The following is a 72,089-nucleotide window of genomic DNA, read 5'->3' as shown; positions in this document are numbered from 1 at the left end:
GAGAGAGAGAGAGAGAGATGTGTGCAGTGTCTGTGGAGAAGAGGGTGCCAATCCCCTGGGACTTGAGTTATAGGAGGTAGTGCTGAGCTGCATCTCCAGCCCACCTCAAACCCATTTTGGATGTGATTTTGCACATGCTATAAAGGGCTCTACTTCATTTCTTACATATAGATATCTAGTCGTCATCATGTCCCCCCCCCTTTGGCCCCCCCTCCCCGCCACACACACACTGCAGTCTTTTTCCTTTGATTTCTTGACACCATGGTTAGTGGTCACTTATGTTTGAAAGTTTATGTGGTGACATATTGTTTATGATTTAATAAAGATTGCCAGAAGTATCAGAAAGCAAAGCCAGGAACACTAGTTAGCTGTAGAAGCTGAGCAGTGGTGGCACACACCTTTAATCCCAGGACTCAGGAGACAGGTGGATAGATCTACACAAGAATGAAGAGTAACAGAGCTCATGCCTTTAATCCCAGAACTAGGGAGGTAGAGACAGGAGGATATGGTTGGGTGGAGAAAAGAATATAAGGAGGAAGAGACAGGAACTCAGAGCCTTTTGCCTATGAGGATTCATGAAGACAGGATTGCCATTTCAACTTGGTATAGGTAAGATCTACTGGCCTGGTTCCTTTGCTTCTCTGGTCTTTAGTTTGAAGTTTGAACCCCATTATCAGTCTCTGGGTTTTTATTTTTCATGTTACAGGTTTAGTTTCCTCATGTTCTTTTTTTGTTTACGATTTTTTTCTTTTTATTTATTCTTCTCTCATACAATACATCCTGATTGCAATTTCCTCTCCCTCTATCCCTCCCATGGCCTCCATTCTCCCCCAGATTTCCTGCTCCTCTGTTTCCCTTCAGAAAAGAGCAGTCATCCCAGGAATATCAACTGAACACAGCATATGAAGATGCAATAAGACTAGGCACAAACCTTCATATCAAGGCTGGACGAGGCAACTCAGTAGGGGGGAAAGGGTCCCAAGAGCAGGTAAATGAGTCAGAGATAACTCTACTCCCACTTTTAGGAGTCCTACAGAAACCCCAAGCTAAACAACCATAAGATACATGCAGAGGACAGAGCACAGACCCATGTAGGCTCCATAATTGCCACTTGAGTCTCTGTGAGCGCCTGTGACCCCTGTTTAGTTGCTTCTGTGGGTTGTATTCTCCTGATGTCTTCAACCTCTCTGACTCCTGTAATCTTTCCCACCCTCCTCCCTTGGGGTTCTCTGAGCTTTGCCTAATGTTTGGCTGTAGTTCTTCTTGTTCTTAACCTGCTAAAATTATTTGTTGGACTTTTAAGTGCAAAAGAACAAGACATTATTATTTTTTTTAAGTTGTCCAGATTGGTTCAATGAATTCTTTTCTTCTTCAGTAGATTTATAATTTTATACAAGTATAAAGGACACATCAAGATGAATAGTACTACTGAGAAATTAATTCAGATATTCAGATTCAGATGTAATTTTATTTAACCAGGGTCAATGAAGATATGGATTTCTGCAGGTGGCAAATGTTTAATCATCTGTCTTGTTGAATGAATTGTCCGAATTTCCTCTCAAATACCAAAAGAATAGAAGTGAATTTTAAAAATACTGAATTTATATTATGTTTCAGGTTATCTCATTCCATCCAGGCTTCCTGTAACCCAGAGAGGTGTGAACATGGTTGCCTAAGAGAACTGGGCTGATGTTTGTGTGATTAAAAAGCCTATACTTGGCCCAGAGATAAGGCTCAGTGAGTACAGGCCCTTAATGTCAAGTCTGAGGATCCAAGTTACAGCTCTGTGTCCCACATGTTGGAAGGAGAGAACCAAGTCCTACAAGTTGTCCTCTGACCAGTACATGTGCCACACACACACACACACACACACACACACACACCTATTATTTAAATATTTAAAAATATATCCTTTTAAAAATGTCCAACTAATAGTGTTTGTAAAAAAGATCAGATAGCTTCCTTATTACTACTGCCCATCAGTGTCAGTAAACCCATGTGAGATAGAGTTGACTGACCAGGGTGCTGTAAAATCATTGTGCTTCAAGCAGGATAAGAAGTATTCTTTTACACAAATGAAGTCAGAAACAGCCATGGTGATACATTTTCCCAGGGCTGGGAGCCTATTCCCATCTCCCTCACAGCTCACCATCTGCCTCCCATCAGGCAAGGAAGGCAGATGGAGACCAGCTCTCTATCTGAAGATGCCACAGCAGTCAGAGCTCAGGTCCATGACTTCAGAACAAAGTAGCCATACCTGTCAGTCATTAGAAAACATTCTCAGCACAGCACTGGGACACAGCACCAAACGATCTGCTCATTCAGATTATCAGCAGCTCTTCCAGACCAAAGCTTGCTAGCTTCTATCCACAAAACCACTGGGGGAAGGAAGTCTTTTCTCTTCCAGCTATGAACTCAGTCTTTACTTCACAGCTTACCACAATTAGAATGAATTGTAAATCCAACTTGCCTGTAAAAGGAAATCTTGGGCAAGCAAGATGGCTCAAAGGGTAAATGTGACCTAAGTTTAATAACTGGACCCTCCAAGGTGGAAGGAGATAATTGACTACTACAAGTTGTTCCCTTGTATCCACATACTCTGGTGTGAATGCACCCACACACATACACGTGCATAAAGACAAATGGATGTGCTTTTAAAAAAAAAAGGAAACTTTTAATTGGTGGTAAATCATAGCCAGGTGTGGTGGCACATGGTTTTAATCTTAGCACTCAGGCAGAGGCAGGTGGATGGTTCTCTGTAGTTCAAGGCCATCTTGAATTCCAGGTCACACAAGGCTACATAGTAATTTACCCCTACACAGACACACTGCACTTTAGAAATTGATGTTGATAGCTTCTAGTTTCCCACTACAGCAGTTAAATGCATGGGAGGCTGGGAAGCAATTGTCACTCCCCTGTCCATAGGCAATTACTAAGGATTAAAGGGAGGACCAATGTTGGCCAATAGTCTCTCTTTTAACCACAAATGGCTTGTCCAGTGTTGTATTACCTTTCTCATTGCTGTAACAAAATCGCTCACAAAAGCAACTAGAGGAAGGGAGAGTTACTTTGGCTCATGGTGTTAGGTATTGTCCACCGTGGTGGGAAGTCATGGCTGCCAGAGGAGTGAATGACAGCTGGTCACATCCACAGTCAGGAAGCAGAGAGATGAACGCTCATGCTCAGCTTGTGTTTCCTCCCTTTTATCCAGTCCCAGACTCCAGGCCATGGGATGTGGCTGCTCACAGTTACTGTGGGTCTTTGTATCTCAGGTAAACCAATTTAGACACTCCCTCATAGACCTACCTGCCGGTTCTTCTAGGTGACGCTCTCATATTTGTTACAATCTAAATAAAGGCAGTAGCAATTCAAGGTTTCTTTTTAGTTCATGTGTTTGTGTGTTTTCCCTGCATGTATGTCTGTGTACCACATGCATACAGTCCCCAATGGAGGCCAGAAGAAGGCACTGGATCATGGAAATGGAGTTATAAATGGTTGAGACCCACTATGTGGGAATTGGATCCCATGCTGGGAATTGGATCTGGGTCTTTTGGAAGAGCACCCAGTGTTCTTAACCACTGAGCCCTCTTTCCAACCAGAAGAAAGTTTTGTCTTGAGAGAGGGAAGGTCTGAGACATGGCCTCCGTGTAGACCTGGCTGTCCTGGGACTCACTCAGTAGTTCAGGCTGGCCTTGAATAAAAAAAAAAAAATCTGCCTCCTGAGTGCTGGAATTAAAGAAGTCTTCTACCACTGCCAGGCCCAAGGAAGTTGTTTGTTTGTTTTCTTTATGAGGCAGCTTCTGGCATATTTTCTATGGCATACCACAGGATTTCTCAGAATAGCATACCTATTGTCCCTTAAAGTGTGTTGATGGTATCTCATCAGAAAATATTGCTTCTCACACAATGTCAAAAGCCATCTTCTCTGGCTGTGTCCCATCCCATTCCTGCAACAATCCTCAGCTTCTACTCTTTTCTCTGCCCACCCTCATCCCCTGTAGCTCTTCAAAACAACCTTACATTTGGACCTCTGGGATGCAACTGAGGGGTTAAAAAAATAAATCACACTGTTCATATGGCAAGGTGGAGACAACAAGGATGGTGCCCTCTCCCAGCTCACAGTCCTGAAGAACTGGGGACTCCCTGGATACAGCTTGAAGGCTCATGTGGCCTCTGTGCAATCTTCAGGTGCTGTAGGAAGCATTACCCATTATTTCCTCCTTAAGAAGGTGTGTGGCTGAGGTCACATGGGATAATGGAGAGTGGCTGAGCACCTGGGGCCCTGCAGATCCAAAATCTAGAAGATCTGAAAAGTAAAAGTATTTCCCATATTACATTTGGCATCAGAAACCCATCTCCACGACCTTGTCTAATAGCAAATTTGTTTTGAGGTGGGCTGAGACCACTTATAATACTCAGTCGACTTAGAGTGTCTATACACCTACTTCAGTGGAAAGAATATTAACATGTTTGATTTTAAGGCATAGTATCATATCATATTGACAGAATCCAGGAGTGAAAGACTAAAGGGTTTAAGCCAAGAACCTGTGAACTGGCCTTCATTTCTTAATTCTAGATATTGTATCCACTGCAAGTCTGTGCTTGAGAGAAATGGTCACACATTTTTTAAAGGAAGTGACAGGGACGAGCCACCCCGAGAAGATCTGGAATGGAAGCTATGACCAGAAAGCCTGTATAATCTGGTGCCAGTGTTTCCCTGCCTTCAACATTTGTTTCTGCCTCAGTCTAAATGATGCATATGTGTTTAAAGGAAGCAAATTTCCTGAAATCCTGGATGCTTTGTCCCCAGGGACCAGTGGCCATCTCCAGTACACTCAGCTTTTGCCAAGGATCCAAGCCCTGCTGTGTTAGGCAGCTCTCCATTGCTGTAGCAAAAACCTGAGGTGAATCAGCTTAAAAAAAAAAAAAAAAGTGAATGGTTCCCTGAGACTTAAAGTTTGCAGACACTGAGTCCAGTGTGGGCTGGCGGGGTAACCTTGAGTCTGGGTTTGCCATTGAGTCCTGGTGGTCCTGAGTAGCAGAGGAAGCTGCAGCTGCTCACCTCATGGTAACCTGTAAGTAGATGGAAAAGAGAAGACTGGTGTCACTAACCCACCTTCCTCCCACCTCCTAAAGCTTCAACAACCTCCCAGTAGTATCAAAGCCTGGGGTGTGAGGATGGGACTACAGACCTTCAGTATGGGTACTTGCAAGGGACATTTGCCTAAACCATAGCCTTGGCTCCTGGCTGAATGAGCTCAGATGTTACAGGTGGACTTGTGGCCTTGCAATTCCTAAGAATCAGTGCTTGTTTCCTGACACAGCTTCTGTCCACAGAAGATGAAGACAGCAAAAGACCTTTAAAACACTCCCTGGGCTAGGGCATGGCTTTCAGCTTTTCATGCCACCAGCCAGTGCCCCAGAAGTTCATAAAACACTGTGATAACTGTATCAAAGGCAACATCATTCACTTTCAAAAATCAATAGAAGTTGTGCACCGACCCTATAAGCACAATGGGTTTTTATAGGTTTAGCCATGTGTAGAAGCTTGTATATTTTTCTGAACCTGACAGAACATATTTGACCAAAGCAAAATCACACCTCTTTACACGCTATTAAGTTACCACAGGAGAATAGCTATGAGATTAAATTAAACATGCAATCCTGTCAGCTGAACTCACTGGTCTCAGACTTTAGTAACTATCCCTGAGAGTTACCTCAGCTAATAAATAGTGACAGACCAAGACAGCATGAGGTTTGCTAATTTTGGGTAATAGTTATCTTAATTTATTATTTAGAACAGTGATTTCAAAAGCCAGGGGACTGGAGATAGCTCAGTGAAGCATTGCCTGGCAAACACAAGAATCTGAATTTGGTTCCCAAGGCTCATATGTGTGCTTGTCATCTCAGTGCTGGGAAGACAGAGGTAGGAAGATTCCCCAGAGCTTACTAGAAGCCTAGCCTAACCTAATCTGGGAGCCCCAGGTCTTATGAAAGACTGTGTCTCAAAAAATAATGTAGCTGGCTCCTGAGGAATGCCATCCAAGGTTGACATCTGACTTCCACGTGTACATGTATATACACATGCCTCTCCACACTGTTCAGAGATAGCCTGGCTTTTTGGAAAGGTGTCTTCCCTAGCACACGTTTCCTGGGCCTGCACCATGCACCCAGCACTACATGTTGGGAATTTACAGTGGAGCGAGATGCTAGAAACAAACAAACAAAGGACAGAAATCCTTCGGGACTGAATGCTACAGCATCATGGAATGTGTTCTAATTTTCTACTGGAGTCCAGCTTCTATATTGAACTTCTTTTTTATTAATCCCTAGCAGGGTCAGGCTCATAGAATAAAGCTGTCATGGTTAACTGAGAGGGACACTGTATGAGGTATAAAGAGCCCTCATTAAGTAAAGCACTAGTCAGGAACCCACAAAACTTTTTCTTTTTTAACTAAGGGGGTGGCCTCACTGCTGAGTGTATTTTCTGTTATCCCCATAGCAGAGGGCCAAGCCCCATCTTCATTCACATAGGCTGGGTTACCATGGTTACTGTACCTTGTTATTGCCTTCTTGTTATTTTGCTTTTCTAGCTATAGTATAAGCTGCTTCTGTTTAGTTTTAATGTTAGGGAGAGAGCTGAGAAGACAAGTACAGGATACCATCAGCATCCCAAAACCATATCAAAGCTAGGGACCCTCCAACTCCACAGGTACTTTACCAACTGTAGACTTTAGGACATGGAAACATATATGAATCCAGGAAAGAATACTGTGTTTGAGTAATCAAGCAAGCAAAACTAAAAACAAACTCCATAACACTTTTTCTATCTCACCCCTGTTCCCAGTTGCTTTAAAACTCCAGAATCTGGGTAAGCTGGGAACATACTGTGGGGAGAAGAGATGCTATCATAGAAGGGAACAAGTAGTTGGCCATCTTGTTAGCAAGCTGCAGGAATTCGATGGCTGCAAGGCAGAGCAGCCCCAAAGCTCCATCCTCTGTTTACAACACACAGGCAACACAATTGGGGAATCCATGTGTTAGAGGCTCCTCAATGTCAGGCTCCCCATTGGAAACAACACAGCACACATTTTAGATTATAACCAGAGAAATCCAGGAGGAAGAGGAGAAACAGGGGAGAGGGGATAAAGGAAAGACTACTGCTCTAGTTCTGGAGATAAAATTTCACGTGATTGGACCAAGTATTGTAAAACGCTAAAACATGAAAAGGTCTACAAGCTGAAGATGGACAGATGGGTCCTGTTGCTCTTGTGTCTGTTTGCTTACAAACTTTCTGGTCTTAGAGGGCTCAGCCCTCTCTTCTTAGCATCCCATACAAAAGTGCGAAGTTCATTGTCAGGGCTGCCCTCTCTGGAAGAAGTGTGCTGTTTGAAAACTCTGGATGGTTAACTCGCAAGTTTCAACCAAGGCCCATCAACACTTACTTTGTTTTAGCTTGTGGTGGTGTCCTCAACAGACAGTAAGCACTGCAGCTTACTGCTTCAAATGCAGCTGCTTTGGGGCACTCTCCTTTCCGTCTTCCTAAATGTTCCTCTGTGTTCACAAGGCTCTCAAGGAAGGTCAAACACATTTCTCAGTGATGTGAGGATCCTTGAGAGATGACAAAGCAATTGTAAGAGAGAGCTGATTCTTACCAAGTCCTTAAGTTTCCTTTCCTAACCTAATGCCACGTGCCTGGTGATTATCTGGGAAACATGCTTCCTGCAGTCCTGTCAGTGCGCCCTGTGGTACTGCAATTCAGAGGGCAGGCTCAGGCTGGGAACATCCACCCAGGGTGCCCTTGACGGGGCATTTCCCAAGTTCTTCATTCATTCAGCTGTGGAAATTGGATAACAATGCCTGGCCTACTTACGCAGTTATCATAACGGCATTACTCAGAGGAATTTGCCTGATGAATTCTTTCTTTGGAAATGATCTACAGACTTCAAATCACAAAATAAAACTGGGTTTAGTAAAGGAAGCTGGCAATAAAGTGTCTGCAAAAGAAAAGGAGACTCTGGCTTGAAGTTCAGAGCTCATCTAGAATCAAGATTTCCATCTCTTCCCTGCCCCCATCAGGCAATACTGACAGCCGGACCAACACCTGTATCTGGTTTACTGTTGTTGGTGGTGGTGGCGGCGGCAGTGGTATGTGTCTGTGTGTGTGCCAGGAATTAGGAGTTGGTGTGCCCTGTGTCTAGAATAAAGAAATAGGTGGAACCCTCTGTTGGGCACTCATCCTCTTCATTATTTTCCATGCCCTGAGGATTTCTACTCTTGGCACACAGCTTCTTTTTCTACCCTGGTCCCTATTTTTTTTTTTTTTTTTTTTACATTGGATGTCAATTCTCACAGCATAACCCTTTCTCCACCAGGGCAAAGACTGGATCCCAGAACTCGACACCACTCTTGGGCTATGTTTTCAATTTGAAATGTTCCCCACCTACTTGTGTATTAGATAATTTGTCACCAGGAGAGGAAGGTTGGTGTGAAGCAGACTGACAAGGAAGCCAGCTTCTTGGGGACAGTCCAGGCTTTTATGCTGTTCTGAGAGACCTGCAGAGCGGTGTCTGGTGTAAGGGTCAGAGCTGGCCATTCACTTACAGGCTGCAGTGATTATAGGGAAAGCAGGAAGAGGGATGAGAAATTCCCTTTCCTTTCCTTTTTTTTTTTTTTTTTTTTTGACCTAGAGCTGGTTGTTGCTAGGGGTAACCAGTGAGTTACAGAATATTGGGAGATTGTAAACATCTCTGGTGGCCACCTTTAAAATGGTGGATGAGGAGAGAGATGAATCTACAAAAATAAGCTACTTGAGTTCTGGAACTCAAAACTGTTCAGGGAATTATCATTGTTTAGCCAAGATGGAGCCTCCAAGATGGAGCCTTTAATCCCAGTACTCTGGAGGCAGAGGCAGGTGGATCTACAAATTGAGTTCCAGGGCAGGCTCCAAAGCAATACAGAGAAACCTTGTCTCAAGAAAACAAACAAAAAAGAGAAAAAAAGAACAAAGAACCAAAATGGTGTGGTCATGGCTAGCAAGGAGCTACTGTTATTTGCAAAGTTCTAGAAACTTTAGGAGAATGTACTCGTGGTGGGGGTGCCTTTGAACGTTACACCTGGTTTCCAGTCCCTTCCTCTCTCTGTTTCCCATCTGCTGTGATGTGACCCATCTCTGCCATGTGTTCCCAGCACCATGATACTCTGCCTCAGCATGCACCCAGAATCAGTGGAGGCCAGGACTATCTGGAGAACTTCTCAAACTCTGGACCAAGTAACTATTTCTTCCTTTAAGCTAATTGTGTCATGTATTTGATCATAGCAACAGAAAAGTAACTAATGTATCCCATGTCTACAACTTCCTCTCTCACCCCCTACTCCAGCGTTCCACAGCAACTGGCCAGCTACTTCTGGAAGAATTAGTCAGTTCTTCCATTTTCTTTCAATTCATCAGAGTCCTCGTTTCTGTTTCTATGTGATGGATACTGTATTTTGTGTCTATATTCCTTTTCTAGTCTTTTCTTTTTTTTTTTTCAGTGCTGAGGATGGAACCCAGGATTCTGGGTATGCTGGGGAAGTACTTTTCTACTAAACTAAGTCCCCTTTTTTGCCTTTTGTGTGAGAACTTCATGAGAGCTCTTCAGCCAAGAAGAAGAGGCCAAGAGACAAATCTCATCCCACAAGGAAAGATGCACAGAGCCACATGAATGGCCTTCCAAGGATACTGAGAGATCAAGGTCAGAAGTAGCAGTCACTCAGAAAACCTTTCTGGAGGAGGCAGGCATTGAACCAAAGGTGAGTAGAGACAAAAGTATTGATTCCAGTCAGAGATGTCCCCCAAATAAAGGGGCAATGGGCATGTGCAACCCTTTTGAACACAGAGAAAGGTTACCCCCCAGTTAGCCCCCCATTCTCCTTACCACCTGTGTTCTACTGTCCCCTCTCCCTTAATGTCTTTCTCCCAAAGACTGCTGGTATTTCCTTTTTAATTTGTTGCCTTATATAAGCACCCCAAGTTAAACACCACACACACACACACACACACACACACACACACACACACACACACACACACCATCTATAGCTTTAAAGAGAGCAGACAGTGTTGGACCAAGCTCCTGGAGTACAGTCAAAGTGAGGGAGGAGCAAAAATACTAACAAAGGAGTCAAGACTATGATGGGGAAACCCACAGAATCAGCTGACCTGAGCTAGTGAGAGATCACTGACTCTGGTCTGACAAATGGGGGACCTGCATAAAGGCCAAACTTGACTCCCTTAATATAGATGACAATAGTGTGACTGGGACAATATATGAGGCCACTGGCAATGGGTCCAATATCTAACTCTAATGTACAAAATGACTTAGTGGAGCCCATCCTATATGGAGAGATACCATGTCCAGCCTAGACACAGGGGTGTGGGGGTGGAGAGGTGCCTTAGTCCTGCCTCAACAAGATGATGGGACAGACTTTGTAGACTTCCTAGGGGAGACCTTAACCTCTCCATGGAGCAGAGTGGAGGGAGTGGGAGGAGAGAAGGGAGGGGGAACTGGGATTGAAATGTAAAAAATAAATTAATAAAAAAAAGAGAGCAGACATCTTTTGTCTTTTTGGTCCTTGCTTGCCTCATTTACTATAATGTTTTTCCAGTTCCATCCATTTACCTTCAAATGTCATCATTTCATTTTACTTCACAGCTGTATAAAATCCCGTTGTGCATATGTACTGCATTTTCATTATCCATTAGTCAGGCGATGGACATCTCCACTGATTGCGTTTCCTGGCTACTGTGAATAGAGGAGCAATGAACACAGATGGGAAAGTATCTCTCTAGTAGGGTATAGGGACTCATTTATTTTTTTAAATGCTGGGAATATTGCCCTTTTCTCTGGAACAGAAATCCTTTCTTCCACTTTTAAGATCTAATTTATGTTCAGTGGCATTATGTGAAGGGTACAAGTGACAACTTTGTAAACATTTACACATGTGTTCCTACCGCTCCAACTGAGAAATACTGTCCTGTCCTCAGAAAGTCCCCAGGCATTATCAGTTATGATGTAATGCCACAGTTGTTTGTTTCATAGCCTCCAGGGTGTTTCTAAATTAATTTCTATGTCTTTTCAAGTATCTCCATAGTTTTGAAGCCTTTCCTTACTCTCTTGCTACTATTCATTTTAGTCATGCTAGTGTGTGTGTGTGTGGAGTCTTCATGTGGTTCATGTTACCCATCCTCCACTGTCTCTGCTGGCTCTGTTTGAAGTATTTATTTAATCCACTTGCCCAACTTTCCCTGAATGATTTTACTTCTGATTTTGAATCATAATTATTGTTTATCTGTGCTGGATTCCACATTAAATCATTCCCCCCCCCCCAGGTACAATGACCTATGCCTAAAATTTCAGCATTGGAGAGGTGGAGGCCGAAGGATCCTGAGTTCAAGGTCAGCCTGGGCTATATAGCAAAGGTTAAATTTGTTCCATCAAGAACTTACACTTAACAGCAGATATTGTGTACCTTGCCTGCAAATCCTCACCCTTCTTATTCCTTTCTTCCCAATGTGCATTTCTTGCTTCCCAGTGTAATAATCTGAGTGGTTTCCAGACATATCATGAGCTACTCGTCACAGTGTGACTAGTTGATTTTCTCTCTAAGAAAATTACAAGGGAAAGAAAATACATTCTCTCACATTTGCCAACTTAATAGCGCTTGTGTGTGTGTGTGTGTGTGTGTGTGTGTGTGTGCGTGCATGTGTGATCGGATTATTTCTGTTGATTCCAGCACCAGGCGACAATGATCTTCAACAGTCTGAAGAATATCATTCACCTCTCCTTCGATAACCAAATCTCTCGACTTTATTGATCCAAAACATCTTTGTTATAAATGGCTATTGGCATGTAGGATGGTTCAGTGGGTAAAGTTGCTTGTGGCCAAGCTGGATGACCTAAGTTGAATCCCCAGAACCCATGTGGTAGAGGGGTAGACAAGCTCCACTAGAACTGCCCCCTGTCTTCCACATGTATGCACTGTGTACCACCGATCTCCAGTTTCTGACACCTCTCTTCATTGTAATAGCTTTGCTCTCCTGTCCCCAAGGGTCACAATCCTGGGCTGTCGATGGCTATTGCCCGAGTAACTAATGAAAAGAGACTTTGTCTATGAGAACTTCTCTCTCTCTCTTTCTTGTGTGTGTGTGTGTGTGTGTGTGTGTGTATGCAGAGGACAAACAGATCAACCTTGAGTGTCCTTTATTAGGCATCCATCACCTTGCTTTTTGAGACAGGATCTCTCACCGGGCTGGAACTCACTAAGCAAGCTAGATTGGCTGGCCAGTAACTGACTGCCTGTCTCCACTTCCCCATCACTGGGATGACAAGCATGTCTAAAATAACACTTCTAATGATGACCTTTAAAGCCCAACCCAGAAGCTTCTTGTTCTGGTTGTTAATAAGAGTGTAACAAGTTAACACAAGACTCGGTAACTTAAAACAAGAACCTCTCAGGCAGAATCCAGATGGAAGATTTAGCTGGTCCAGGGGACACGTTGGAGCAACCGACTTTGGTGATTTTCTCCATCTATCTCAGCCCACTGGACCAGTTCTTCTCCACCCACTGGGTCCCACAGCTGCTTAAGAAATAACCACTCAGAGACTTAATATATATTTGTAATTGTTTGGCCATTGGCTTAAGCTTCTTACTGGCTAGCTCTCTCTTAATTATCAACCCACTTCTATTAATCTATGTCTCTCCATGTAGCCTTTGCTTACCGGTAATGTTCAGGAATCCTGCCTCCCAGGTGGCTACATGGCAACTCCTTTTTCTCTTCCTTTCCCTGCCCCTTTGTTCAGAATTCCCACCTAGCTAAATTCTGCCTATCCATCAGCCAAAACAGTTTCATTTATCAACCAATAAGAGTAACATATATTTGCAGCATATAGAAGGACATCCCTTATCATCTCCCCTTTTCTGGCTAAATAAAAAAGAAGGTTTTAATTTTAACATAGTAAGATTACATATAACAAAACAGTTATCAAGCAAGAATTATAGTTATAATGTTTAGTCCACTTATATTTGTCAAAATGTAAAGAAAATATTTTATCATTTATCCTATCTAAGTTTTACATGTAATTTATATTTTATCATAACTAAGAAAAACCATAACCATAACCATCTGTCTTCAACCCCATCAAAGACCTGAGAAGGAAAATGATATTACCTGAGTAAGCAGAAAGTGCAAGTGGACAAGTCCCCAAAGGTTCAAGAAATGACAGAAACAGCTGGCTACCTGGACAACAACCCCAACGTCTCACAAATATGTTGGGGCAATCAACTTTGACTAAAGCCTAGAATATCTGACAGACCATTAGCAGAAGAAGGAAGATTTGAAAGGCTGTTCTACCCTGTCTTGGCAAGGTTCAGCAGTCTCTTTTTGCTTATATCCAGCTTGTCCAGTTAGAACAGTATGTCCACTGTCAGCAGTTAATGCAAGGGCAGTTATTTGCCCAATAGGCCAGTTTTACCATGAAGAAGACAAACTCCAAATGAAGTGTCTCCAGTGCCCATCATACTCCCAGTTATAGCTTGGTGCTGCCAGGAACAATTGTGTCTCATTGTAGTGAAAAGCCCCAAGTTAACAAACCATTTTAAATGCCATATTCTTTGAAAGGTTTTGAGAATAACTATCCATCTAAAATATATCTTTATACATCTAAAAAAATGAACATAACAAAGATAGCTGACCAACAAGCCCCAGGGACCTTACTGTTTCCATCCTTCAGTGCTGGGGTTACAAGTGCTTGCAATGACACTAGGCTTTTTAGGTGAGGCCATGAGGCTCTAACCTCAGGTCTAGGGACCCAAGCGTTCACCAATTAAACTGTCTTCCCTGCTCCCATTCCCCTATTCGGGAGCCTTTAAAATGTTCCTGATTTTTGACTCTATGTGATTATAATGACATGAACACATCTTCATATGTGGGTATGGTGGTTTGAATAAGAATGACCTTCATAGCTCATAAGGAGTGGCACTATTCGGAGGAGTGGCCTTGTGGGAGGAAGTGTGTCATTGTGGATGGGCTTTGAGATTTCAAATGCTCAAGCCAGACCCAGTGTCTGTCTTCCTGCTGCTTGCCGATCCAGATGTAAAACCCATGGCTCCTTCTGCATCTGCCTGCCTGCCTCCATGCTTCCATCATGATGATAATGGACTAAACCCCTCAATTGTGAGCCAGACCCAGTTAAAGGGTCTCTTTAAGAGTTGCTGTGGTCATGGTGTCTCTTTACAGCAATAAAAACCCTAAGATACTATGTATGATATGTGATTAGACATACATGGGTAAGATACAGTTGTGCTGAGTCTTATGTATATGACTATCTTTCTATAGGAAGTGTCACAGAGTCAGGTTATACATAGCCACATGCTTCTCTATGCAGAAAGGCAGCACTCAATTTTACAACCTAACCCACCATCAGTACCAGAGTATTGAGTACTTTAGTTCACATTTTCATTTCTGTCCCCTGGTCATGAAGTATCTAAAACTGGGGGTGTTGTTTAAGCTAAAACTCAGAGGCTGTGTTTTAAAGTATTAGAGCCTCCCTTTTACCCTCAGATCCTTTCTGTTGCAGGTGGAGGTTGAGGGTCAGAAGAGGTTCCCATATTTTCCATAGTGTGGACAGCAAATAGCTCAGCTGTCCAGCCAACAAGACAGAGGAAGGAAGGCATTATCTATCTGTACCTTTGGTATTTGGTGACAGCAGCTTTAATCAGGAGGAACGCCTTGGGGACAAAAGTAGCATGGGGCTGAGTGGACAAACACTGTTGCTCTCTCTCTCTCTCTCTCTCTCTCTCTCTCTCTCTCTCTCTCTCTCTCTCTCACACACACACACACACACACACACACAGTTCAGTCCTCTTGCTGACTGCATTCTGCATTGGGGAAAGAAGGAGGGACACACACACACACACACATACACACACACACACACGAAGGGACACACACACACACGAAGGGACACACACACACACACGAAGGGACACACACACACGAAGGGACACACACACACACACGAAGGGACACACACACACACACGAAGGGACACACACACGAAGGGACACACACACACACACACACACACACACACAGAGACAGACAGACAGAACGCTCAGTCCTCCTGCTGACTGCATTGGGGAAAGAAGGAGGGAGTCAGGCAGCCTGAGGTGGCCCGGCCAGAGTCTGGCGCCACCAAACCTGCACTTTCCGGTTTAGGAAGCCAGGTAGGGGGCGCGGGCAGCTAACAGCCCCGCCAAGTGGGTTGCGCTCTCTGCCTACTCTGCTACCTGAGCCGACAACCACGTCACCGCCACATCATCTGGCCTCTTCTATTTGCAGGAAACCAGGAAAGGGAGCGGCGGCGGGAGGCGCGGAACTCGGGCGCCGGGAAGATGCTGCAATCCCTGGCTGGCAGCTCGTGCGTGCGCCTGGTGGAGCGGCACCGCTCGGCCTGGTGCTTTGGCTTCCTGGTGCTGGGCTACTTGCTCTACCTGGTGTTCGGCGCCGTGGTCTTCTCGTCCGTGGAGCTGCCTTATGAGGACCTGCTACGCCAGGAGCTGCGCAAGCTAAAGCGGCGCTTCCTGGAGGAACACGAGTGTCTGTCCGAGCCTCAGCTGGAGCAGTTCCTGGGCCGCGTGCTGGAGGCCAGCAATTATGGAGTGTCGGTGCTCAGTAACGCCTCAGGCAATTGGAACTGGGACTTCACCTCGGCGCTCTTCTTCGCCAGCACCGTGCTCTCCACCACAGGTAGGGTCTCTGTTGTCACCTTGCCCTGTCCCAGAGACCCCAGGCCTCCCCTGGGCGAATCCTGCGGTGGCCCGCAGAGGCAGCCAGGGAGGTGACCTCGGAGCATTACGTGGGTGTCACATCTGTAACTCTTCGGGAGTGATCCCTAACACCCTGTACCTAGCAGCTTCAGGGGCTTTGCAGTTCCATAAATTGTGGGGACCCTGAGTTGATGGGCCAGTGGGTCCCTGACATCCTCCTGTCTTGGAAACTGAGCAGCAAGTCTAAGGGATGACAGAGTGTTCAACCTCCTTCTGGCCCCATCCCAGAGACCCCAGGCTGAAAAATCTAGTAATGACACGTAGATGGGTCACCTTTGTGACTGTGACACCCACTTCTCTACTGTAGACTTATTTCAGCTTCTTTGGATCTGTTTTGGGGACAGTGGTAACATCACTTTGCTTCTTTTGCAGGCGACCTCTGAGCAGACAGGCCTATGGGGTTTCAGAGTAGAAGGAAGGGTTAGTGGGGAAGGGGGTTTCGATTGGTCTGGACCTCACACTGTGGGGCTTCCTGAATCAGCAGTTATTTCAACTCCGGATGTGTTCAGCTCCTGTCTACTTTGAGGTTCCACCTTCTGCAGGAGGCTTAGAAATCCAGCTGAGCACACATGCCCGGGGTGCACCAGTCAGACTAGACAAAGAAAGGCCAGATTTTGTCAGTGGTTGCTAGCCATGTGTGCAGGCTACCCAGGACGTAAATAGGTGCATGGATAGTGAGAAGGACTCTCAAAGGGCCTCCGTACCATCCCTTCTTCTTATGCATAAGATCCAATCTTTGAAATGGTCCCTTTTGGCAGGCACAAGGTCACACAGTGCCCAGGGACACTCTGGGATCTGGGCCTTGAGAGTTCTTGCCAGGAACAGTGTGTTATGCCCCTGCCCCACCTTTACAAGTGACTCAACATCACCTTGCTACTCCAGCCCTTCCTTCACCCTCCCAGTGTCTCCCGGTGGCCCTTCACAACCTCCTTAGGGTTGTGGCTAGTAAATTATTTTATTAATTACCCAATAATGAGTAAACACACATTCTCAGGCCAAATCAGGTAAATTTATTGTTTAGAAATGTGGGGTGAGTTGCTACAAACACAAGGAGAGTTTTAGACTGTATTGTGATGTTTTAAAACTGTGTTAAATGGATGCCCAAACAAGACAAACCTGTTGGCTCACTTTCCAAAGAAAGTCTGCTCCTCCCCTGCTGCCCACAGTCCAAGTTTTATCTCAATATCACACAGTTCCTCAGGTCAGTCAGTCAGGTCTTTTTGGATTGTGTTTGTGCCAGCGTGTAAATTCTTCCTTCTCTATAGACATAAAGTTCACACCCAGCTCACAGCATTGGGTGAGCAGTTTGAAAATGAATACTTCTCTTATGGAGCCTGGGGGACAGGGCAAGGATAAGAAGTGCCATGAGGAAAAGAATGTATGCTTTCCCTGGGTGGGGTTTGCAGGTAGTGCCAAAGTTCTTGTATAATCGTGGTATCCTATGTGCCCTGAATTATGTGTTGAAAACTAGTTCAGACCCTATTTATTTTGAGAAATATTTGTCTATTTAATGTGCAAAGAAGCCCCTATCATTAGGAGGCTTTACAGCACCTGGACTAGTTGGGGGTGGGGTGGGGTTTGATTATTGATTGGTATTCAGATTGCATTGTCGTTCCTGAGAAAGAAAGTCTGGACTCTGGTGATGGAACAAGGGTTCATTTAAGAAATGAGAGCAAGGGGCACTTAGGGATAAGCCAGACAAAAGAGGAGACTCTCGGTTTGTAATACCAGCTGACCAGTGAGATCTTCTTATGAACAAACTACTGTGAGGCCAAGTCCCTCCTCTCTTGGTTTTGAGCTGATGCCATCATAGGACATATTTGATAGCCCTTACGATTCCCAGCTGATAGGTTTCATTGCTAAGAAACTGTTTTCTGCAAGAGAAGCATGACTTCAGATGCACAGGAGTTACCCTTCTCTCACAAGGCACTAGTCACGTGTTTTTCACAGTAAACTCTTGTCTGGAATGATAATGACAGGCTTCACAATGGTATCTTTCTGCTGGGCTTCATGGTGTATACCTCTAGACTTGGCACTGGGGAAACCGAGGCAGGTGCATTGCTGTGATTTTGAGGCTAGTTTAGATTAGGTAGTGAGTGAGACCTTGGCTCCCACTTCCAAGAGAATCCAAATAATAGTAAACCCCATAAAGATGCCCTCGCTGGCTGCCATCATTGTAGCATAGGCGAACAGTGCTTTTATCAGGGTCTGCTGGCCCCCACCTCCAGCTTCCATCGATGGAGGGAGATGGATGAAGTCTTCCTGGTCCATTTAGAAGAAGCCCCCAGGATGGTCAAATTCCTCACTGGTCTATAGCCATATATACTGAATGTTCCTCTTTTCTGAAGCTAAGCAGGGTGGGGCCTGGTTAGTACTTGGATGGGAGGCTTCAGTAATCACAGAACACCATGTTATCCTTAAATGGTTGAATGTCTGGTAGAGGAGACATGATGGTTGCTTTTCCTCACTGCAAGGCTTTTGGCTGAGGCACCAGACATGGAGAAGCACGCACACTTACTTCCTGTCCACTGAAGTGGCATAGCAGCCTTTATCAATGCATATGGACATTTCTACCTTCTGTGTATAGGGTGGGCTTTTCTGGAATGCGGGTCCCTTCAGAGGAGGCCTACCCTGGGAGAAGAGTGAAGAGAACAGAGCAATGGCCTTCCCACTTCTGCTATTTTCACAATGTGGAGGAGCAGCCCCAAATGTTATCAACCTTGGCTCAGTTGAGACTTCAGAGTAACATCTTGAAGCCACGTGAGAACAGAAAAGGGTTCACCTGTGCCAGGCTTTTCTGAGGGAAAGGAGGCACACAAGGGAGAGACCACAGCACCCATACACTTTCTATACTACAACCGCATGCACCTTCTATTCTGCAACCCTATTTACCTTCTACACAAGGAAGTAACTTTGGGTTCTTGGGGAGTAAGAGATATCTCTGCTCATATCTTCAGTAGCTGTCCATCATCTTTAGCCATGTCACTCATTCTTAGCTCCCTCTTTCCCTCCTTCCCTTACTCTCTTCTGTTTGTCACTGTTTTGTTTTGTTGCACTACTGGGTTTCAAACCCCAGGATCTACATTTGTTGCGGCAGCACTAAGCCACATCCCCAGAACTTTTCACTTTTTTTGAGATGGGATTGCTCTAAGTTACCCAGGCTCTCTCTGTAGCCCAGGCAGACTGGTCTTGAACTTGAAATGGACTCGTCTCATCTCTTGCATAGCTGGGGAGGAAGGCCTGCACCACCAGGCTTAGTTGCCATTCATTCTTAGGAGCAGTGTGTGCTGCTGGTTTGCTTTCTCTTTCACTCCTGTAGGAGTGGCCACAGTGTGATGATGGACGCCTGATAAACCTAATATTTGGATTCAGACAGCGTATAAGCTGTCTCTACCTTTTCTTTCTTCAGCAATGTGTAGTCCACATGACAGAGTCTGTTCTGCCATCTGCAGATGAGTGCCCTTTCCTGCTTGTGAAGAAACACTTTACACTCATCTAAGGCCAGGAAAGCTGGGTGCAAGGGTTCACACTAATATTCCCAGTACTAGAGAAGGATTGATGAGACCTCTTAGCCAGCCTGGACTACAGAGTAAAAAAAAAAAACAGGAAAAAAAGTGTCCAAGAAAGAATTGTTTGGGGTGTTTTAACTTGGGCTTTGAGTTAGTCAGGGGAGCAACCACCTGAGCACTGGTGGTTTTTAAAAAGGGGTGGGAACAGGTAATAAGGGGGTGCTGCCTGATCCTTAGTTTTAAAACTTGTCAGTAGGGGAAATGTGTCATTACCCTCAGCCAGTGTTATGAGAAGTCTGAGACAGACACAAACATTAGCATCTGGTACACAACTACACCCTCAACTTCAGGAGGCCTGAAGCATAGTCTTCATATTTTCAAACAATTAGGGAACATAGCAAAAGTAAAGATTTCCCAATACAATAAAAGTTGACAACAATATTTTTTCATGGTGTGTAAGAAGTCTAATGACCCCAACCACACCTGCCATTTTTGTGTTCCTTATGGCTGCTGTCTGGAAGAGTTGAATGGTTGCCATGGAAACCATAGGGCCACACACCCTAAAACAGCTGTTCTCTAAGCCTTTACAGTGCAAGTTTCAGATACCTGTTTGGAATGTTCTGGAAGGAGCTCTGAGAGTGTGAGCTCTGTGAATAACCATTTGTGTTTGCTCCCTTGCCATAAGACAGCCCTCATACCTCCTGAGTCTGTTAAGCCAAAAGCCACCTCTTGGAAACCAATGGTTACTGTAGGATGGCACAAAGTCTGTGACATAGTCCCATCCCTTCTGAGGGGCAACAAAGCCATGCTTCACAAGGGGGTTATTTATCAAAAATGAACACAAACCATTGTGGTCCATGTTGGTCATCCCAGCACTTCAGAAGTAGAGGATCAGGGGTTCAAGGCTAGCCTCAGCTACAGGAGATCCTATCTCAACAAAACCAGATCATATCAAAGGACAGTGTATATTCCATCTCCAATATCCAACAGGAATAAAAGCCAAAAAAAAAAAAAAAATCAGTAAGAAAGTTTCTATCAACCAGTGTGGAGCTGTAATCCCTGGAGGCAGAGATTAGAGTGTAGGCTTTGGTTTCTCTGGAGAACCTGGTGGTTTCTGTGTCTCTTTCTTTTTTCTTTTCTTAAGATTTTAAATTATGTGTATGTTTATGTATAACTATGTATACATAAGTGCAGGTGTCATCAGAGGCCAGAAGAGGGCTTTAGACCCTTTGGATCTGGAGTACCAGGTGGTTGTGTGATCCCCTGCTTGACACAGGTGCTAGGATCCAAACTTGGGTCCTCTGCAAGAATAGGACGGCTCTTACCTGCTGAGTCATCTGGCCAGCCATGGTCTCAGTTTTCATCCACTGAATTGTGTGGTTTTGTGAGCCCGTGTGGACTAAAGTGGGAAGGCACAATTGCAGAAAAACTCAAGAGAACAGCCTGGAAAGGCAGAAGGTCATGGCCCACAAGACGAAAGTGAAATTCTAAAGACTGTGCTGGGCTGTGGACACTCATCACCTCCCTCTCACAGTATAGAAGGTGGGGACTAAAAACCAGCCGGTTGATGCCACCGCTTAGCTCACAGCTGTAAGTGACCTGGCTTTATCTTGGCGAGGCAGTCAATCTCTCTTAGCTGCTGGCTGCAGAAGGTTGTTGCCGGCCTCGCTGTGTCTCCCCCAAGCTCTCAAATCCTAACCTGGAAACCTCCAGCAGGGCTAGGGATTGGAGATAGGGAACTGGAAAGAACAATGAGTGGGAAACGAGGACCCAGGCAGAAAGTGGCCATGTGCCAGCCAGAGAAGCCTCAGAAAAAATCAGACATGCTAACATTTTGATGTTGGACTACCCAGCCGCTAGGGCTGTGATGAAGTAGAAATTAGATTTCGGTTTTAGAGCACCAGTCTGTGTTCTTGGGCAATAGCAGCCCTAGCAAAGAAGCTGGAGTCTCTCTCTCTCTCTCTCTTTCTCTCTCTCTCTCTCTAATTTAGAGGGGCAGGGGTTGCTCAAGGTCAGACACAGGAGCAGAAGAAACAGAAGTTTCCAGGGAATGGGAATCACATCTGTAATCCTGGCACCACCAAGAAAAGAAAACAGGAACAGATTTCTAAGTTCCCTCTTGTAAGCCTTATGCACTGTACTCAAATGGGACATTACTCTTGCAGAGCCAAATATAGATACTGATGCCCTTGAGCCAAAACACACCCTTCATCCTGCTCAAGTTTAAGAACAGTGTGCTGTTGGGGGTGGGGGTGTCTTTAGTGCAAGCATGAGGACCTGAATTCAGTCCTCCAGCACTCAAATCAAAAGCCCACACTCGCAACCCCAGTTCTGCAGGAGACAGAGCCAGGAGGATCTCTGGTAGTTTGTCAGCCCCAGCCTCAGATTCAGTAAGAGACCCATTTGAGGATAGAGGGATAGAGCAAGAAACCTGACATCCTTCTCTGGTCTCTGTGCCCCATGGGCAAGCACTTGCACACAAGTACACACACACACACACACACACACACACACACACACACACACACACGAGTGTATAATAAATTTCCACGAGAGCTTCTAGCCAGCATAGGTAGAGAGCAAAGATTTATGCTTAAATATATAACCCACCCCACTACCCCATTTTATCTTTTTATTTATTTACTATTATTTTACATATCGATCCCAGTTCCCTCTCCCTCCTCCCATGCCCCCTGACCCCCCTCCTACCCTACCCCCCCCCACTCCACAGGGAGGGTGATGCCTTCCAGGAGGGATCATCAAAATCTGTCAAGTCATTTGGAGTAGGGCCTAGGCCCTACCTCCTGCCTCTAGGCTAAGGGAGTATCCCTCCATGGGGAATGGGCTCCCAAAGTCCTTTCATGCATCAGGGATACATCCTGGTTCCACTGTCCGTTAGATTGCCCAGGCCTTCTAATTGAGACCCACATTCAGGGGGTCTGAGTTGGTATAATGCTGTTTTCCCAGCTATCAGTCTTGGGGTCCATGAGCTCTCCCTTGTTCAGGTCAGCTGTCTCTGTGGGTTTCTGTAGCCTGGTCTTGACCCCTTTTCTTATCACTCCTCCCTCTCTGCAATTGGATTCAGGGTTAGATCCCATCAAGCTGACAGTCAGAGTCAATCATCATAATTATAGTCAGACCCTTGCAATATGGATACAGGGCTCACCCTGTCTATGTCCAGCCGGAGGTAGAGGTGGCCTCTCTCTCTCAGTGAGCACATAGTGTTGGAGTCCTCTACTCTCCTGTTGCTTTCCTCTGCCCTGGACCAAGCCAGGCTCTGACCTTCCCTACTGATTCTAGGCAGACCCTGTCCTTGGAGTTGGTGGCCACTTTGTCAGATAGCCTGCTGCTGGGATGTGACCCTGGCCAGAGGTCTACAGAAGGGCAAGGTAGAAGGGAGCTTCAGGTTGCATGTATATGCTCCTGGGAAGGCTGTTGGATCCTCTCAGATGGGGAATTAGGCCAGCAAACTTTTCTGCTGTTTTCTAGTGTTATTGTACTGCCATGCTTTAATTTGCAAAACCGACTCTTGCTACATTGACGAGGTCAGCTGGCTCCTGCTTTGAGGTTTGCTTTGCTGTCATCTGCTGGGTCTTAGACAATTTGTGGTCCCGAGTTATCTGTTGAAAAGCCTGCCCTCAGAGAGCTAGGTCCTTTGATGGTTAATATTACCAGCACCACATCTGGAGTCCCCTAGGGGACAGGTCTCTGGGCATGTCTCTAAGGGAGTGTTTAGAGTGGTTTAACTGAGATGGGAGACACACCCTAACTGTGGTGGCACCATTCATGGGCTAGAATCCTAGACTGAATAAAGCAGAAGGTGGGCTGGGCACCAGCATTCATCTCTCTGATTCCTGACTGTGGACATACTGTGACCACCTGCCTCACCCTCCTATTGCCATGCCTTCCCTCCATGACGGACCGCACCCTCACACTGAGCACGAATAGACCATTTCTTCAGTTGCTCTGTCAGGTATTCAGACATAGAATGAGAAGAGTGACCGCCACAACTCTGAGGATTCAGCCACTAGGCCAACTGGTGAATTTAGTGGACAGAAAGGCAAACTGACAGAAGGCCTCTCAGACTCTCTGAATGTATCCAGTGGGTCACATCCAAGATGTGGATCAGTTGGTAGAGCACTTGCCTAGCACGCACAAAGTCCTGGGTTCAGTCCTCAGCACTGCACACATACACCTATGATGCCAGCACTCAGGAGTCAGTGGCAAGAGGAATTTGGTGAGTCTGAGGCCAGCCTGTGCTACATAAGACACTCACTGTCTCAGAAAAAAAAAGTGTGATGTTATTCTGTAGAGATAAGGTTGGAGACCCCAGTTGTGATGTGCCTTCTGTATTCATGCTTTCATGGCCTCTGCACTTTGTTCTTGTTCTGTCGGAGTCTCCTGAACTTTCTTCTGGCTCTGGTTAGGTTTGAAGTGCAGCTGAAAGAGGTTATAAGTTTCTGATCATGGTACAAGAACTTTGGTCCTCTTAGAGGTGGGTTCTGCTGAACGTTTTGTCCTTCTAGGCTAACCCTGCTTCATACACTCCCTAGGCGTTTAGCTTTCTAACAGAAATTGGTGGCATGGCCAAAAAGCCATTATAACCAGTGAGGCTCCAGGATCAGGAGAGAGACAGATTGTAGCACCACCCTTGCTTGCTCTGAGTGCTGTGGAAAACTCTGGTGGATTTTGAGGGGAATGAGTGACATGTTCCAAAAGATTTTCCTTAGTGGGTCAGAGGATGGAGGAGAATGATGGTGACACTGACTGGGATAAGGACCCTCCCTACAGACATTCCATAGCTAAGGAAGAGTGGGCTTTGCAGGTAAGGCCTGGTATCCACCCATAACTTGGGGTCCTCATAGGGTAGGTTATATCAGGTACATTCAGCTATGATGGGGGTACAGTGAGGGTCACCCTTGGGTATATGGGGGACTGCCTGCCGTGGTTCCCAGTTAACCAGCATGGCTCTTGAGAAATGGGTTTGGTTTTGGCCACTGAGGGGAAATAGACAAGGAGGAAGAGGGAAGAGAGTTCAGATGGAGCGTGCAGGTGTGACTGTCCAGGGTAAATTGCTGCCATGTTGGATAGCTTCTAAGTAGTTTTAAATACTTCAATTTTATGCTAATGAAGGGTATCTAAACTTTGATTCTGTGTCTAATTTGATAGTGTATAAAGCTGTGCAAGGAGCTGAAAAAATAAAACTTTGTATTTTATAGATTTATCAGAGGGTATTTAATATTTGATAGCTCTTATAAAATGTATGTTGTAAAATGTGGCATGTGCCCAGCAGACAGGATGCTAACAAACAAATACATTCAGCACAATTTTTCATGGATAGTATGAAAGGTACCACGGAGCTGATCTAGGTGGCTTGCTTTTAGGAGCCAAATGATACAAACATGAAGGTTTTCTTTCCCCCAACAGTCAAGCATTTTAGAAGGTATAGTTGTCAAATAAACATGTGATCACAGTAATCGATTCAGTGGACATCACCACCAGCTCACCTTCAGAAAGCTGCCTGACAACAGTGAAGTCAAGCAGGGCTGGCTTATCTGTGCTCTCTCTCCATTCTGTCTCTCCTCTGTCTCTTTTTACCTTCTTATCTTTTCTCTTATCTCTCCTTTCTCTTTCTGCCTCTTTCCTCGCTTTCCATCTCTCTCATTTCTGTCTCTGTTCTCTTTCTTTCTGTTACCTCCTCTCTTTTGTTTTTCTCTTTCTTCCCATCTCCCCTTTCTCCTCCTCCCCTCCTCCCTCTCCTTCTCTATGTGTGTCTCTGTCTTCCCCTCCATTTCCTTCCCCCTTTCTTCTTGCCCTGCCTCCTTCTTCTCTTGCAGTACTGGGGGCTGAACCCAGACCCCACTCACATACACTAGGCCAGCACTCTACCACTGAGCCACCACCCCCACTTCTAAAGGCCACTGCATTTGCTAGTTCACAGTTTGGAAGGACCCTCTTCTTATAAGCTGCTGCCTTGCAACCCTTAGCACCTGCTTTCTCATTCTGCACCCGCTATTCCTGGTGCAGCCTTGGTTTGGGAAAAACAACAGGGGAAGTGAAATGTCTTAAACCAAAATTAAAAGGTTCCAGCATTCTTGTAACCAAAATCCTCCAAGTGTTTGAATACCGGTTACCAAGGCACTCAATTATTTAAAGAACATGGTTAGGTGGATTAAGTTAATTAAAGACACAGGAGAGGCTTTTCCCAAGCGGCCTGCCTACGTGTCACTGCCGAGTGGCCCGAGGAGGCTCTGAGGACAGTGAAGGGCCCCTTTGCCATCCACCCTCCACCCAGACCAAATGTGCTGGTGAAGCAGGCTCTAGTCTGCACAGCTCCGCCAGATGGGCTTCCTGGTGGGCATGGGATGGCAGGGTCCCCTGTCGAAGGGAAGGGCGTGCTGTGCAGATGAGCCATCTGTCACTTACACTGCTCTAGCTTACCCCCCCCCCTCCCCGCCATGGCAAAGCAGTTGAAATTTAGCAGCCAAACCACGAAGATAAAAAGCAACTGGAAGTGAAAAACCAGAAAGAGCAGGCCTGAAAGGAAATGTCTAGCCACAGTGCTCGTGGAAGGTGACATGAACCGGCCCGTGTTCTTCTGTCAGGAGAGGGGAGCTGTGGAGGATGGCCTGAGGACAGCTCCTCTCCCCCTCACTAGGAACAGGTCTGTGCACTGTGGACTTGTCTCCTACTGTGCCCAGGCTGTCAGCTGCACTCCATGATGGTGCAGTCTGTGACTGCAGTCTCTTCTGTCACCTGACCTGTCCTTTCTGAGTGTTACTGACAAGGACCTGAGCCATCATTACCATGGGAAGGGCACCGTGAAGTCACATCACCATGAGTCAGTCTGGTCGATACTGCTAGAAGAGTCCAGCATTAAGTCACAGAGAGTGGACGTCAGGATCTGATTTTAGTTGATTATAATTATTTATTCAGTTTAATTTATTTTTTTTGAGACAGGGCTTCAGATGTCCTAGGCTGGCCTTGAACTTGTAGCCAAGAATGACCTTGGATTTCTGATCCTGCCTCTGCCTCCTGAGTGCTGGGATCACAGGCATGAACCTCTACACCCAGTCTATACAGAGCTGAGGGTGGAACTCAGAGCATCTCACATGCCAGGCCAGCACTCCGCAGACTCACACACACACACACACACACACACACACACACACACACACACGTTCCTTCATGCCTTATTTTAAGGTAGTCTTTGTGCAGGTATGATAAAGGACCCTAAAGAGATCAAATGCAGGGGCAGGAGGTATGAAGGCATCCAACTGGGGATTGGGGCAAGGGTAGGGGCTGGGTTGTCTTCAGGGTCATCTTTAATCAGTACCCCCCCCCCATCAGCTCACTGCTCCACCTAGACCTCACAGGCCTATTTCCTGAGCTGAGTGTTTCCTATTGTGTTGACAGTACAGGGACAATCATGTAAGTTCACATGTTACACTCTGCAGAGGGGAAAGAAGCAGGTGTATGAGGCTCCTGGCAACGTGTGTGGGACTCTATAGGGTCCTGACATATGGTTTAGACTTAAATAAAACACAAAAGGATGCACAGTTGAGCAGATTTAATCAAAGGGTTGTCTCCCTAACACCAATCCACCATGGTCTGGGTTCCAGTCTGTACCTCTAAGTGGCCTGACAGGTGGTCACCACTGTGCAAGATTTCTTCCTGGGAAACAAGGTTTCAACCTTTTCCTCTTGCCAGCTTGGGATTCCTAGGGAAATTCCAGTATCTTGTGGTCCATTGTTTTAGTTGTCTGATAGGCAAAGGGAAGAATACAGTGTCTCTTTATATCTTTGTTCCTGCCAGGATGGTTACAGTAGTACAGGCCCCAGGAAACCATAGGTGAGGGAGCTTGTCACTGGGCCACCCCTCTGAGGTCATTACTGATAGAACAAGGGCCAAATGCAGCTTCAATGTTTGCTGAAGATAGGAGTATACCTCCCTTGGGACTGCGTGATGCAGGGGACACAGAATAACACACCACCTCACTCAGAGTCTTCCCACCTCCCCTTGGCTATGCAAAACTCATACTTTGGGTGTTCTGTTCAGGACTTGGTGGGAAGTTGGATCCACTGCCTCAGATTCTCATGGATTCAACTTTAGGGTGATGGGGAAGCTCTCAAGGGTGTAAATTAGTATATGTTCCAGGATGAGTCACAGATGGTACTTGCACACAGTTGGTGTGGGTCCAAGGGACTAGTCATCCAATCCCTAGGCTCATAATTGTCCTAGTAAAACCTTGAGTGCATAGTGAGACCATAACAAACCCCAGTGACAATGTAGCTCTTAGGTGAGCCCTGCTGTTCCCTTCTGTAAAGTCATGATACTCATTGTGTGTCTGGGCTGTGGACATACTTGTTCTTGGGAGGTGGGGAGTTGTGTACCATCAGGACATTGATGTGTGTGTGTGTGTGTGTGTGTGTGTGTGTGTGTGTGTGTGTATGTATTATGTATACATGTGTTAGTGGAGCTCAGAGGTTGATGTTAGCTGTCCTCTTCAACCACAATACATATTGTTTTTTGAGACATGGTCTCTCATGACCAGGAAGTCAACATTTCGGCTAGATAAGCCCCAGGGGAACCTAGTGTCTCTCCCTCCCCTATACTGGGGTTGTTGCTATTGTTTTAAGTGGGTGCTGGGGATTGAACTCAGGTCCCCATGCTTGTGTGGTAAGCACTTGACTGAGTGAGCCACCCTGTAACAGTTCTTTGTATTGTGTAGCTGTTCAAGGTAATTTCTTAAGGTTCTAGACTCAGAGACAGGGTGGCTGACTTTTCTCTAAGTCTTGTTAGTGTCACTGTTTCTCAGGACACCCGATGGCACAAATGCAAGTCCAGCCCGACTTCCACAGAAGTGGGGTGGAATTCACAGAGACTAGGACTGAGCCCCCCACCAGTAATCTTCACATTTGTGATTTGCTAGCTCCTTCAGAAGACGGGATTTTTAATGCCACACACAGGATCACACTTGCAAAGTCTCCTTTTCCTTCTTGTTCCTTTATTTGAAAGGTGTAAACTCAAGAAATGAGTATCATATTGAACCTACACGTACAAGCACGCATTCCCACAGTTCATGACCAGGCAGGTCTACAGAAGTGTTTGAAATGCCAAGTGAGATTGAGCATGCGTGTTTGGCTTTGGGGAGTTGGGCAGCAGAGGTTGTACTTTTTGAGACAAGGTTTGGCTGTGTATCCCAAGCTGACCTTGAACTGGTAACAATTCTGCCTCAGCATCCTGAGTGCTGATATGACAAGTGTGAGCCATCACCTGGCTAAGACTTTTGACTCTCTAGAGACTTGCCACTGAACCTTAAAATATCCCTCTGTTAATGTCAAGGTCAGACACACTCTGACCTCCAGGGTGTGACATTGGGGTGTGGTCTGTTTGGCCAGGTGACCTCTAAGTAGAGAACCATAGAAACTTGATACTGAGCTCATGCTGCGATTGAGGTGGTGAGCCCTAGCATTGTGGGAAGACTCACTGATCAATCAGAGGTGGCTAAACATTGCACCCCCAGTCTGCTGTGGTGTCATTCTCGCAGCCATTCCAGTGCAGTGTTCTTGAAAAGAAGTTGGCTATGGGTTGCCTCCATTGACTTTAGCCTGTCTCTCTTACCCTGTATCATAAGCATTAATTCTGACAGTGGTTAGCAGATGTCATACTGTTGTCTTTTGTCACCAAGCAAGTGGTACTGAGGACAGGGTGTGACTGTGAGGGGAGCTACTCATTGGGTGCCTCAAGCATGTTTATCTTGGCTGAGAACTAAGGCTCTAAGGGTCAGGGCTTGGATAGGCTCCACCCATCCTGCTTCCTTTGAGTTTCAGGTGACAAAGCCAACCAGCAGTGAAGACTCAAAGGCAGAGGGAATAGAACATGGCCTGCGCTCTGTACCAGAAGTGGCATGCAGACGGTGAAGTCATCCTTTATCAGGCTGAGGTTCTCGTGGAAAGATGACGTGGGTGAGGGGCTTTAGAGTCTGCTGAGCTCATCCTTCTCCTTTGCAGGTCTCAAATGGTGGCCAGGAGAGGTCAGGACTGCTCAATGAACAAAGCGCCTATTGTGCAAGCACGAGGGCCTGAGTGTGGATCCCCAACATCTACACAAGAATTGGGTGTGGTGGCAGGGCGTGTCATTCCAGATCTGTGGAAGAGGAGACAGGAGGATCCTTGGGGCTTGCTAGCATACCAGTCTAGTTAGTCTGTGAGCTCCCATTCCAGATCCTGTCTCAAAACATAAGTTGGAGGGGACTCACAGTAACTCAAAGTTCCAGGTGGTCTGATTCTCTCTTCTGCAGCCCCCCACAAGCACCATTGTGGTGGGAATTGAACCCTGGTTCTCTGGAAAAGCAGTCATTTCTTGACAGCTGAGTCATTTCTTAGGCCCATGCCCCAGCTCTTAACCATCTTTTTACTAAAGACACTGTCCAGAAGGATGTCTCCATTCTAGAAGGGCTGTGGACGCTCCTTCCTTGGTCTCCAATCTGCCTGTTGTTTCTGTCTCAGTTGCTCCCTGGCCTTCCCAGGTACTCAGATTATCTTTGTAGTTCTGTGTGTTGTTGGCTCAGTGTAGGACAGTAGCCACTCTATCCTGAAGAACTTGGGCTGGAGGAAGGTGGTGTTCAGGCAGTAGCAGTTCTTAGAAGCCTAGTCCTGGGCCAGCAAGATGGCTCAGCAGGGGGACAGGCACTGGTCACCCAAACCTGACACATGAGCTCTCTCCCTGGAACTCACATCAAGACAGAAGGAGAAAACTGACTCTGCAGAGGTATTTCATAGCCTCTCCATGTGCACGCTGACACACATGCTCACTCACAAACATCATGCTAGTGTACACACACACACACACACACACACACATTAATAAATAAATAATTTTTTCTGAGACAGGGTTTCTCTGTATTGCTTTGGAGCCTGTCCTGAAACTAGCTCTGTAGATCAGTCTAGCCTCAAACTCACAGAGGTTTGCCTGCCTCTGCCTCTGCTTCACAAGTTCTGTGATTAAAGGCATGCACCATCAAAGCCCAGTTACAAATAAATATTTTTAAAGAACCTACTCCTATATTAAATGGATTTAATTAGTGCCTCTTCCTACTGGAATGAAACAAGGTTAAATTTCTATATGTATATATAGATATAGTATTCCAATGTACTTTATGTTTATATATATTCACATATGTATATATATTGTTTTATATACACACAGATACATATATAAAACATATATATTCCACATTTATTTTATGTTTACATTTATTTATATACATGTGGGTGTATATCCATATATGGGTGTGCAGGTGAACATGCCTCAGCTTGAGTGCAGAGCCCATGGAGGACATCAGCATCCTCTTCCATCACTCCCCACCTAGCAGGGTCTCTCCCTGTACCTGGAATTGTGTCTAGGCTAGGGTAAAAGCCAGCTAACTCAGATGACCCTTCTACCTCCACCCCATTTAGAAACAGGATTGCAGGAATCTGGAGGAATACCTGGCTTATATGGGTGCAGTGATCCAAACTGGTCCTTGAGGTTGCAGGACTAGCACTCTGAACTACTGAGCCATCAGTCTAGCACCCACATGTACTTTAGATGTGTGTATGTGTACATATGGGTGCATCCATACTTCTACCATCTTCGCTAGAAATTGTCTACAGGAGTATGTGTGCGTGCATCCATGTGTGCTTGTGTGTGGATATTTTTAGAAGAACGTTCTGTCAGAGTGTGTGTCATGGAGCTTGTCCTTAGGGTGTTTCCATGTAGGTCGGCACATCTAAATAAACCAGACTAACACTGTGTTTGGGAAATGTTGGCACCTCTCTACACATGTCCAAGGGAATCTCACTGAATCAAGGACTGTTGGGCTATATTACTGTTCTTACGTGGCCAGTTTTCTAAAAGGTGATTTGTAGTCTTAGTGTCAAGTGAATGTTCTCTGTTTAAAAAGTCAAATCACAGTTCTAATTTTTCTAAAATCTCCACTAATCACCTGTAAAAATTCACTGTAATTCAGTTTTGAGACAGCCTGACAAGGAGCCAATTTTAATCCTTTCTAGTATGGAATGTTCTTTTTGTAAGCAGGTGATTTTGTGGTTGGGTTCAGCAAATCCTAAAGGAGGGGATAGAAATGCTGACAGTTGAGGGAGGGAACCCGGTTCTGTGCCAGAGGAGAGCTATTTCACCTTTAGAGCAAGAAATGGGAAGTTAGCACAGAGCTATGTCCTCAGGAAGTGGTGGTCCATTTATCTGTTTATTATTAACTGAGGATGAGAACTTGTAAAGACAGGTGTTTGGCAGAGACAGCTAAAATAAAAAAGGGCAAGAAAGGATATTTACCTTCCCAGGGCTGTGCAGTGACAGATGGCTCTTGCTGCAAGGAGTTCTGTGTTCTCTAGAATCTGTGTGTGGATGGTCTGTAGATGGGAAAGCCAAGTCCAGAAGATACAGAAAGGATATCTTATGTGAGACTTCAGAAGACAGTGAGGACTCAAATGCATATGCTCCAATGGACTGGGAGCTCTGAGTCAGCAAGGTTGGTGGTAGCTGTGCTTTGAATCTAGAGCATTCCAAGGGCATAAAGAAGTCTTGGTATCAGTCAGGGTTAAAATGCATCTGTTAAGTTTTGGTAACAATTACTTTTTTGACAATTGTTTGTAGGTTTGTTTTTTACTTGCTTTTATTTATTTATTTGTTTGTTTAGTGGGTGGGGGTACATACTGTGGCATGCATGTGCAGATCAGAAGACAACTTTGAGGGATTGGTTCTCTCCTTCTAATGTGGGCCCTGGGGATGTGCACTGGAAAACTCTAACAATGACTGACTATCCTCTTTAAAGGCACCCCTTTCCATTACCTGGAAGTCACCCCAGGTTCCATCTCTTCAGCACCCCATCACCTCCCCAGAGTGCCACTCTGGGGAACAAGTCTTCAACATAAGGATCTGAAGGAACATTCTAGAGGCAAACTCTGACACAAAAGCAGTGAGGGTAAGCACCGTCTTCCTCTGGAAGAGGTGAGCAGCCTGTTCTGCCCTGTGACTCATCTGTGATGGGCAGACCTAAAGCAGCTGAGACAACTGGCCAATGGATCACACACACACACACACACACACACACACACACACACACACACAAACACAAACATACACATACAAACATACATACATGCACATAAACATACACATACATACACACAAATATACCCACACAAAACATACATACACACAAACATACACATACACACACACACACACACACGCTGAGCCACAGAAAATCTTTCCTCCTGCTATGTTGCTTCTATCACTATGCTGTCCTGGCAAGCGACTTACAGCCAAAATGACAGTGTGAAGTAGGGCTCCTGAGGTTGCTGTACCCAGGAGGTGCAACACCACAGAGCCTCTGGCTTCAGAGTGCCCACAGGGACATCTGTCACCAAGGGCTGTGTTCTTGAACTCTTGAACTACATCATGAAAAGCTGGGTCAACCTAATGGATAACTGGTTGAGTTGTCTAGCTTGCCAATGTCTTCCACCGTGCCTATTGGTTTTTATCATCCTGACCCGGGGTTGAGTCATCTGGGAAGAGGAAGTGGACATCAGCTGAGAATTTGCCTCCCAAGACTGGCCTGTTGGAAAGTCTGTAGGGCGTGTTCTTGGTTAATGATTGATTGGTGAGGGCCCAGCACTGTGGGCAATGCTTTCCTGGGCAGGTGATAATAGGCAGTATAAGAAAGCAGGCTGAGCAAGCCTCGGAGAGCAAGCCAGTAAGCCTTTTCCTCCACAGTGTTACATCCGTTCTTGCCTCCAGGTTCCTGCCTTGGTTTCCATGGGTTACTGACTATAACCTATAAGTCAAATAAACCCACACCACCCCAAGTTGCTTTCAGTCATGGGTTTTATCACAGCAACAGAGAAACCTAACTAGCACACACACTAAGGCTGAGGAGCACAGAACAATTGTCAAAGGGTCAGTGAGATAGTTCAATGGGTAAAAGCATTTGCTGCTGAGTCTGATGACCTGAGCTCAACCCTCAAGGCCCACCTACATGATGGACAAAGAACATTGGCACCTGAATGTTGTCCTCTGACCTACACACATACTCACACAGAGAAGGCAACTAAATAAATACACCAGAAAATAAATAAATAGATGTGACTTTAAAAAGGACAATAGTCAAAGAAATAATTGTTTCTAAAACTCAATGGATGCATTATGACCCTGATTGGTACACAAGGCTTGTTTGTGCCCTTGGGTCAACTCAGAAAACCCAAAGAGTGTTGAAATACAAACAGTTCCCTGGTGCCATCTGTCATTGTTTGGCCAGCCTTAAATATGAGAGTTTCATGGCAGCTAAGGTCAGTTAGTATCTATGTTGCATTTCCTTTCCTAGGCTGCTTTAGTATCTGTGGATAGCGATTTATCAATTTAAGAATGGGAAATGATAATAATTTACATATAAATGTTTTATGTATAGTTTGCCTATCAAATAGCAACAGTTCTGGGGTATGTTAAACACAATCTGTCTCAGAAAGCAAATCAGCTTAACTATAGGGAAAACTGTAATTGATTGTTCATTCAAGTCACATGGATGTTTTGAGATCACCCCTGTGAGTCTTGGGTTAAGAATATGGAAATAGTAGCTGGCCATTGTTGGTGCATGCCTTTAATCCCAGATCTCGGAGGCAGGGACAGGAGGATCTCTGTGAGTTTGAGGCCAGCCTGGTCTACAGAGTGTGTTCCAAGACAGGCTCTAAAGCACTAAAGCAATACAGAAAAACCCTGTCTCAAAAAAAAAAAAAAAAAAAAAAAAAAAAAAGAATATGGAAATAGGACTGCATACACATGGTCGAGATACAGATATATACATGCAGGCAAACACTCATACATATAACATAAAAATAATTTAATGTAATTATTAAACATAACATTATAACAGCAGACAACCCTCATCAGAGGGGAAACCTACAGCTTCCCACCAAGGTCATAATATTTTGTTGTCTTTTGTGCTTTTGGTTAAGCCAGTAGAATGTCATATGTGGCAAGTTAATAACATGTCCCTGGGCTATCAAACTAATACTTCACAAATTTACCTCTGCCAAATTGTACCAGTGACCTTTCTCACTGCTATGGTCAAATGCCTTACAAAAGCATCCTAAGGGAGCGTTTCTTCCAGTTCCCAGTGTGAGGGTGCAGTCCATCACGGCAGGGAAGGCATGGCAGCAGGAGCTGAGTGTGACACTGTGTCCACAGTCAGGAAGCACAGAGGTGAACGCTGGTGCTCAGCTCACTCCCTCCTTTTTATTCGGCCCAGGACCCCAGCCCATGGAATGATGCTGCCTCAGTTCCCACCTCAGAGACGTGCCAGACGTGCCCCTAGGTGATCCTACATCCTGCCAATTAAGTACCCCACAAATGAAACAATCTGGCCCATACTAGCGCTCTAGCATAAACTACTGCTTGGCACCAGGAGGCACCTAAAACTAGCAGGCAGACATCCCTGCCTTGGAACAAATATTTTAAAAGAGAAGAATAACCACAATCAACATAAGCAAGTGAAGAAATATTTCACATAAAATAAGTGCTTGAAGGAAGGTGGAGTAAGGAACTGAAGGTGATACGAGGATCACACTGGGGTGGGGGAACGTAAGGATTTTATGTATTTTACATTCTCCATGTTGACTTTGGACAAGTCTTAAAAGTCGGTGAGCGAGCCAGCCATGTGTATGAACAAGCAAGAGTCAGTCCAGGTAGCGATGCCATCATGTGCAGAAGTCCTGTATCAAGATGCTTGACATGGAGTAAGCATCTTTTGTTCCTCCAGGGCAAATGGAATGTCTCAGAAAGTCCCACCTGAGTCACTGAAAGGAGAGACAGGGAAAAATACTTTTCCTTAACTGTCATAAGTTTGTGCTGAGACACAGTCCCATAGCGATGGGTGAATTAATACAGGGAAAGCTCATGAGTTTGCTAAGCATGTAGGTCCACCATGTGGGAGAAAAGTATTTCCACAAAGGACAGCACATGTTAGGGAGGTAACACAGTCCCAGGTATCCAAGGTGAGAAAAGATTCATGGTAGGAACTGCAGGTCCCACTGGCCAAGAGTCTCTCAGCCAATAAAGAAGCCTTGGAAAGAGAAATCTACATCCAGCCTGTAGACAAGAAGGGCAGGAGGAAGTCAGAAGGACATTTGTCTTTGCAAATCTCTGTTTTGCCTTTAGACAAACAGAAGGCATACCGTCCCCTGCATTTCATCACTTTCAGTTAAAGAGTCCTGTATAATTGGAAGAAAAAATGTTTCTTTTGGTGCCTGTTGTCTCCCATTACTGTATCAAAAACACTTGAGATAATCAGCTTAAAAGAAGGAAAGATCTATTTTGGTTTACTGGCCCCCTGACCTTGCTTTAGGCCGTTGATGAAACAGGAGGCATTATGGCAGAGAACAGGTGGAGGGTAGAATTGCTCAGCTAGACTGGGTGGCCAGCAAGTCCCAGGCATCCACCTGTCAGCTTCCCCAGTGCCGAGATTACAATACACGACACTGCCCGTGTTTTATGGTGGATCTTCGTGGGTGCTGGTGATTGGATTCAAGTTCTAATGCTTCCATGGCAAACACTCCAGTGGCTGAGCATTCCCGCCATCCCCTAGAGCATCGTCACAGCCTTTGGAAAGGGAAAGAAATGCTGGATATGTTGGTTATTGGTCAGAGGGTGGGATAATGCTTGGAGCAGATGTCAGTAGTGCACAGAAGAGTGGTTCATGAGGAGAGGCATTAGCTGTGAATTCTGGGCTGAATGGCATCAGCAGTCCTGTAAGTTTATACCCTCAACAGGAAAACAGGGTGTGGTGTCCCTGGTGGTCAGCTGCAAAGGAATTAAATCAGAGTTTCCACGTGAACAGTCTTTTCTGTTGACTTCACCTGCAGCTGATTAAATGCCTTTGTGCTTTCACCTGCCAGCCTGTATAATTAATTTTAAGACAGCTCAGAAATTTTCTTTATCAATTGCTCTCAGGGACTGTTTTAATAGCCTCCAGTCATCTCTACAGAGGATGTTATCTTAGAAGATGTGATGGGAATTAAACTGTGTGCAGAGAATAGAGCAGAGTATGCAAATGTCATCCTTGTGATGGAGTGAAAAGTTGCATCACTGACCTGAACCAGTGTGCACACTGTGGGGACGCTGTGCTGTTGCTTCTATCAACAGTGAAACAGGAGTGTGGTGTTTCACGTGTGCACGAGAGCTTATACAGCACACGGGTCATTCCACTTTAATCCTCAGGATATCTGCATGAACTAAGAAGTAACATCACACAAGTCTACCAGGAACATCTGTGTGTTCATCTAGAAACTTCTGCCTTAACAGGTATGAAGTGGACACCTTGCTCTCCTCCTGTAGCCACTAGGGACGTTGACAAAGGATGATTGTGAGTCTCAGCAATGGCATGACAGTGGGCAGATTTGGTTTGTTCCAGAGGGTGCCTCGGGAATCTCCATCTCTTCACACTGTGTGAGGGTTGAGGGCCACTTCACCTTCTGCTCTAGAGTTAGGGCTTAGGGCCAAGTGGAAGGTCTCTTGATTACTTGTGGGCTTTCTATGGCTAGGGGCACATCCCAAATGCACCATCAAGAAAACAGTTGTTGGGATGGAGAGACGGCCCCACTGTTAAGGACATTAGTTGCTCTTCCAGAAGGCCCAGTTTGGTCTCTAGCATACTCACCTTGGATGGATCACAACCATTTCTATCTCCACCTCCGTGGGATCTGACAGACTCTTCAGGCACCCATGCATAAAGCAAACTCATGTACATAACCACATACAAGTACACTCATACACACAAATAAAAATAAAGTAAATCTTAAGGAAAATAGCACCTCCTTGTCACTCAGCATTTTGAGTTACTTTTGGAGTCTGTCTTCCCAGCAGTTCCCAGGGGGAGAAAGATTAAATCCTGAGTTGTCTGAGTAGCCACTGTGCCCAAGGGAATGCCTGCAGCAGGGTTTGTGCACTCTCTTCTGAAAGTGCTTTTCTAGGAAACCTTTACAGAGTAATTTGAAACCTCAGGGTAGTGATGGCTTCAGGGTGATTATGTTAAACCCAGAGGGACCTGGGAAAAGTAACAGGTGGAGGATATAAGACTAATCATGATCTTGGGCTTTCAAAAAACCTTTATAAGTTGTTCTTATTGGCTTGATGTTTCTTCACCCTCAGCCTAGTCCTGTTACTAACGTTGCAAAGGTGGGAACTAGGGGGTTACTCAGTGTTTAAGAGGGCTTGCAGTGCAAACATGAGGACCCTGTGTCAGAACCCTGGCACCCACATAAAAAGCTAGGTGTATCTCAGCACTGTATCTCAGCACTGTGGGAGGTAGACAGGAGGATGTACAGATTGCTGGTTGAACCTTACTTGGGGGAGTGTGTTTCTGGAGGATGCTAACATAGGGTTAAGCTAAGGAGATCTGCCCACCATCCAGCCTGGCTGTATCAAGAGTGTCAAGGGCCCCATATCAAAAGAACGATTAGTTCTCTCTGCCTCCTTGTGGCCTTGGATGTCAGAACCCTTGGTTCTCAGGCCAGTGCTCTGCTCACTGTAGGCTGGAAGCCTGGGGGCTTCAGAGAAGGACCTGTTCCTTCCATGGCCTTATAGGGACACTGGGTTCTAGAGAAAAAGGAAACAAGCAGAGTTCGGGCAGCAGACTCGGTCAGTTTCACGGAGGATGAGACAAGAAGCGCTGATTTGTGACTCTGTCAGGGTGACTTTCAGTGCCTGGAGCTCCTTCCTGGACCTCTTCCCCAGCATGCATCACACTTAACAACAGTGAAGGCATACATTGTTCCATACCTTGCTAGTTCTTGGGGAAAAAAGGATAGTTATTATATATGTATATCTGTACAAGTGAGAAAATTCCAGATCTGCAACTTGCTCTGGTATCAGCATGATCTGAGGGTTTTCTGTGAAATGTACCCCCCCTTCAAGTGTCTGCATGTCCTAAGATGGTGGGTGCTTATTGAGAGGGTCTTTCCTGCCCTAGACTTCCTGCTTCCTGTCCGAGGTTCCCTGCTTCTTGATTCCCAAAGATGTGAGGCTTCCATCTCCAGCACACAGACAGGAGATGGTGCTGCCTGCCACTGAGCCTTCCCCACCTTCCTGGATTGAGCCCTTTCAAACTGGGGGCCCATGTTGTTCATAGGTTGCTTTTTTTTAGAGATTCCATCACAGTAATTAGAAAACAACCAGTTATCTAGGACAGCCTCAGATTAGAGATTAGCCTGTGCAGTATTGGGGCTGTTGTGGTTGTGGTACCCAAATGGGAAGCCTAAAATTGTAAAGGGCTGACATGCATATGACCACCTGTGGTATATACCCTCCCGAGGCTCACAAGTGCAAAGCTGTGACCAAACATAGCAGCTGAGGAGCAGAAGACTGGAATTGAAAAATTAAGTTTAGGAATCTAACTTTTTTGCTGTTGTTTGGAGACAAGTCTGTGTCTTAGTTCCATTTCCTGTTATAAAATACCCTGACCAAAGAAGCTTAAGGGTGAAAGGGTTTGGAAGCTCATGGTTCCATGACAGTTTGTTACTGGGGCAGGGACTTGAAACCCCTAGTTACATTATGTTCACAGTCAAGAGCAGAGAGCAACAGACATACATGCCTGTGCTTAGATTAATTTCTCTACTTGCACAGTTCAGGCTCCCTGACCCACTTTCAGACTGGATCTTTCCACATCATTCAATGTAATCAAGACAATCCCCTGTAGACACGCTTCCAGCCAACCTGACTTAGACAATCCATCACTGAGACTCCTCTCTTCCCAGGGGACTCTGCGTGGTCAAGTTGATAATTAAAACTAACCCTCCTCACACTTTCTGCTACCCAAAGTGATTTATATAAACATCAAAGTGGGTAAAAACAAATGGCCCTAAGTCAGGGTCCCATGCTTATAGTTTTAACCTCTTAGCTAGATTGTATTACAGACATAAAAATAAATAAAAAATTAGAAAAAGTCTTTCTGCAGCCAGATCCTGGCATTGTGTGGTGGCCATGTTTACAGTTTGAAAATAACATCACCATTAACGACATTTAGTTAACTTATAACTAAAAGGAGTAGCAAAATTTGATAAAATTATATCAAGCTCTCTCTCCCTCTCTCTCTCTCTCCCTCTCTCTCTCTCTCTCTCTCTCTCTCTCTCTCTCTCTCTCTGTGTGTGTGTGTGTGTGTGTGTGTAGGATAGAGGGCAAGCTTGGGCATTGTTCCTCAGGTGTCACCCACCTTGGTTTTTCGATAGGGTTTCTCAGTGGTCCATGGTTTGTCAATTCCAAGTATATCCTGCAGTGCCTGACTCTTTTCAATGGGTTCTCAGTATAGAACACAGGTCCTCGTGCTTATAAAACTACACTACCCACCTGAGCCATCTCTCCAGTCTCTAGGTCACCAGAAATTTGTTTACTTTTCTACCTTGCCCCTCACCCCGAAAAAATCTAAATCACATCATTTTCTGGAACAGATGGACAGAAAAAAGACACATACTGAGTAGACGTGTCATATTTTCTTTCTTTTTTTCCCCAAGTGTTTGTTTACATTTATTTTTAGGTGTGTGAGAGTATATGTATGTGTTTATGCTGGAAGGGGGCATTGAATCTCCTGGAACTGGAGTCACAGGCAGTTGTGAGCCACCATATGGGTGCTAGGAACAGAACCTGGGTCTTCTGCAGAAGCAGCAAGTGCTCTTAGCCATCTCTCCAGCTTCATGTAATAATTTCAAAACAGCTAATTCTTAAAAATACCCTCTAAAAAGAAACAAATTCACAAGCACACAAGTTTTTATCCCCTATCTCAGATCACTTTCTTTCCTTTGCAAACCCCTACCAAACTAAATTCCATTCCTTGAAATCTCTGCTTAGCCATCTTGGTCTATCGATGCTCTCACTGCCTCGAACTCTTAGTCACAAGCCCATCATTCTGTTGCTTTGCTATGGTTCAGTAAAAATCTGTCTCCAGAGTCCAGGTCTCCTTGTCTCTGATTGCTGGAACATGGTTCCTGAACACCTAACGAAATCTCTAGCTTCTGCCAGGCCTGGAGCCTATGTGGTCATGGGCTGCCTGACTTACAACTGGTCCCATTCTTTTCCATCAAACAGAACACCCATATGCTGCCTGGATGTGGCACACTATTGGCATCTTTCATGTGGTATGAAAGTCCCATCTCTTCAAATATCAAGCTCAAAACTAGCCTCAGCATTCTAGGAGCAGTTGGCTGCATGGGGACCAGACAGATTCAAGAATTGGTGTTCAGAGCCATGGTTCTTAACCATTTGGGGACATGTGTCACTTTTGAGAGGCTCTGTTTTGAGAACTTCACAAAAGCATGTTTATGTGGATGGATGTATACATTTTCACACAATGTATTCACTCATGCGCTATGCACCTTCTGGGGCAAGCCATCAGGACAGTCTGTGTGTGTGTGTGTGTGTGTGTGTGTGTGTGTGTGTGTGTGTGTGTGTTGTGTTTACTCACTGGGTACAGAGGCCATAGGAGGACAGGAGTGTCCTACTCTATTACTGTCTTATTCCCTTGAGATAGGATTTCTCACTGAATAAGGAGCTAAGCTGTCTGCCTGCAAGCTTCAGTGATCCTCCTGTCTCCCCTGCCTCCTTACTGAGCTGGGGATTTAGATTCATGCATGGCTATTCCTAGCTTTCTACATGGGTGATGAGGATTTGAACTCATGTCCTCAAGTCATCTCTCGAGCTCCAAGAGAAGAGTTTTTGTTTTGTTTTGTTTTTGTTTTAACAATGTCAGATACTTGAGAATGAAACAATTTGAATCTGCAACTGAGGGTTTTTGGAACTGTCATTTTTTTAGCAAGATAAATTCCCAAGACCACAACCTTGAAACTCTTTTCAGTTACAGTAACATGTCAGTTTTTCAGAACCTAATTTCATTAAAAAAAAATACACTTAGCTAGCTCTCTTTTGAACTGACTTGTTTAGACACATTACTATTTTGAGAGGAAGCCCTCATGGGATTTCAGTCATGGTCTAGAGAGCCTTCTTCCTAGTGTGTTCTCTCACTGTTCTCCAGTAAGTTTTTTTTGATAATGATTTTGAGGAAAGTAAACCAGATATTATGACTGAAAGTCACTAGTCCTAAAGTAACTGTTCTGGTTTGGTGGGGATGGGGGTATCATGCGGTTTCTGAATATCTGGAAACTAGAGAATGGGCTAAGAGGTTTGGAAAGAATTACTCAGCCCATGACTCACTGAGATTTTGCTCTCTCTGTCTTTATTGTGTCTGCTCCACCCTCCCCCTTACTCATATCAGCCTGCTTCCCCTCACACACCTTTATATGTACGGAACATTCCGTGAGTCATCTGGTTCCCATAGGAGTGTAATTCAGCTGATAGATACATACTATGAGGAGGATCCTGCATGGAGTGGGGAGGTCAACCCTGGCGAGTGGGGTGTCCTCCTGAGCAGTATGAGATGATGTGGATGTTGTTCTTTAGCGGACTCTTCTTCCTGTTCAGTCCTGTAGGATGTCCATGAGATCATGAAGAATGGATGGACACTCCACCTGCTACCAGGGGAGATGTTAGTAGTGTCCCTGGTATCTTGAACAATGAAATGCGTATGAGACAGAACAGTAGTTATGAAACTGTAGATTCATTGAAATTGAGAGTAGGGACTGGACAGATGACTCATTGAGCATTGAGGACTAGGATTTGATTCCCACACTCACCTCAGGTGGGTCTCTTCTATCCCTGCAGGTTTACCTGCGTTCATGTACAGATCCATTCACACAGACACACAGTTTTCCACAATATATTTTAAAGTGCTTTTTCTTTTTCTTTTTTCTTTCTCTTTAAGCAAGAGGTAAGAATGAAAACATAGACTACCATCCACAGGATGGGAACATGCGCCTGTGGTTCAAGAGCCCCAGCTTAGGATTCAGGGCTCTTTCCTACCAAAGGCCAGAGATAGAAGTTATTTCAAAGTGTGGATCTTTCTTTGGTTGTTGTAGGTGTTTGATGTATGATTGCTGGTGTGCTTGTCCAATTCTTGAGGTGGGTTAGGAACAGTCTGAATGAAGCCTTTCTTGTTTTCTGAGTCCTCACCTTAAACGTTCTTATGATTCATAAATCTTCTTGCCTCGCGAACGACTGTCACCCTGCTGAATTTCTCAGACAGCCAGAGCCTCTGAAGCCCACAGCACTTCACACTCTTGCTCGGGGCCCACAGGTGTGTTGTTTCATAACTTGTTTTGTGCTTCCCAGCACTCACAGAGCCTTTTCTCCTGCAGGCTATGGCCACACGGTGCCCTTGTCAGATGGAGGCAAGGCTTTCTGCATCATTTACTCTGTCATCGGTATCCCCTTCACCCTCCTCTTCCTGACGGCGGTGGTCCAGCGCGTCACCGTGCATGTCACCCGCAGACCAGTCCTCTATTTCCACATCCGCTGGGGCTTCTCCAAGCAGGTGGTGGCCATCGTCCACGCCGTTCTGCTGGGATTCGTCACCGTGTCCTGCTTTTTCTTCATCCCAGCCGCTGTGTTCTCTGTGCTGGAGGACGACTGGAACTTCCTGGAATCCTTTTACTTCTGTTTTATCTCACTGAGCACCATCGGCCTGGGGGACTACGTTCCAGGGGAAGGCTACAACCAGAAGTTCAGAGAGCTGTACAAGATCGGGATCACATGTGAGTACCTGTGGCGTCTGCCCCCTGTGTGCCTGACAGCCCTCCATCGGTGCTTGCTTGCTTTCTCTTGGATGTACTTTCTTTTTCCCCCTCGTTTCCTACAGCTAAATTGCTTCGCTGTTCCTATCACAACTCTTACTGCTCAGTGAAGTCACTGCTGAGTGTCTTGTATGTGTGTGTGTTTTCATGTGGGGTGTGCATGTGTCCCTGTTTGTGCTGTGGAAGTCAGAGGACAACCTCTCTGGTCATTTTTCTGGTGCCTTCTTCCGTTTGTTTGAGACAGGGTCACTCTCTGGCTTGGAATTTTATCAAGCAGCCTAGACTGGCTGACCAGGGAACTCTAGGGACCCACCTGTTTCCACCACCCATCTGGCATTTCCCAGGGGCTTAGAGGACCCAACTCAGAGCCTCCTCACACCTGTGATGCTCTTGACTGCTGAAGCCATCCGCTTCCCCCTGATCAGTTTCAAAAACGGTGTAACAGTCATAGTAGACATGTTTTACTACAATAAATTACTTTACACTGTTAAATATTTTGCACACTAGAAAATGAGACCTCAGCTTGTCACTGACATCATTTTCTTTAATTTTCCAGGAAACTTCTCAAAGTAGTCACTGACCCCATTTGTCTGTACCATTCTGTTTTGAATTTACCTGACACCAATTACTCGCAGAATTTATGTGTAGAAAGCGTAGGCAACACATTTCAGATGCCTCAGTTGGTGAAGTACCTGCTGCACATGCATGAAAGCTGAGTTTGGATCCTTAGCATTCACATGAAAAACCTGGTGTGGTGGCATGCTGGAGGAGGCAGACACAGGAGGACCCCAGGGTCCGTCTAGCTGAAACTGCAAGCTCCAGCTTCAGCAAGAGACTATCTCAAAAATAAACTGGAGAGCCATTGAAGACACAGAGAGTCGACCTCTGGTGTCTATGTGCACACTCACCTGCAAGCAAACCTTCGTGCATGTATGCACATAGCAAACAATCTGAAAAAAAAAATGCAGCTATCCATCTGGAAGAAACTGCATGTTTTCTGCATGAGCCCCTCTGTGTGCTCAGGATGTGTAGCAAGCAGTCTTAGCATGGTTTCCAGCCTTCTCTAGACTCTTTTTACCTGTGACCCAGCTTCTAGGAAGTCATGGTTTCTTGAGCAGTCTGTGTCCTCACCCTGTCTTGTTGTCTTAATCCCACACAGTGGCTGGTTGAACTGTATTTGAACATTTCCATGAAACCGTAGGCTGCACTCACAAGCCCCCAGTGCTTTCCGTGGCTCCTGGTTCCAGTGCAAGCATAGTGAATATTTACCAACGAGTCCTGCAGGAGGGTCTCGTACTCTTTATTATTTCAGAGTCAGTGTGTTTCTCCGGGTCCGCCCCACAGCCCACCTGCCTCACTTGCTGACGCCTACCTTGCCTCTAATTCAGTAGCATGGTGAATCTCCTCAGTGTGGAGATCTTTTTGTATCTGTGTTTCCTGTATTTGAGAGCTTTCCAAGAAAAAGGATTACTGGACCCAAATGAACATACTTCTTTTGTGTGTCACAGAACACAACTCTGAGGTCCCCAAATGGAACACAAGTCCACACGGTCATTGGTATCTGAGTTCCCATCCTCTTTGGGTGGCCTTGGCCAAAAGAGTTCTAGACATTTTGTGTGTGGATTTGATAGCAATATAGATAGACATCATCTTGATTTCCTTTCGAGGTAGCAGGCAATTCTTTAATTTTCACTTTGCTTTCTAATGTCTTTGTGAACTAGAGGAGTAGAATGTCCCCACAGTTGTGCTTGCTGGTTCAGCTTTCCTGTGTGTAAATTGCCCTCTTCTGTCTCCTGATCTGAGAGCTCTCTCAGCTTCCCACAAAACACTGAATCATCCCATAACCTGAGCCCTTGTTACAGTGTGCACTGTGTTTCTCAGGCAGTAAGCCAGGACGGATTTTATGCTCTGAGTGTTCAGAACTTGCGTATTTAAGGCATGAATGTTCCAAGGTGTAGGTAGGATAAAATCCCTCACAGCTTGGCTGAAACCCCCTGGGCACTTCTGGCAGTATTTCAGAGTCTGGTTAAATAATAACCAAGGAGAGAGTGGATTTGTCTACTGACTAGCAATGCTACTGCTAAACACAAGAAAGCCCAGTGGCACCAGCTTACTGCCATACCAACAGTCAAAGCCGGAGACATCAAAGCTTTGTCCCCCTGGGACATCCAGGTTCCAGTCTACAATGCAAAGTTTAACTTTCCTAATGTGTGTGTTTTCTGGAAATCCTCCTTTCACATTTTACTACGGGGACATGAAATGACAACTCTAACATCCCCTTCCCGTCCCTCTCTGTGAGTTTTTTCTGAAAACTGATTTCTTAAAAAACATCTTAACTGACTTAAAATCACTATTTGCCCATCACAAGTTCCAGGAAATAGCAGTCATTGTTCATGAGAAAGTTGTAGTTACGTAGTGAATCGTCCACATGCCCAGATACTGACAGTGACATCGTAGGATACTTAAGAAGCAGAAACTATGACAAGCATATTGAGTGCTCAGAGAGATGCTCACCAGATGTGAAAAACTGTGACTCTCTGATTGTAAGGCTGAGGAGGAAAGAGTCACATTGGTGACTATTGTGAGTCGTTTGACTTAAGCAAAGCCACGTTAGCAACAATTGATTCCTCTAAAAACTGAAATCTGAGAGGTCAGATGTCCAGCTGAGCACACAACATTGGTGGTGTTGGTCCAGCTTTGGGCCTAGCATTAGTGGTGTTGAGCAGCAGAGAGCAAATTAAAAACGGCTGTGTTGAGAAAGACAAGAAGATTTTTGTTGAGAAGTGTGCCCAGTGGCACATTGTGGAAAGGGGAGGCAAACATAAGACTGGACCAAATCTCCATGGTCTGTCAGGCTGCTGGATCCTCTCACACAGATGCCAAGAAGAACAAAGGCATCACCCAGGAAGAAGATTCCCTGATGGAGTATTTGGAGAATCCCAAAAGTACATCCCTGGAACAGAAAGGGTCTTCTCCAGAAGTAGGAAGAAAGAAGAGAGAGCAGACCTAATGACCTGTCTTGGAAGGGCTGCTTATATGTAATTCCACCTGCCTTCTTTATTACAAAACATATGTCTCATGACTTTTACTGCATACCATAATTTAATTCACACACCAGAATTCAGATAATGAATGACTAACAATGTTTTATGTTAGATAGTCCAGATTTAGGTAAAACTGACTGGTAGTAAATTGTATATAATCTTTTTTAAAATAACAATTCCAGTGTATAAACACTGCTCTCCCCCAGTCAGTAATATTCAACTTTCTACAAAGGTGGTGGTGTCACTGCAACACCAACTGAATGAATGGTCTTTACTTAGATTTATGAAGCTGGGCATATGGATGTGTTTAAACACTGGGGAAATCTCTCAGCCTCTTAGAACCAAGCAGAAGATGCCTGTGTTTCCATTTGTGTTCACTGGCCTGTTACAGGCAGTGGTTAAACTCTCTATTCTTGACAGTGCCGATTTAATTAGGATTCCCTTTGTCAAAGATACTGTCTTTTATTGCTGAGAGGTATTTTAGTGTGGTTTATGTATGATATCAAATAAAATTTGTTTAACATTTAAAAAAAAAAAAATTGAAGCCAGTACTGAAGAGAGGGCTCAGCAGGTAAGAGTGAGCACAGCAAGCATGTAGACATGAATGAGTTTGAATTTCCAGCCCCCACATAAAAAGCAGAGCATGGCTGCCCACCTGCAGCCTAGTGCCAGCTGAGGTGGAGACAGAAGGGTGGCTGGGGCTTGCTGGCTGCCAGCCTAGCTCCAGGTTCAGTGAGAGACTTTGTCTCAAGGACTGAAGCAGAGAGTGACAGAGCAGGACATCTGGTGCCCTTGGGCCTCTGTACTCGTGTGCATGGGTACACCCTCCTACTTGTGTGAAGCTCACATACACAATTGAAACCTGTGATTGTAACAAAGCCAAGTTCATTGATGGCTAAGTCATTTCATTCTTCTTTGCATTCCTCCATGAGCCGTAGACTTCAAACATTCCTCGAAATTAACCGGCAGTGGACCTGCTGGAGAGCTCTTGTGTGTGGTGTGGGAGGAGGAAAAGTCATTCAGTCTGGATCTTGTGGTAACTAGGTCAAACTGAGCTGCCGCTGTGTTTCTCCCTTGCAGGCTACCTTCTCCTCGGACTCATCGCCATGTTGGTCGTCCTGGAAACCTTCTGTGAACTCCATGAGCTGAAGAAATTCAGGAAAATGTTCTATGTGAAGAAAGACAAGGATGAAGATCAAGTTCACATCATGGAGCATGACCAGCTATCCTTCTCTTCCATCACTGAGCAGGCAGCCGGCCTGAAGGACGATCAGAAGCAAAATGAGCCTTTTGTGGCCTCCCAGTCGCCACCCTATGAGGACGGCTCTGCCAACCACTGAGCCATCAGATCCTGGACATGAGGCAGAGCCTTGACTGTGTCCATTTTTACAAGCAGGTCGAAGCCAAGATGATGTTATTTTAAGAAATACCTTCTGTCAACAATATTTTAAAAACACAGGACTTTGGTCTCTTGGGGGTGGGCGTCTAATCCCTGGGCAAATGAGATGTGTGCCTGTAATCTAGAGGAGACGCAATCACCTGGACATCACACACTGGGGACGAACACTTGAAGCAGTGTACTGCAGTGGATGGAGGCAGATTTTATATGTAACTGGGGACTCTCCATTTGCATTCCAATCATTTTGCTGACAGCTAAATAGCAACATTTATATTTAAAAACAGAAATCTATAGAGATGTATTTTATAAATAGGTTTTAAGTGTACTGGCTTGCATGTGCCTATCCTAAATGATTATTTTTGTAGAGTCTAAATTAATTCTATTTATAATAAATAGGTTACCATCCACTGTGTACATAGAACATATAAATATGTTTATATCCTGTACATACTTGTAGGCTACCAGATTTCCCTGTACTATCTTAAGCTAAGAAATATTTTTTTTCATTTTAATTTTCCTTTATACTAAAGAACTCAGAATTGCCATAACACACTAGGAGGCATAAGAAGCCCAAGAGAAAACTCGGTATGACATTCTGTTACCATACATGCTTCTACCTTCTTATGATGGTGCGGGTCCAGATGACCAGTGAGGAAGAGAATCTGGGAAGAGGTGAAGACATTTGGTCTGGAAGGTACACCACTATTTCTACCCACCTCACACTAAAGCACAGGACACAGCATCAACACCCCCCAACAAACAGATTATGGCAGGTTAATCTGAGAAGTCTACATTTAGAAGCTGAAATCAATAAAATCGTGGCAGGTTGCAATCTTGTGTCTTACTATGTCTGATGTTTTCCTCTATGTCCCTCTTCTATTTAGGCACTGCTATAGAGATACTGTGTAGAAACAATCATGGGTGTATCTGGGACATCAAGAAAGGCTGTCAAAGGAAGAATCAGGAAGACCCTGTGTGATGACAGATGGTCAGTGATGCCTCTAGCTTGCTGTCATGGGTTACACCTGGAGGTAGTTTCTCTTACCTGTGACAACCTGGCCACACTCCCGGATTGTGGGGTGTGCTCTCTTCACATTAGGTAGCGTGATCCTCACTACCTAAGCCCCATGCTGCCCACTCTGCCCTCATCTTTCCAGCAGTGGATCCCCCTACTTCCTCATGGCATAAAGTTGTGCATCTTAGCTCAAAGCAAAACAGCTCTTTTTGGGGGTTAGTGTAACACGCATAAAGCCACTGTGCTGGCCATCTCTGGTGACCTCTAGTGTCAGCATGGCCTTCCTAGTGTTTCTGAACCTGGGCCATGCAGCTAAGAGCAGATATGTTCTATGCTGGCCTTGCTTCTCAGAGAGTAGGCTGCTCTCAAGAGATAGAAAGGAGTAAGGACACAGCAGTGACTTCTCACAGGAGACAGCAAGTGTCTTGGGCTTAGCCAAACCTGGAAAGGCCACAGAGAGTTGACTGGACGGTATGGTGCAGCCAGAGTCCTCAGGGGTCTCAGAGTATAAGTCACGGGGACAGCGGGTCACGGGTTTGACCCTGCAGGGAAAAGCACTGCTTCCCACAGCTTCTCAACTTTAGTGTGGATGGGAGTTCAAAGCACAGGACACGAGGAAGCACCCTGAGGGTGCCAGTACTAAGGAGCCATGTGACATGGAGAGAAGGTGGCTCGGTGGATGCAGAGGCAATCACAGAGGAGGGATAGACCTGCTCTCTTGAGAACTACCACTAGCAGGACAGGGTTGGCCACTCCTTAGAGTAGTGTCCCCTGACATTATCACCTCTCACTAGACTCTGCCTCTTAAATGTCCCAGCACAGGGGGGAAAAGCTTCCAGCACACTAACCCTTGGGGGATACAGCACATTCAAACTCTAGCACTGGGGTGTCTGCAGCAATCAGATCTTACAAATCTGAATCCGTGCAGAGCCAGAGGGAGAAAAGCAAGGCCTTTTCTGATCAGACAAATTCTGCTCTGCTTCAGGAATTCGAGAAGATGAGGTTTCTAAGATACAGTCACCATTTTCCTGAAAAGCAGCTATGCTTATACTTGTAAATCATGTGCCTTGGGACATTACACAATGTACCTTTTGGGCGATGAGAAAGGAGATACTTAGAAATGAGGAGAAGGCAAAGTTTCTAAGATAGCATTGCAAAACCCCTTCAGCCTTCTAAAGCTACCAGGAGTTCAACACCCTCTTGCTATAAACTGCTGACATTTGTCTCAAATAAGATACATCACTGTCATCAGTACAGGCTCACCCTGAGAGGTGGGAACAGGAACAGCTGTGTTTTAGGATCCCAAGCCTGCCACTGCTACATGTTCTAGGAGGTTCCATGTTGAGGATCTGAGAACAGAAGTGATAAACACATCAATTCAGGAAGGTGTTCCCTTTGGGCTGCTGATTCCAAAACGTGTTTAAGGTAGATGTTTCCTAAGAACATGTAGCTGAAAAATTAAAATGGCACAATATTCCCCAACCTTTGTTGATACATGCCCAGTGACATTGTAAACTTGCCCCTGTAGTACATTTTCCGCTACAGTAATCTATCTTTTCCACAGGATTTACTTTATTTATTTATTTTTTTGTCTGCATCCCAACCAACACTTCCCCTCCCTGCTCTCCTCCCAGTCCCCTGTCCCCCCCCCCCACCCCATATATTCTTCCTCCTCGGTTTATCTTCAGAAAAGGGCAAACCTCCCACGGATATCAGCCAGCCATGGTATGTAAAGTTGCAATGAGAATAGGCACTTCCTTTCCTATTAAGGCTTGATGAGCAATCCGGTAAGCAAGTAGGCAACAGAGTCAGAGTCATCCACTGTTAAGAGTCCCACAAGAAGACCAAGTTACATAATTGTGACATAGATGCAGAGGGCCCAGGTCAGTCCCATGCAGGCTCCCTGGTTGTTGGTTCAGTCCCTGTGAGCCCATGTGAGTTCCTGTGAGTTCCTGTGAGCCCCTGTGAGCCCAGATTATGGTGCTGTGGGTTTTCCTGTGGTGTCCTTGGTCCTACTGGCTCCTACAATTCTACCTCTCACTCTTTCACAGGATTCTCTGAGCTCTGCCTAATATTTAGTTGTGGATCTCTGCTTCTGTTCAAAGGATTTACTTTGGAAATATTTTTTTATCCTTCTTTTTTTTTTCTTTTTGTGCTATTGGAGGCTGAACCCAGGGTCTCTCACATCCTAGGCTCTACCATAATCAGCTTGGTGGAAATTCAGTACTTCCAAATTTTTGTGTGTGGCAAGATATATAAAATTGTTGGCTAAAGAAAGCATCCTCACATTTCATTTTCATTTCTTACACAACAGCAGGCAGTTTCTGCTTTTTTTTTTTTTTTTTTTTTTTAGAATGTGTAGGAGCGAGGGTTGCTCATAGAGGGTAGAAGAGGGCATCTGATCCCCTGGAGCTGGAGTTACAGGCAGTTTGTGAGCCACCCAAAGAGAGTGCTGGGTATTAAACCCAGGCCCTTTGCAAGGGCAGTACTTGTAACTGCTGTGCTGTCTCTCAAGGCATGCAACCTCAGCTTTCTAAAGTGAAGCAGGCCCAGAAATAAGTGGAATTTCTTCAAATCTCTCTCTCTCCCCCTCTCTCCTTCTCTCTCTCTCTCGCTCTTTCTCGCTCTCTCGCTCTCTCGCTCTCTCCCTCCCTCCTTGGCAAGAAAGCATACTGAATGGGAGGTGAGCCTTCTCTCTGTTCCACTCAGAGCAAACTCACCCTCACTTCACCCTCACCCTCACAGAATCGTTGTTCTGATTCCCCAACTGACAGAAGGCAAAGGAAAGTCACTATGCCACAGTTTCAACTATGCAATAGTTTTAAGTGCACAAGTAAAAAAAGAAATGCAAAGTGTCAAGATGCAATAGTAACTGTAAGACCAACTAAACCACTTCTCTGTAGTGTGGCATGTCTTGGTTCCATAGAAAAATCTAGAATACCAACACAATGCCTTGGACATCCTGAGCCACATGTCCCAGGAATACAGTATTTGCTCATTTTATACCAAGATGGGGACACTGTCCCCTCCCCTAGAGACATGACAATCTCTCTCCCAGCAAGCTTATCGTTACTTTTTTCTTGCTGTTATATAACACCTGAGAAGCAAGCTTTCTGGTTCATGGTTTCAGGGAGACACACAAACAAGTAAATGGCAGAGATCATGGTGCGTGGAGCTCTTCACATCTTAACAGATCAGTGAGCAGAGAAGACAAGGAGTGGGGTTGGGCCGTGGAAACTCAAAATCCCTAGTGACCCCTCCTTTGGTGAAGCACCACTCACTGAAGGTTATTCCAGAACAGCACCACAGCAGGAGACAAGTGCTCACAGAGTCTGTGGAGACATTTCAGGTGCAGACAAAAACCCAGCAGCAGGAGTCTCTCAGGCTGACATCAATGCATCAGTAGAAATTCTTACCAGCAGCCAGACTGGATTTCCTCCAATGGTAGACTGCTCTGGGCCAGCTGTGTGGTTTATGGATCCAAGAATCAACTGACTGCCACATTATCTGCTGGCTCAAGAGCACAGAGAACAGGGTCAGTGGCTAAGAGCACTTATTGCTCTTGTAGAGGATCCATGTTTGGTTCCCAGCACCTACATGGCAAATTGCAGCCACCTGTAACTTCAATTCCAAGGGATCCAACACTTCTTCTAGCCTCTGCGCGCGCGCACGCACACACACACACACACACACACACACACACTAAAGTAAATAATTCATAATTTTATAAAGAACTTACAGAACAGCAGTCAGGGTAGCTGATATCCTGACGGAAAAGGCACAGGAACCAACCCCACACCCACACCTCCACACCCAGGACAGCTACAGAGAAAACAGGCTGGCCTGAGGACTGGATACTCTTCATGTTATCTCAGTGCCATGATTTCCATAATGTGCTCTGTTTAAATAGATACTGTGACTAACATGAACTGACTAGAGAGAAGGCTCAGAGGTTAAGAGTTCTCCCTGCTCTTCCAGAATTTACCTAAGGAAGTTCACAACCACGTGCAATTCCAGCTCTAGGGGATCTGACACACTTCTAGATCTGCCAGCACACATGGCATATGCTCACACTGACCCACAATTAAACATGAAATAAGTCTTCAAGATGGCAAGTGTTTGCTAGGTGCCATATCCATGGTGGGTATGCCCTAAGACCTCAGTGGGTATCCCAGACCCCATATGGTACAGAATTCTGTCTGTGCTGTGTTTTCTACCCTTCATGCTGATGAATCAGTCCAATTTCTCAGTGAGGCACAAGAGATGCAGTGATAACCAGTGGCACAATAATCATGGCAGCCCATCACAGTTTAGGGCATTTGCAACTTCCCAACTGTCACTTTTTGGAGTTTTCCATCTTGTATTCCCAGCCTGATGTTAATAGTGACTATCAGATAGGAAGCTTGCTTTTTATATGGTCCTGTCATCTTCTAAACTACTTTTTCCTGGTATAGAGGCCTTGACATGTCATTGAGACATTACCACTAAATTTGTGTGAAAAAATAAATATATAGCCTTAGGTGAAGAAACCATCTGAGATTGGGTCAGTTTCTCACAATTTTACATCTGTAGGCTATAAATTATATGCATATATACTATGGAAGTGTGAGTATGAGCCAGTTTTCCTGTATATAACTCACCATTTCATCTCCATTTCTAAGTTGTGGTTATAAACCTGAGCTCACCAGTCACTGCTCATCTAAGCCTTTCCAGAAGAGCTGGGGACACTGGAGACTCTGCCCTGCTTGCTGTAAGTGCTAGCTTCACTGTCCCCTTTCAGGGGCTGTCACTCAGCCCTGGCCATTGGTTTGGGAGCAGAGCTCTTTCCCCTGACTCAAGTTACACAATAAAAGCTCTCCTCTGAGGCCTTGCTACCAACGTGGTGCCAGGTCTGCTGCAATGAAGATCGGGATATCGAGACCCTAAGTGCTGGATCTGAGCCTGTTCCCACCCACTCTGTCATGACCAAGTGAGATTGAAAGGCCTCTGAGATTCGTGGCACATGCTATGACTGGCACCCCGCTTGCTTTGCTGGTCCCCTTTTCCACACACTACAGGTCCTATATGTTTGGTGAATAGGACCGGGCTAGCCAGGGGTGGGTGAAGCAGAACCCAGTGGCAGGGCCAGATGTGGATGTTTTGGGTGAGTTTGGAGGGCTGAACAGGAGAAGGGTGACTCCAGCAGCTGTTCTGTGGGAACTCTGGACAGACAGAAAGCTCTGAAGTTCTCCAAGGAAAACACACAAGGCAAGTAGGAGCTAGAGATGCTTAGGTTCACTTCCTTCCAAGTGATCTGTCCTTAAAGGCAAATCTCACATTGCCAGGTCTCCTGATGCAGAAAGCTGAGAAGTCTGAATGGTCTGCAGGCACTGGCCAGTGTTGGGAGCTGTTGCCCACACCTTGGACAGGGTGGCTCCCATGTGCTTATGCTCCACAGTCTGTAGCACACGAGAGTTTGTGCTGGTATTCCACACAGAGCCAAAACTCACTTCCTGAGTTTCACACATGAGCTGAAAAGAAGGGCACCACGGGGACGGGGGTGGGTGGGGTGGGTGGGGAGGTGGGGGGAGACAATGTGCACAGAAAAAGACCCAGCTTCATCTCCTATATGCATATGAGCCAAGCTGGGGCCATATTATTCCAGCAGTGACACAGTTATTATTACAGCACAGACCTGGATTAGTAATGTTACAGGCAAACAGATACAATCTTGGGTCTGAAAAGTTCAAAGTAATTTTATGTCATTTGTTCAGAGTTGGGGTTTGGATGTTTTTAGCACTCAGTTACCTACTTGTGGTAATTTTTTTTTTTTTTTAAGGCTGTGAGGCCTTTATGATGGCAGTTGGGGGAGCAGTTGATAGAAACATGTCAGCAGAGAAAATTAAACTATTCCTGCCTGCTGCCATGTCAGCAAGCCCCTCCCTCAATCCCATAGTCGTACCAGGAACATAACTGACACACCCTTCCTGCCATGATGGACTGAATCCTCCGAAATCTTGAGACAAAATAAACCCTTGCTTTTGACAGATACCGGGGCACAATAATGACAAAAGTGATTTACACACTAAGTTGGGGGCTGAGCTACCCAGTGTCTTTGTTCATATTTTCGTGTTCCCCTCTTGGGTCATGCATGGAAGCTTGAAAAAGCAGAGGCTAAGCAGCGTTGCTGTCAGGAGGCTCCACTCATGTCTCCTGCAGGCGTCAGGATTCCATAGCACAGGAGAGGGAGGCTACAGCCAGGGAGGACGACGTGACCATCTGCCCAGTGCTCAGGAAACACGTCCACAGCACTAGCAGCTGCTATTAACTCCAGCCTCAGGCATTTCCCTGTGAGATGAGGTGATGCCTACAGCTATGGAAGTAAAGAATGGAGCAGACTCTCCAGGGAACACCCATGAATGGAAACTACTCACATAATTAGCAGTTTGAGGTCATGGTGCTGACATGTGAGAGTCAGCAAAATGAGCATGAACTCAAATGAAGGTTGGAAGCAAGGTTTTGTGGGAAATTCGGTCCTTGAAAGATTAAGCATAAGGACATTTGAGGAAACCAGGTAAAGACCGAGTCTAGGAGACAGCAGAGGGGACACCTGTGGCTCTGCCATCCATGCCACCTTCTGAGTGTGTGGCTCAGACAAGCTACTCTCTACCTCTATGTCCTCAGTGTCTATATGCCTAACGGGTGGAACAATGGCTGTCACATTATATACCTGACTAGTTACAGAAGGGGCACACTGGAATGGTTTCTTGTGGGTGTGGAGTTTATTAGCAGAGTTATTAACAACATGGACAGACAGACAACAGCGATATGGGAGCTCTGCAGACAGTTCAGGCCCCAACCAGAGACAGCATGGCTGGGCCTCTGAAGAGAAGAAATCAAGGCTGTTATGGCAGGAATGGAGTCTTGTACTTTCTAAGCATTGGGGGAAGGTCCATAGCACAGGCCAGCCAGGAGTTCAGGAAGTGGGTCAGGACCAGGAACTAACAGTTCCTTAGATTTAACTTCCTCTGCAGGTGAAAAACCCTGGAGCTTGACGTTTGTTTGCTAAGGACTTATTGACAGCACCTGGGCATCTGTGAGAAGGGAAGGGCTACTGCAAGGAATTGTGGCCTGAGCAGCCTCTGGATTCTCACATTACAGTTTTATAAAGCTGACACCCAGGTCATTCTGTTGTATCCCCCGGTGGTTAGTCTTGGTTGTAGAAGGATAATTTGGTAGAATGTTGGCTAAGTACAGACCCAACTGCAACTATGGATAGTTTCTTTCTCTCTCTCTCTTTCTTATTATTTTTTCTTATTTTACATATCTATCCTAGATCCTTCGCCCTCCCTCCCTCCCTTCTCCTTCCCTCCTTTCTTCCCCCCTCTTCTTCCCTCCCCTCCATTCTTCTTCTTCCCTCCCTCCCTCCTTCCCTCCCTCCTTCCCTCCCTCCTTCCCTCCCTCCCTCCCATGTTTCTTACAACAGCCTATAGGACAACTTTTGCTGTTTTCTTACCCCATTCAACTGGCCAAGGTTATTTGTCAAATGTATTCATTTCTGGGCTAGGAGATAACTGGGTTGATAAAGTATTTGTTGCATAATCATGAGTTCAAACCCCACTATCTATGTTAAAGAAATATATGCTGACACATTTGTAACTCTAGTGTTAGGGGAGCTTAAATAGCTGGGTCTGGAGCTTGCTGGCCAGTAGTTCAGGCTGCTTGGCAGAGTCCTGGCTAGTAAGGAAAAGGGTGGTTGGTGCCTAAGGAATGACAACTGAAGTTGTCCTCTGACCTCCAAATGCACACACCCACACATGCACACATACACACTAACACAAGCATGACACACTTAAGCACACACCATCTTATAAGCATATATGAATTATCCGTTTCCAGAATTATCCATCTACCTCAGGCACCATTGAGACCATGTCTCATACTGATGGTATTGTTGTGAACATAGATGTCAGTAGTTACCTCTGCGGCCTATAGGAGGACCCAAGGTCCATTATTGTAGGAGGAAACCTGGTCAGAGTGAGGATCATTTTAAAATCAGCTGCTATGAGAGATTTCTTTTCCCTATAGAAATTTAAAATGATGTTTTCTTGTGTCTTGCCAGTATTTAAATGCTGCAGTTTATGACCTCATCTGTCTATGTAATAACAAACCAGCTATAAAATGGGGAATTATTTTCCCTGGCTCTTGCTACACAATAATAATAATAATAATAATAGTGTTCACAACAATAGTACTCTGCTGGGACTTGCAGGAGGCAGGAGTGGGGGCACACACACGTGTGTGTATGTGTGTGTGTGTGTGTGTGCATGTGTGTGTATTAGTGGTGCAGGTGGTCTGTGTGGTTATAGTATCTTTGTGTGGTGTATGCATGTGTGTGTGAGTATATGTGCACATAATGAATGTGTGCATGTGTACATTGGTGTGTGTGTGTGTGACATATGCATGTGTGTGAAAGTATGCATGCATTGATGTATGTGTCTATGTATATTGTGGTGTGTGTGAGGAGTATGTGGTGTATGCATGTGTACATTTGGTATTTGCATGTATGAGTGCAGGCACACACTTAATACATGTGCAAACAGAGCCTAGAGGTTGGCTTTGGGTGTCTTCCTCAATTGCTCTCCACTGTAATTTTGGAGACAGGGTCTTTCACTGGATATGGACCTCATTGATTCACCTAGGCTTATTGCCAGCAAATCCCATGGATCTTCCTGTCAACATCTCCCAGTGCTGGCATTATATATGTGTGCTCCCACACCTAGCTTTTATGTGTGTGCTGAGGATCCAAACTCAGGTTCTCATGCTTGAACAGCTGAGCTTTACCACTGATCCATTTCCCCAGCCCTTGAGTGCCTTTTGACCCATCAAGAAAAGATGAAATCACATTCAGGAGTACTTACTGGAGTTGTGCATAATCCACACAGGTTACGGATTCTCTGATAATAGTCCCAGTTGCTCCATTAAATTTTCACACCATTCCTCAGCCCCGTGTCCCTAAAGTGATAGTAAGAAAAGTAACCATGGGGAATAATATTCACAATTATTTAGTGTTGTTGCTGCTGCTGCGAAGAATCCTTATGGCTCAGGGAGGGTCTAGGCCCTGCTCCAAATGATATGACAGACTTTGAAGATTCCCCATGGAAGGCCTCACCCTCCCTGGGGAGCAGAAAGGGGATGGGATGGGGGTTGGGAGGGGGACAGGGGAGGAAAGGAGGGTGAGGGACCTGATTGACATGTAACTTAATAACTTAAATAAAAATTATTATCATGAAAAAAGAGCCCTCATGGCTCAGATTTTTTCTTTATCTTGCTTCGCCGTGAGAGGGCAGTCTTGAGGGGGAGTGTTGGGAACCAGCAGTCTGCTGACCCCACCCCCCCCAACCAAGGATGGTGGGCGGGACACTCATGGCCATGTCATCACTACTTCAGGCTTTACCTAGCTGCTCAAGCTTTACCTGGCTGCCAGAGGACTCAGTCACGCAGGCGCAAGCCCCCCTTTTAAAGCAAGCGCGCCAAGCGCGCCCCCTCTCTTGCCCTCTCTCTCTCTTGCGCTTTCTCTCTGGCTTTCTCTCTCTCCCCTGCTTTCGGTTGGCCACCAGTTACCCCCTTTTCTCCCCTCTCAATAAACTCCACGTGGGGCACTGAGTTGTGTTTCCTAGGCAATAGTTGTACCAAAAGAACAATGGGGGGGGGGCATGTTTCCATGCTCAGCTGAACCCATTCTGCACATGTTCTCTCCAACAGTCCTAAATCTGGTACTGGGTGATGTCAGAGGGTCCAGCTACCTCTTCAGGGTTTTACTTTATTCTTCCTCAGAATGGAATGGACACTGCCATCTCCACACTCAGGAAGGACATTGTCTGTTATAAATAGTGGAGCACCCATCAGGCAGTCTTAAGGCTTTGGAAGATAGAAAAAAAATGAAATGATTTCTCTGGCACACCCCCATCTAGGTCCTTGGAGTTCTGGGGAGAGGGGCGCCTTTGCAGAAACCAGGCCCCTTGTAAGAACAAGCAAGAGACAGGAAGCAGAGAGAGATGAACATTGGTGCTCAGCTCACTTTCTCCTTTTTGTTCAGCTCAGGACCCCATCCCATGGCATAAAGCAACCCACAGCTAGGGTGAGTCTTCCTACATCAATTAACATAATCTAGAACCCCCTCCAGGCATGCTCAGATGCTTGTCAATTAGGTGAAACTAGATCATGTCTGGGTGACAGGCAGCTTAACCACCAGTCTCTTACAGATGCAAATGAACTGGGGACCTGACCCAAGTGCAATGAGCAGTGGTCTGCTCTTTGATCCAGGTACTGCTTGTTTCCTAAATGAATATGCAAATGCAGCTAATGCAGCTTCACAGAGAGGCTCTTAGTTTAGACAGTTTTCTTTCAACTTTCAACTGGCTGAAGGTTCTCAGGGACCATGTGCCATCCCAGGCTGAACTCATACCAAGTCTTTCCTTCCCCTTCTCTGTAGACTTAACATCCTTCTTCATTTGTCTACACAACAGATCTTTTCCTCATTGAGTCCTGTTATTGACACTGTCATCCTTCCTGAAGGTCCTAATGTCCTCACATGCTGTCTAGAGTTGGGCATCTCATCGGTGCCATAACGGACCTTTTTGTTCTGTTAAGACATCTGGGGAAAACACTATGCTGAAGAAGTAAGAATACACATGGTAAGCTGTTTATGTGCATTGTAGCCAGCCTACAAATAATGACCCAGAGACTTATTATTAATTATGAAAGTTTGGCCTTTAGGCTTCTCCACAGTTAGCTATTATAACTCAAATTAACGTGTTTCTATTACTCTATGTTCTGCCATGTGGCTTGGTTACCTCTGCTCTGTACTGTGTGTCCTACTTCTTCAAAGTCTTATGGTCATCTCTCTCGTAATCCATGCACCTAGATTCCTCCTCCTCTTCCTGGAAATCCTACCCATCTCTCCTGCCTGGATAGTGGCCAATCAGCTCTTTACTAAATCAATCACAGTGACACACCTTCACAAAAGTATAAACAAATATTCTGAAAAAGTGCATCTTAGTGATGGAGGCCCAATGCCATACCCTGCACCACTGAGCACACAGCAAGACATGGCACTGCTGATGAGTGTGAGGCTGTGTGACAAGTCTGACAGTGTGGTCACCTGCCTAATGTTAAATACCTACATTCTGTGTAAACCTATGCACCTGAGTTTGAATTCCCAAAACGTGGATTTTTTGTTTGTTTGTTTTTGTGTTTTGTTTATGTTTTTAAGTAACACAAAGTGGCATGAACCTATATTCTAAATGTTGGGGAGGTGGAAGCAGGAAGATCTCAGAGGCTCTCTGGTTCACCAACCTAGCAGAATTGGTGAGTCTATGTTCAATGAGAAACCCTGTCTCAAAAACTTTGAGGCCAACCTGGTCTACAAAGCTATACAGAGGAACCCTGTCTCAAATATACATACATACTTACATACATACATACATACATACATACATACATACATACATATATCAAGCAGAGAATGATAGAAAAAGACACCTGATACTGATCTCTAGTCTTCATGCATATTTATACATACAAATTCTCTCTCCTCTTTCTCTTTCTCCCTCTCTCTCCCTCTCCTTTCTTTCACTCACTCACACACAAATCTGTCTCTCTCTCTCTCATACACACACACACACAATTCTTTCTCACATGTACACACTCATACACACACAGCTCTCTCTCATACACACACAGCTCTCTCTCATACACACACAGCTCTCTCTCACACACACACCTCTCTCTCACACACACACACACCTCTCACCTATCACTCTCACACACATACACACTCACATGCACTCTCACACACATGCTTTGTCTCTCACACACACACTCACTCACACACACACACACACACACACACACACACACACTTTTTAAACTGCCCCTTCTGCTTTCATTCACCTTCTTCTCCATTTCCTGCCATCACTGGCACCAGCTTGATGCCCATTTGTTCTGCCTGCCATTAGCTGGTGTTCTGACAGCCTAGCTCTGTCCCTGTGCCAGCCTGCACCACAGTATCTGCTTTGTGGCAGCTACAGCTCTATCCCCGCTGTTTCTAATTTTCTTGTCCTCCCTCCTTTCTGCCTCCCCACCTGCTATGTACCAACATGACATTCATGTCTAGATCCTTCTGTTGTCAATGCAAAGATGTCATTTTAAGTGACGCTAAACAAACCCAATTTTCTCCTAGCCCCTTCCTGTACAAGCTTAGTCGCATCTCTCCTGGGATTTCTTGTTTTAATCTGGATGGATTTTTACATTTGCTATTGCATAATTCTGTCACTATACTGGGCTGGAGCCATGTCTAAGCATGTCTGAAACAGTTCTTGTATCCCATGAAATTAAGTTCAGTATGCATATATAAGATAGGAAGATGTTTAGAAAGCAACATTTTCTTAATATTAGGCCCATGATGAATGAATACTGGAGATGATAGGAAATGAATATTTATTTTACCAACAAATATGTGTTCCCACAAGACAGCAGACATTCCAGATATGTGAAATATAGCAGCAAACACAGACAGGAGTCATTGCTTGCCCTTACACAGCTTTGGTATTTGATTATCTTAGTTTATTTTACTTTGATGTGGTCTTATGTAGTCCTAGGCTGGTCTTTTACCTACTACAAAACAGGGGATGACTTCCTCCACCTCCTGCGGGCTGGAATTACAGGCATTTGCAATCATGCCTGGTTTATATGGTGCTGGGATCATATCTAGGGCTTTGTGTATGCTAGGTAAGCACTCTATTAATTGAGTGGCATTCCAAACCCAACAGCTTGATTTAAAAGGCTCTAACTGGTGCTATAGAGATAGATCAACAATTAGGAGCATTGGCTGCTCTTCCAGACAACCAAGGTTCAATTCCCAGCACCCACAACTATCTGTAATTCTGGTTCTGGGGAGTCTGATAACACCCACTTCTGGTCTCCCTGGGCACCAGGAATATATGTGACAAAGACATACATGCAGGCAAAATGTTCATACACATAAAATAAAAATAAATTAATCTTTCCTTTTCAAAGGCTATTATAGTACATGCCTGGCCCAGTTTAGATATTTTTTAAATCTTATTTTATCCTCTCATGTTCTGCACAAAGCAGGTACATTCCCATGTGGAATTGGGGATACTCTTTTGCCTGTCTGAGCCTTCATTCTCTCATCTGTGACAGCTGTCTGCCTCTTGAGGTGTCAGGGGAGAGCATTGATAATTGGCCAGTTCTGTCTCTCTGCCTGGCATTTTTATTAGGTGATTGGTAAACTTATCTTCACAGACAGGCCTGTGGAATGAATTGCTTGGTCTCAATTTTCAGATGAAAAACCAAATTGTCAGAGTAGCAGAGCAAGTTGGTGGAAGCCAAATGCCTCTAAGTAGCAGAATAGAATAACTAAAGTCACATGACCTCCAAAAGGTAGAGCATATTACTGGAGTTGTTAGGATCACAGCCTGGGAACTGGCAGTCTCAACAAACTAGGCGCTGTATCTATCCCCAAAGGGGCAATTAAAGAGACGAGTAACTGAAAAGCAGAGAAAGAAGATTCTACATTGCGACTACACTGAGTAGAAAACAAAGTTATCCAGTGACCACCCTTCCCCAAGCTGCTACTCCTGCTGCTGCTTCTGCTGCTGCTGCTGCTCCTCCTCCTCCTCTTCTTCTAGACCAGGCTGGTCTCAAACACAGAGATCCACCTGCCTCTGCCTCCCATGTGCTGAGATTAAAGGTGTGTGCCACCATGCCCCACCCAGAGATTTATGTTTAAATAGAGGGCAAGAGGTACAAACAGCTAAATAGTTCAGGTCAAGGCATGGTCCTGCCCATCTCCAGCCCATCATTGTCTCAGCTCCAGTCTATCTCACAAGATGTCAGAACTGTGTGACTTCTCTTCCTGGGAGACAAATTCCTCTTCTGGTTGGCACCAGGCACCAGCCTTTTCCTTCTCCAAGCTTAAGATTCCTGGGAAATTCCAATTTCTTGGAGACCTTCTACAAATAGTCTGACCCCTAAAGGAGAAGTACAAATGTCTATTCAGAATCTCTCTCTCTCTCATAGGTGGAGGGCAACAGGCTCAGAAATGACTTCAGACAAAAATCATTGTTTGCTTGTTTTCAATGTAAAATCTTACTAGACAGTACTGAGGAGTAGTCAAGCCAAAGGAAATGAAGTCTTAGTCGTGCATCTATTAAATCTAGAGATCTAGTAGATTCCACTTGGTTTAGGGAAGGTGCAACACATGGCGAGTTGATGCAGGGAGCAGGGAGGCTTGTCCTCAGTTCTGGACCTGACGTGTGCTGGTTTTTCAGAGACTCTGGAGCAATTCAAAGCCAACGTCCAAGACATGACTATTGATTGCACTTGTGGTCAGGGTTGTAGATGTCAGTCTTAACATTCAGAGACTCTAGTCTATTCTAGATAGGACTGTAGTCATGAAACAAGAACAAGCCAGAAACACCAACACTGAAGGCAATGGTCCCCAAACTCCACTCTGGAACAACTTGCTTTTTTTTCTCATTTTGTGACAAATATCTGACTAAGGCCACATAGGAAAGGAAGGGTTTGTTTTGGCTCACAGTTCAGAGGAGTTACAGTCCATTACAGAAGGAAGGCATGATGGTGGGAGCATGAGGTGTCTGATCACATTACATCTGAGGTGGAGAAGCAAAGGAAGAGAAATGTTGGTTCTTAGTTGTTGGCCCATGGAAAGGTGTCACTCACATTTAGGATGGGCCTCCCCACCTCAGTCACTCAATGTAGAAATTACCTCACAGGCATGCCTAGAGGTTTGTTCCATGGAAAGTCTAGGTGTCCAGAAACTTGTCAATCAAGATTATCATCACAATTGCCTAGAACAATTCACCCCAATCTTTTTAGCTCATGACAATATGAAAAGATGTCTGTAATGAGTGGATAAGGCCATTCATGCAGAAAGTCAGCCAGACCTTTGACTTACTTTGTCACCTGCTACAAGAGGTCCAAGGACCTGTGTACCCCATGTGATCTTTTCATGGTCCACTCACTGGGATGTTCTGATCCAAACCCAATGCCTGGATCCAGGTCCTGAGCCCTTCTCCCTAGAGATTCCCGTTCAGCAGACCCAGAAAGCCAGTTGTGTGATATGCCTCATGATTCTGAAACAGGAGAATTGAGGGTCTTCTACCAAGAAACTCAATGTAGAAAGCTAAAAACAGAATTAAAATTGAGAAGATAGCTAGCTTGTAAAATACTTGCCCTGCAAGCATGAGGGCTTCAGTTCAATTCTCCAGAACCCAAGTTTAAAAAAAAAAAAAAAAAGCTGGGAGTGGCAGGGCATCCTTGCAATCCCAGCACTGGAGAGGAAAAGGCAGCAGAATCCTTAGAGTTCATTGGCCAGCTGGGCCAGCCTGATGGTTGAGCTGCAGGCTAGTGAGAGACCCTGTCTGAAAAAACAAAAACAAGATGAAAATTACACAAGGAATGACAATCAAGGCTGCCTTCTGGCTTGTACATGCCCAGGCAAACTCATACACACACATTACCTTGCACACTGTGCACCCACTCAGTTTAGATGTTTTTAATAACCAAACATTGGAACAGTAGATTTAGTTGGTGCAGAGCATTATGGATCCAAGTGACTTTAAACTATAATATCCTGTTGATTCTTCCTAGATGGATACATTCTGTGCAAAGGAGGGATATTCACAGTAAGCAAACACTGGTATATGTGCAGTGACACAAAGGAGTTGGTGCCAATGGTGCTCTTTTTATGAGATTCTCATGTGCTTGGTGGGATCACCAAGGGGTCATCATTACAAGGCTGTCAAAATGTGACTTCTGCAGAAGCTGGGAGGTGTAGATTGAAGATGTGGTTGATGAGTGTCCTCAGCATTGGGAGTGCTGGATCTAAATTAATCTGCCATCTCTTTTTTCCACAGCTCTTTGCAGAACAGCCTGGTTCTCAGTATGGGGTAGGAAACTGGTCCTGGAACACTTTGTCAGATTCTAAGTAAAGGAGAATGTCCAAGACTCTTGGAATTATGTCAAAATGACCTTCCTGCCAACATGAAGACATAGTCACAAGCCAGAGCAGATTGATGAGACCATTAATCCAGACAATCTTGGGGACTAATAAATGCCAGCCATGCTTAGTCCTGAGCTCTTAAAATTATTGACAATTTTGAAGTTCATTTTTAATCTTCAGAAAATAGTAGAAAAGTGTCCTACTATTTGAATTCTGAGGAAAAAAAAAAAAGAGAATGGAAACAACTATCCTTTTTTCTTTTGTTTTAAAAAGAAGTTTTATTTTATTTTTAGTTGTGTTTGTGTGGTGGCTTTGCGCACATGAACGCAGGTAGCTACAGAGGTCAGTGGGGATGTCAGATCCTCTGGAGCTGGGACTACAGGTGATTGTGAACCTCTTAACATGGGCACTGGGAATTGAACTCAGGACCTCTGCAAGAACATCCAACTCTCATAACCTCAAAGCAGTCCCTGCATCCCCTACCTACTTTTTCAATGTGGTCATATGACTAACCCCATTCTGCAAGAAAGTTCTTAATTGAAAATAATTAGACTAATTTTAGGTGACAGGAGTCTTCCACTGAATTCACTGGCTATCTGTCAGAGTCACCAAGGGCAGAGCAGAGCAGAGCAGACATGCTCCCATGGAGAATTCAGAAGCTGCTGTTATCAGATCAACTCTCTGGAGATGGAGCTAATCACTTCCAGGAGGCTTAAAGAACAGAGAAACACATTATGAGGCCCCAGTGATATATATCATCATTGGCCTGCAGATCTCAAGAAACTTTTTAGGAAAACCTCTGGTTTTGTTTTGGGGATCTTCAGGATAAATACAAGGGACAGTGGAAATGCTACATTAAAAGCTGAATGGGGAAGAGGCACACAGCAGATCTCAGTCTCTGTTCATTATTAGATTTTAATCCCATTTGCTGAAGAGAACTACCATAAAGGGAACTGTGTAAACAGTCTGTTCTCAGGGATTGTAGCAGTTGTGTTTGGTGATGCGAGACAGTGCTTATGTTTGACTTTGAAAGAGTCCCACTCGTATTTTATAAGCATGTATGAAATTAAATACTTCCTAAGTAAGTATAAAAGTATCTGGGAAGTGTTTCAGAACAATTCATACACTGAAAAAGAAACAAATGAGGTACTGAGTAACAATATGGTGGTCTGTGGATAACTGACACATGGGGTCACGTGGTAATTCATTTATTATAATGAGGGTTTGATGGAGCCGTCCTTGAGTGGGCAGAACAAACCTAGATTCACTAAGAAATGTGAGAAAGAGCTCTGGAGAGCAGGAAGGGGCTCCAGGAAGGAACAGCACCTCCTTGGCCTGCCCCAGTGGGGTTTCATGGAACTATGGAGGGAATAAACTAGAAACCAGGGTGATCTTTATTGGTTGTTTTTTGACCACATCGTGGGACAAGCCAGTGAAGAGTTCACATACCCTGTACATGCTCCCTTGAACCAACATAGCCTGGTGAAAGGAAGGAACTCGCTCATTCAGGAGAGGGGTCATGTGTGCTCATGACCCACCAGGCCTCAGCCCTTATTGCCTGGGGTGCTAACTCCAGTCTCAAGTATACTGTTCTCTTTACTTTAAAATGCCCTTGCAAATGTTAAAAATAAAAAGCAAAGGCATGTAAAACAACAACAACAACAAAACAAAACAAACAAACAAACCAAAAACCAAACTTTGAGAGTGAGCTGGGAAAAGAAGAAGGGTAATTCTTGAGAGTGTCCATGAAAAGTCACAGTGTTCCAAAGGCTGAGGAAAGGGTCTCAAGAGGCCAGAAAAGTCTGGAGGCAATGCCATCAAGAAACCAGGGCAGAGCATATTTGAGAAGTTCATAGCTAGGAGGTAGAGGGCTGAGCTGGGAAGGAGAGAGCATGTGATCAGATAAGCCTTTCTGGAAAAAGATGCACCGGGGTACAGATGTGTGTGTGTGTGTGTGTTCTCACGTGCACATGTACCCACACAGGTGTACATGTATATGTGTATTTATGCTTGTGGAGGTCAGAGGTCAACCTCAGATGTTGAACTCAGAAGCCACCAACCTTGTGTTTTTGAGAGAGTTGCGGAACAGCCTAAGGTGGCTAGATAGCAAGTTCCAGGGATCCACTTATCTCTACCTCCACAATCCAGGAACACACACTGCCATGCTCAGCATTGCTTACACGGGTTCTGTGGCTTTGAACTTGGGTCCTCGTGCTTGTGTGACAAGCACTTTACTGACTGATCCATGGTCCCAGCCCTTGACTGTTTTGAAAACAGAAGATACTTGAACATGCTAAATGCTTAAGAAGGACTCCCACAGAGGGAAAGGCATTTTAATGCATGAGACATTTAGTTAACACAGACTTTGACAGCCATTTTTGAAGAGCTGAGAGATGGTGGAGGATTGAAGCTTTGAAGAGGACTCTTCAGAGCGCCGTCCTCTCAAACAAGTGCTCATCAAAATCACTAGGAAACTCAGGAAAATGACGGCTCTCCTTGTCTCCAGCCCTTGAAAATTCTAGTCGCAAAAAAAAAAAAAAAAAAAAAAAAAAGGAGATTTTAATATAGTATAGAAAGTTACAGTGTTTAAAAGCCCTCCAGTGAACTCTACTGCAAACATTAAACTCACAGAAAGCACTCTCAGGCTTTTTCAAAAGGTAAATATGTCAGTGTACCGTTGGGGTGAAAGAAAACTTAGAACAAAGGAGCAGGCCCAATTAGCCTTCTATAATCACTCAGAGAGATGGAGAGATGGCTGAGCAGTTCACAGCCCTTTCTGCTCTTCAGATACCTGTTTGTTTCCAGACAACCACTGGGAAGCTCACAACAGCAGGCAACTCCAGCTCCAGGGGGATCTGCAGCCTTCTTCTGGCCTCTGTGAGCATCTGGGCTCACAGGTACATATGCCACCCCCTTCTCTATAATTAAAACTGGAAACCTTTAAAAATAAACAAGCAAAAGAACAAACCAACCAACCAAACAGAAGAATAAACCAAGCAAACATTCAAAGACCAAGACTAATATATCTCTAAACACAGAAACAGATTTCATTACCAGGGGCACCAGTGACCTTGAGATAACCTTGAGGGTGCCCCCATTTTGCTGTTCATGTCATCATAACATGGGCTTGTCTTATCCTATGTATTCTGTAGATTCACAAATAAAGCCTGGGTGAAAAAAAAGATGGCAGGAAAAGTAAAGAGCCCAAGGGCTTCAACAGGGCCAAGTCTTAGGCTACTATGGCGTAGGCCTGGCTCTTCATGCAGCTTGGCTACCTGTGTAGATATCTGACCAACTCTATTGTAAGAATAGTTCCTATCTACTCAGATTTCCTTTGGGGAAGGCTATGGCATTAGGATTGTAACATTTAGGCAGCAGCAACTGGTATAAACACACCATATGGGTCACGGTTATTACATCATCCAATAGCCTCAATGAGAAACTAAACATCCTCAATAATTTAATTGGAATGTAAATCTTAGAGGACAAGGATTTCTACACAGGGTGTTGATTCCATCTATTATCAGAAGAAAAAAGAGTGGAAATGCATTTCCTACCACTTGAGCAGTTTACGATTAGGCGACTTAATAAATACATAATCAAAATGTATATCAATTGGCAACACCAGTATTGCTGTTTCTGCCACTGTCACTTGCAAGGATCCTGTTTTCCCCATAGATCATTTCTTTTCAGCTCACAGATCCAGATTACAGTCTATCACAGTGGGGAAGATACTGAGGGCATGCATGAAAGGACTGGTTACATGACATTCAGGATCAGAACAAACCAATGCTTGCATGTGTATCTGTACTCAGCTCACTTTTTCCACTTTCGTGTTCTTTGCCTAGGGAACGGTGCTACCCACAATGAGTGGGTCTTCTCGCTTCATTTAATATAATCAAGCCAATCCTCTACAGACATTGTCTATATCAGGTCAGCTTCAGTGTACAACGAGTATTTTAATTTATGGTCTCTTTTTTTGTGTGTGGCAGGAGAGGGCGAATTTGAGACAGGATCCCACTGTGTAAACCCAAGATAGCCTTGAGCTTTGTGTATCCCAGGCTGGCTGGCCTGGGATTTTCCTGTCTCAGCCTCTGTAGTGCTGGGTTACATGTATAAGCCACCTTGTCTGGATTTAACTTAGTCTGAATTTAAGAGAAGTCTTAATTGCCACACAATTATGTAAGTGTGTCTGAAGTTGACATCTTGCTCCCTCTGAAGCTATCCAAGCTATCACAGTAGACTGTATTGTTATCTCACTTCTTTAAACTCCAAACACAAGATTTACCCTCTAACATCTCAGAACCTTATAGTTTTTTCTTTTCCATTTACTGACTACAGATAGTAGAATCATTTGAGTGGCCCAGAAAAACCAAGCTTGCTTTTCTTTTCTATTGTTAAACATCTAGGCTTTTGAACTATTCATTTCATAGTGTTAAAGCCTGCATCTTAACAGGTTTTAATAGCACTCTAATCAAAAGGTGCTTTGTAATGGACAGTAATTTATGAAAATAATTGCAATGTTATGCTAGAGGGTTCACAGTGCTATCCTAAATTGAGAAAAACCAAAAGCAAAATGAAAGCATCTTCTTGCCCTCCTATGCCCTTCCTCTGGCCAGCCAGTCTCAGCCTTCATTCACTGATATATTAACTTTTCTTGGGAAATGCAGCCAAGTGTGTGTTTACCATAGATATGGATTTTTAGTTGTCTGGGGGTGGTTCATAAGGGGCCTACAGCCAGACTGATTTCTCAATAGGCTGCAGGGAAGGGGATGGGGAAGGAATGCAAGGTCACCAGCTCCACAAGTAGAAACTCCCTCTCTTCTTCTGGTGAGAAGTCTGTTAGCTAGAGTTTCACAGTGTCTTTTTATGAGGTGTCACTGTCCACTAGTCTGGGGAGAGGGCACTTCAAACATGGCCCCAGCTGCTAAAGTACTGTATCTGGGCTGATGCTGGAGAAGCTAGGGTGAGGCTGAGGATGTGGGGGTGGGCACTTGCTGTACCTGCAGAGGTAGAGAGAGTTACATAGTGGGATCTAGCCTGCTTTATAAGCAAGATAGCTCCCTCATTCCCACAGCTCTTGGTGTATCAGGAGCATGTGTGTGAGTTGTTGTGATTCACCTTCCTACAGGACACATGAGAATCCAACCCACTCCCTACCAATATCTGTTTCTAAATTCCTTAGAATGAATAATGGATGGCAATGGCCTGTGGAGACCAGCTCGTACTTGTGTTACTTCTTGATGCTTTTGTCAGTTGGTGAAGCATCAGCCTTTAGCCTTCTCCATACAGCAGAAGGAGGGCTGTCCCCAACAAGCAGCACACAAGGCATCCTGGCCACATGTATACCTGTTGTGGAATAATCTTTTTGTACACTATAAAGATGTGTCTCTGCCTTAGGTGCCTTCTGGTTGGTTTAACAAAGATCTCAATGGCTAATAGCTAGGCAGGAGAGAATAGGTGGGACTTCTGGGGGAGAGAAACTGGAGATGCACATAGCTGTGTGGGAGACATCAGTAAGACACAGAGGGAGTTAGACATACAGAATGAAGGAGAGGTAAAGATCCACATGGTATGATGTAGATTAATAGAAATAGGTTAATTTAAGTCATAAGAGATAGTTGGGGACAAGCTTAAGTTAAAGGCCAACCTTTTATAATTAATAATAAGTCACCATATCATTATTTGGGTGCTAGTGGTTTCAAAGAAAGTTGACAAGAAAGACTAACTGCATACACCCTGGCTTCCCACTTCACCCAGGCAACCTGTTCTGAATCACTTTAAAAACCCGTGAAATGTGAACACATCACTCTGGAAATGAACATGACTTGGGAATTGTTTGGTATACAGTAGTTCTCCCCGACATGAGCTACCTGGAAGAAAGTGCAATGGCTGCGGGGTGTCACAGGCAGGGATCATCTCCATCTATTCCCATCCCTCCCTGATCTCCTGCCTCAGGGATTCCAGCTCTTGGGATGTTTTCTTAACAAAACCCCACACCTGTTTTGCCCTATTCAGTTAGAGGAAGCATGGCAGAGATGTGGGGATTTGGTTGTGTAGTTGCTAACATTTTTCTTACTCCTCAGCAGTTGTGACTCAGCCTTCCAATCTGTTGTTTCCCTCTGACATTTAAACCTGCTGTCAAGCCAGAATAAAAAATCAAGGCAGTCACAGTGATCACTCAAGGATTGGCAGAGATGTGACAGCTGCCATGGGCTCTATTTAGTAGGCTCTGCTTCGTGTGTGTGTATGCACGTGTATCTACGTGTGTATGTGAGTGCATGTGTATCATGCATGCGTGTGTGTGTGTGTGTGTGTGTGTGTGTGTGTGTGTGTATCAGAGAACAACTTGTGGGAGTCAGTTCACTCCTTCTACTGTGTTGGTTTTGAGAATCAAACTTGGGCCATCAGTTCTGGGGCAATTATCTTTACTCACAAAGTCACCTGACTAGTGCACATTTTTTCCCCCTTGAGAATCACACATATCAATGAAGCACAATCATAGCTATCTCCATTTCCCCCTCTAATGACCCACACATTGCCTCCAATAAGACTCCCTCCAAATTTCATATGCTTTTTACTTTTACAGTCCACTAAGTCCAATCAATGTTATTTGGATATTTGTGGGTTTGAGGTCACCCACTGGAGCATGGGGAATCTATCAGGTGCCACTCATTCAAAATGGATGCTTCTTTCTCCACCTCCCCCCCCCCCCCCCGTAGCTGTCAACTGCCAATGTCTCCTCTGTAAGGGGTGGAGTCTAGAAGCAGCCTTCCCCATCTATGCCAGAAATTTGGCAGGACTGATTTTGAGCAGCTCTTGTGCAGATAACCCCAGTACTATAAGTTCATGTGGACAACAGCTGTGTCATGTACAGAAGACAGCTTTTCATACGTTCCCATCCCCATGTTCTTACATTCTTTCTGTTTCTCCTGTGAATTTTCTTGAGCTTAGGTGATGATGGGGATATTGATGAAGATGCCCTACTTAGGGCTGAGCACTCAGCTTCTCATTGACTGATACATGTCAGCATTGGCTGCTGCTCATTGTGGAAAGAAGCTCTCTGTCCAAGGTTGACAACAGCCCAGTCTATTGGCATAAACACAAATATTTAGAAGGCAGTTTGACATCATCACCATTCAGCAAAATAACAGTACTACCATGGGCCTATGATTACCCTAGTCATGACAAGTACCAGGCATGCAATTCCCTCCCCTGGAGAAGGATTCAAATCCAATCAGAAAGTGGTTAGTTGTCAGTTACCCTGCAACATTCATGACACTACTGTACCAGTAGGCATATCTTACCTGGCAAGTCAGTTTTGTAGAATTCAGAGTCTAGTGCTGGGCAAGACCATTGATATATTTTCTCTTCCAGTATCCTTCGTATCACCCCACTCCTGATTCTATGACAGTTGGCCAGCAGGGAGGAATTCCCCCAGTTGGTTTGGAATAGCTTCCCTATATCCTGCAGCCACCATGTGTGGTGTCTTC

At 45.0% G+C, this 72,089-nt stretch overlaps 1 protein-coding gene across 2 annotated transcripts; it reads left to right on the top strand.

Annotated features, from left to right (window-relative positions):
* The first annotated feature begins 15,140 nt into the window (after positions 1-15,140).
* Kcnk1 (potassium two pore domain channel subfamily K member 1) lies at positions 15,141-48,386 on the top strand. Of its 2 annotated transcripts, XM_051201442.1 has the most exons (4): positions 15,141-15,267; positions 15,383-15,790; positions 42,674-43,069; positions 47,233-48,386. In XM_051201442.1, exons 2-4 carry the CDS (start codon positions 15,436-15,438, stop codon positions 47,490-47,492), a joined length of 1,011 nt encoding a protein of 336 aa, XP_051057399.1. In that variant the 5' UTR covers positions 15,141-15,267; positions 15,383-15,435; the 3' UTR covers positions 47,493-48,386. The 2 variants fall into 2 exon arrangements, with proteins under 2 accessions (XP_051057399.1, XP_051057398.1); XM_051201441.1 differs by having other exon boundaries at positions 15,169-15,790.
* Positions 48,387-72,089: the final 23,703 nt, after the last annotated feature.

Source organism: Phodopus roborovskii, unplaced genomic scaffold, assembly GCF_943737965.1.
Source record: "Phodopus roborovskii unplaced genomic scaffold, PHOROB, whole genome shotgun sequence".
NCBI classification, from domain to species: domain Eukaryota; kingdom Metazoa; phylum Chordata; class Mammalia; order Rodentia; family Cricetidae; genus Phodopus; species Phodopus roborovskii.
The sequence above is the reverse complement of the archived record's forward strand: the minus strand, read 5'-3'. Positions and strand labels throughout refer to the sequence as shown.

Excerpts from the sequence above, each read along its gene's own strand:
- Kcnk1 (XM_051201442.1), top strand. The coding sequence starts at position 15,436 with ATGCTGCAATCCCTGGCTGGCAGCTCGTGCGTGCGCCTGGTGGAGCGG. Across the intron at positions 15,791-42,673 it reads CACCGTGCTCTCCACCACAG|GCTATGGCCACACGGTGCCC; the intron begins GTAGGGTCTCTG and ends TTTCTCCTGCAG. Across the intron at positions 43,070-47,232 it reads GTACAAGATCGGGATCACAT|GCTACCTTCTCCTCGGACTC; the intron begins GTGAGTACCTGT and ends TCTCCCTTGCAG.